Source organism: Anopheles marshallii, chromosome 2 (genome assembly GCF_943734725.1).
Source record: "Anopheles marshallii chromosome 2, idAnoMarsDA_429_01, whole genome shotgun sequence".
Taxonomy (NCBI): Eukaryota; Metazoa; Arthropoda; class Insecta; order Diptera; family Culicidae; genus Anopheles; species Anopheles marshallii.
The window spans coordinates 12,753,354-12,814,301 of record NC_071326.1 but is presented as its reverse complement, the minus strand read 5'-3'; the positions used below and the strand labels follow the sequence as shown (position 1 = coordinate 12,814,301).

Here is a 60,948-nt window from a genome sequence, read left to right as displayed (position 1 = left end):
TTTTGACGTTTCTTTGCCCTACGATACTCTACAAACGCAAGACGTTACACGCTCCAAACCAGCTGTGTGCAAAGAGTTTGTAATTCTCTCTCGTCATTCGAGGCGTGCGGACGTCCGTAGCGTAGCTGCGTTTTCACAATAAGTTAGTTTACAACCGTTTACACCAAGAGTCCACCAAAAAGGGGACTTTAAATGGTGAAAATTTTAAAGGTTTGTAGGCAAAACACAACTACAGTGGAAGTGTAAAAAACAGACATAAAATCATTCTAACTGAAGTTCCAGTGCCGTCTCATACGTCGCCTTGAAATATCCCAACTGGATGTGACTCACCAGTTCGCGTGTTTCGTAAATTGTCCAGCACAAAAAATACAGCATAATGTTTTGAACGGGAAAAGTGTCTTGGTGGGGGAAAACTTATTAATTAAAAAGCATGCAAAGGTTCGCTCAGTGATGGTGAAAAGGTATCGCATCGACGACGTTCTGCGTGGTGCAAGAAATCCCCATGCCCGTGTACGCGATATACGACACGCGAGAGGAAGGCTTGGCCCATGGCCATGCAACCGGTGGTATATCCATATCGTGCACTCTCACCAAATCCCACCCGGAGAGATCCGGAGCGTGTAGTGTGGAAATTGTAGGGCGGAAAATTGCAGGCAGGAAAAACTGTGCAGCGAATAGACGAAGCCAAAGGATGAGAAACCGACGAGCGTATGGGGCTTTGTACAGTGGGAGGCTTGGCTCGTAAAACTGGTGCACTAACACACAGGCACACGTAGCGTACCGTAACCCGCCAACAGATGATGTCCTTGGCGGGAAGGAACGTACGCGTTCCAGGGGATTTTCTTTTAACGTCAGCTGCCTCTTTTTCAGCGCGTTGGACGAGTGCGATGCAGTTTGGTGGGAAGATTGACATTTGTTTTTAGGGTACAGTTTCCAATAGCAACCACGGTGACATGTTGATGAATTGATTAATCTTAATTGATGCTCCACATCGCTAGTGCACATGCCTACGGGATACATTGGAGTATTGTATGGGTACGCAAACGACAAAGTTTTTATTGCCCTATTCACGCTTCATCTGGTGTAATTAGCATTTTACCAACGGCCATTCCCGCGGGTGCTACTGGCGTGAATATGTGTGTGTGTCCCTCTGTCAGAGTTCGCAACCGTGTCCGAATGTGTTGAGCAATAATTAATTTCATGCCGTCATCGTGTCCGCCGGGTCAGTCGTGCAGGTTTCACTCACCCCACCCCACCTCACCAAAGTGACCAATTCCGGCGGCAGTGGCTTTTTTGACGGTTGGGCCGCTTCCCTTCCCACGAAACCCGCACAGACGCAATCAAAACAATCATTCCCCGCCGGACCAGCATCACGGTCACGATTGGGAACCGGTGGTGTACCACGCGTTGATGAAGTCATGATGGGAAAAAGTTGAAATTTTATTGCAACCCTTACGAAAGGAGTTTTTGTTGCTTTGCAGCACGATCGCGAGTAAACGCAAAGCCTACTGCGGGGTGTTGAGAAAAGTAAACAAAGTTTGTGCAAGGTTCGAGCAATGTAGAAAAGTAGGTCATCTGCGAACGCGCTTAACGTCCACAGCATCCCGTGCAGGATGAACCGTGTGGTTCAAGTGATATGTGTGTGTGTTTTAATATCGTATCAAAGATTAAATTCCTTTTCACTTCTAATCCATTTACAGCTATGAATTAATTATGCGTATCACAAGTGAATTACTATAAACCTCGTCTAGTTTACCAAACGCTCAAGCCGCATTCAAGTGTGCCACAGGAAAAGAGGATCCTTTTCCTAGGAGCGTAACGGTGTTGGTGAGTTTGTGCGTTTTGTCGTGTGCCCTACTATCAGCACCTGTCGTAGCAGCTGCTCCGTTCGTCCTTGAGTCCTTGAGCCTTGAGTACGGGGAAAATTCCCTCCAAAAGTGTGTGCGTACCACGGTTCAGTGTAGTAAAACGTGTACGCGTGCAAGGAAGCTCGTAAACGTGTGTGTGTGTGAGTGTATACTTGTGTGTAGAAAAGAAGAATAAAGGATATCGATTAAAAACCGGTAAAAAATAGAAAAAAAAAATAAAAACGAAAGGAAAACTACGTTGAACCGTCCTGCCAGCTGGAAGGTGCCGCGTCTTGTGGTTGATTTTCGGTCAACGGTCTTGGACAACCAGTGAGACAAGGGCTTTTTCGAGGTGAGTTTCAGTTTTGTTATCCAGTTGTCCTTTGATTTTTGCTGTTAAATTAGTTAATTCTATCTTCAATTCTCGTACAATAGACATACCGAAATATACCTGATTACAATATTAAATTATTAAAATTATTGTTCGTGAAAAGTGATCTTGACGTATGTAAATCATGTTAAAAAATGCCGCTTGATTCCAGAACTACGTCTGCAAACTCATGTTCCATGCATCTGTTGCTATTTCTAATTAAGTTGATACGGAGAGACATGTATTTATAGACTATCGAATGGTAATTCTATAAATTATAATCATATCCTAACGTATCTCTCTGAGAAGTAATTTTTCATCAACAGAATAACATCTGTACATCAACACAATAAATTTTGATCCTAAAAATATGCCGCTTATACAAACGTTCTCTCAGTTTCTGTTGATGTTCTAACGCCCTGCTTATCGTCCAGAACTACGGATGCCTAGCCCATGTTTCATACATCTGGTCCCATCGGATGTGTGCACTCAACCGGAGTACGCGCGCGCTCGCATTTCTTAGAACCCTAGCGGAAGCAGCTGTGAGGCGAACATTCTTTGAATCGGTGACGATCGCGAAGCGTTGTAGTCATCAGGGTAGGCAATACCCCGAGCAGAAGATGGTGAGTCAAGAAATGGGCGAAGGTTTTTTGGGAGGAGGAAAGGCGGAACCGAAAGGCGGACGGCATCAACACCGATGAATCCATTGCTTGATGCAGTTTCTCCATATGAATGCCTTGCGCCAATGCTTTTTCCTCTTTCGCTCCATTGACTATAGCCTGCGCACGTGCAATCCGGCAACACAAGGCTGAATGAGGCGAGACAAATTTCTTGCCCGAACCGTTACTCTTTTATTAGTTTATTATACCGACAAACGACCAAAATAAGCTATGTACATCTTTTGCAAAGGTGCAAAGTTTAAGCAGTGAATAGCTGTGGCCTTTCCCCAGCAGCTTGTTCGGAATGGAATGTCACGTTATCGTAAAGCAGCGGCCATGCTTATCATCAAACTGCCAATTCCATATCGCTCATCATGGCTAGTATCACTCGGCCCAACCACAAACGTAATAATTTCAACTGCAAATATGAAGTGTCACAATGTTGATGAAATGAAATTTAAGATAAGATTGCTCAGAGCTTTAACCACAAGCTCACCCCTCTATGTCCAGCTTGAAATGGCTGTACGATCGCGCATACCAGCGCGAGAACGCTGCAAATCAGCCTTTTCGCTTCTGTCGCCACCGTCACCGGTAACCGGCTACCATAAGGAAGATACTCTCGATACGGGAAAGATCCACCGAAGCATGTCTGCTTTATGTGTGTGCCTTTACCATTTACCCATCTTTAAGGTCCCTCACACTCTCTGCCCCTACTGACTGCACAACGTCCGTTGAGTCATTCACACTGGCTGTGGACTTTAACCGCCTATTTTGGACCATTTTACTTCATCCCGGCTTGAGTATGCGTGGGCAATAAAACTTCAACAATGAATCATATTTTGGGGCAGCTTCGTTAGCTTTGATTTTCACCGTGCCTGCGAGTGGCGGATGCAGATGAGCGTAATAATTAACGCTGCCGGTGTTTTATGAGTTCCTAATAGCAGCACATTAAGTGACAATGGTAATGGTCGCGTTTGAACCATTGCTATGATGCGTTCATCGCGTAATCCATTTACCAAAGCACATAAAAAAAACGGAGCATAAAAAAGTTTCAATTTCTTCTTAATGCATCCTGATGTTCTGCATTTACTTTTTCATTCCTTGGCTTCCTGGTACAAGTCCTTTTTTAAAATATTCAAAACGAAAACGGAAGTCGATCGCACACAGCGGCAACAACACACACACAGAAAAAGCGAGCAACACGATTAACCCCCGGAGGAAGCGAAAGATCCGCAATAAAGACGCGGTGGTGAATTTATTTCATCCTCATTGGCGTAACGTTTTATGCCCCGGCAAGGACAATATGTGTCCCTTTCCGGTGAAACTTGGTTCCCAGACACATACACTGACAGAAACACACCGAATACATATTTCACCGTCCATTCATAACGCATAACGGTGGGTTTTGTAAAGAGGATGAATCGTACCGTATTGGGTCTTTATTGTGAATGTTGTTTCTACACGTCTTATTCTGTTGAATAAATATTTCAAGAAGCAGTGGAAAGAATTTTATGCGCATTATTTTCCAGGCGATAAAGTATTGTTTAATAAAAATATAAAATTACAATACAATTTTTATTGATGGCCAATTCTTAAATGTTTGTGCTTTAAGAGAAGCTTTTTATCGATTTTGTTTTCGACAGATAAGGTACTAATTCAGCAGGGTTTTTGGCTCCGTTTGTGTGAAAGGACAATGGCGTTTATGCGTCCGCCAGAGAGGCCGGGATAATAGAGCGACAAGCGATGGCGCTGAAATGGTAAGCGGCATGAGCGGTTTAGAGGGTTCCTGCAGCACGCCAAGACCACGAAGCAGTTATAGCGCCTGATAAAATAAAAGATATTAATACTGAAATCTAAGATCCAATAAGTTATTCTGAGGACTCACATTAGAGCAGGGGTCGGCACACCTTTTACGAATGGAGTCAGATAGTAGAAATAACTTTGCAACCGCGGGCCAGACATTGTAGAGAAGTTATTGGACATTTAAATGCAAAAAACAAAAACTTTTATGTGCTTTTTATGCTCATTGTTTATTTTTTTATTTTATGTGCTTATGTGCTTTTATAATAATTAATACTTTTTGTATTACTTTTTGGCTTATCGTTCCAATGTTACATGACTGAAATTACATAGATTTTAAAATCATCGCGTTGAAACCGAGTTAATTCTATTGGCGGGACGGATTTGATCTGTGTGTCGCACTTTGCCGACCCCTGCATAAGAGAATAGATATGTAGAAGTTCTACATTAACTACAGTAGAATTGTTTGTGTAAAAAAAAATCATTAAAAGAAACTTTAATTATAGAAGATTTAATTCATTTCTAAGACTAATCAACGTCCCAACAGCTTACCTTTCGGCGAACAAATGTTGCACTTTTATTGCCAGTCCAACCAACACAAACTCTTTTCACATTGCGCAAAAGAGGGACCTTTTTCTAGAAATAGAGTACTTGGCAATATGTGACCTTCCTTGCCCTGGGCGTGTATCACTCGTGGTGTCAATTTTTAATGCCATTTGTCCACAGCCACAGCCGTTTACCGGAGCATGAAACACCGTAAGTCATACAAAAGAGAAAAAAAAAAATCCGCCACACACAAATGATGCATGGTTCACTCGTTTTTACGCATTTTGCGTTATTCAAAGTGTTCCGTTTTTCCTTTGCATCCCTTTTGAAGCCCGTTTTGGACGCTCAAATGTGTCGGTGCGCATGTGGCTGTTTGTTCACAAGACGGAACATGACCAGTGACCGTACGAGAGGGATCGATTTGTGCTCGGTTGCTGTTGGTGGTTATGTTTTTTTTTTTTTGTTGGCTGCTCTTCCGGACCGGCAAAAACCGTTTGGAGCTAAATTTAGAGACTGGTAAAAGGGTTTCCTTTCGCACAGATCGCACCTTCCGCTCCGTTTCGCTCCCCATTGCCTTAGCTGGTGCTCTTATGAATGAATGATGACGCTACTGATGGATACGTATGGAAATGCGTTTTAGTTGGGCTGGGAACGGATTAAAAATGCAGTACGATGTGTGCATTTACACTCTGCGTTAAGCGAGAAGTGAACATTCTATTTGCAATGTCCACGGTGCGCTTTTAATAGATGCGCTCGACACGTTAAAATAATGACTCCTTTCATCATGGCCTTCAGCAAAGATCATTTAGGTGTTATTCTTAAGAATGCATCTTAATATTTACTTAGCACATTTGACCTTAAACAAAAGATTTATCCAATCAGTTCATTCCTCTACCGCCTTAATACCTTAATACGTTAATGTGCATGAAGCATAAATAACATGTTGCATAGTTGGGCTTCAAAAAAAATATTCCCTTGCTTTGCGAGTGGTGCGCGTTTCGTTATGGCTGGCAGTTATAACATGCAAACATCGATATATTCAAGAGAAGAAAAAACCAAACAAACACGAGTTAAGTCGTTTGTGTTATCGATGCTTTCGCTACTTGGTACGCAAACGTTTCGGTGTGTGTTATGAATGTTGGCTGATGCGATAAATTAAATTGTAGTTAAGCTTGCTGACGCAGTTTTTGCTCCAATTATAGAAACCGCGCAAACATTGTAGTCATGTCTGAAGAAACTGGACAGATCAAAGAGATCAGTCGTTTAAGCGCGACTCAACGATGCGTCTGTTATGGCGGCAAATTTCATCTACATCAGAAAGGTTACACATAGATTCGAATTAAGCTTAAGCTGCAAGCAAAAAGAGGAAGAACTTATAAGCAAATTGGACATAATTCTGAGGGATTGATGATTTCCAGCTCGATTTCCAAAAGTTTATACCAACAAGTTTCAGCAATTTTACGAGTATCAGGACAAGCTGTCCACAATATAGACACTTCACGTTGCATCATAAACACAAATGACGAAACGATGTGCTAACGTTCTTTCGAGAGATGATCTCTTTTATGGCAAATCAACTTATGATGCCATTCTTGTGTGATATATCTTCGTCCCAAACGTCCCACTATCATCAAGATCGTTACTACTTTCGGCGTTCAATAAAACTAGATGGAAATAGGCAAACGCTCCAACAAATACCAACGATATGGGATATCAAACCAAAACTCCTCCTTAGCTTCGTGGACGTAAATAAATTGACACGCTACGAAACCCGTCCAAGAGTTGCAATAGCTATAAAGTAAGGCGCTTATCCCGCAATTTGGCCGGTGCAAATGATAAAATTCCTCCGAAAAAGCACTTTGCCAAAGCTCGACTCGATGTTAGCCATCAGTCAAACGCCAAGCAGTCCACCGTTTGCCATCATCATTCGGCTAACGATATTTTCGTCCTTTCATGTAAGGGTGCCCCGTGAGGCACGATAATATCATCACCACCACCGCCCATAGTACGCCCGGGTGGGAAAATCGATGCTCAAGCAACGCCGTACAGGGTCGTTCGGGTGGATAAGGTCAGAATGAAAAGCTGTCGCGGGACGATGTTTTACCATGCGAACCACACCCGCTCCAGTATCAAACACAGACAGGTACCAAACAATCGCTCATCGCCAGGACAACCATCGTGGCTGGAATTGAATCGATTGCTCGAAGGTTGATGGAACAGGCTGTAAATGTCAGAAGCTATTCTACCACCCAAAACCGTACCGTGGTTCTAGTTCTTGGCTCACGTCTAACCATTGATCCCAACCGTGTACCGCGTTCGATGTACGAGGGAACGTTCAGCAGCACTGGACATAACCATTCGACATGTTTCATCAACAACGCAACGAAACAAGCAAGCAAGTGAACACACCAAACGGAACGACCATCGCACATCGGCAAGCTTGGTTGGTCACTCATCGTGGTTCGATATTTTTAGTCCATATAATGACCTTTTCTACGTTGTGCTGCTTTTGACATTTTGGTGTTTTGTCACATGACTCATGAACGGCATCCAACCCAACGCGGAAGAGAAAATAAAATAGACTTTTTTTATTTTGCACCAGCCATGAAATTTGTTTTTGCACATATCCCACCATACTGCTGCGGTACGCTCTTGAGGCAGGGTTGGTATAGGGAAGGAGTGCGATGGAGAAGGTGAAGTGGATGTCATTATCACGTAGATGGTGTCATTTTTAACGAGGACTCCCCCTACGATATCCTGACGAGTACCTGTGGGGCTCCTGCACACGGTGCGTTTGGCCGGATATGAGTGCTTACGATTACGGGATGGAAAGTTTTGTTTTGAAATTGTTTCAGTTAATAGCCTTTTTTCCACGTGACATAAAAGTTGGCTGTATAAACAAAGACGATGGAAAACAATGTTCGCAGTGTTTCTTTTAGCAAATAGAATTATAAATGATTAAAATTGTCATTAAAAGTTTTATAATTCAACATTGAACATTAGGAAACATTTGCATAATGGAATATCCACCTGTATTCTAGAAGATTGTTTAAGTAACGCAGATGCTTTCCATTGCAAGAATTTATCATTTCGGTCCTTCCTGCATCCTAAAAAAACAGCACGCGCTTAACACGATGCTCATAACTAGGTCGTTCTAGTGCCGAAGCTTATCACGGGCACGTTTCGCTTCCTTCGAAAAGCAATAACACATTTGTGTGCCGCCCTAGGGATGTGTATGCAGAACACACAATTTACGCGAGCTCGGGCCAACCAAAAGCTCACCAGATTGCACCATTACCACATCATTAGCATCGTCATAATAATCTTGCTAATTAATCGTCCTGGCAGTAAGCAATCTGAGCCTGAAATTGAACCATTTTGTCTATTTAGTTTTGGTGGTTTGGTAGCAGCTATTCTGCAGGTTGTACTTTCTATTTAAATTTTAAAACTAAAACTTCAATTTTCATCTAAAACTGCTTTTTGTACTAAAATTTTCTTTATGATGTAACATGTTAAAATGTTGTATCCGTTTCTCGAAAATCATGCACACGATCTAACCACCTAAGGTGAAACAAATCGGTAATACTAGTTTTTCTATCGCTGCTGTTTCGGCTAATAAGAATGTCAAGATGACAAACTGCTGTTAGCTACGATCACCCACAACCCACGCCGCCAGGCACAGGTGAATGTCGTACATCAGTGTGCGAAAACACCGAAAGAAGTGTTTTTTTTTTTCTACGAAGGTTAATTTTTTGTTCTTCATTTTATTCTCCTTGCCAAAAAAAAACAAAACCTCCCCAGCAAGGCCACCCAACCTACTGGAACGAATTGCGTTTGGGCCCGGTGCCTTGCGCTACGAAAGGCAACCACTTTCGACCCGACCAAATCTCAACCGGTGACACAGGATTAGACCGGTGACAAACGCGACCGTGCCCACACAAAATGGGCAACCAAAGAAAATTTTATTCCAGGCACACATTTTCGTTTTGTTACCCATTTTCCCAACCACGCGCACACGATCCTTTGAATGTTGCAAGCGGTATGGTTTAATGTGCGACGGTGATAATATCAGCAGGAAAACCAATTTTCCGCTTTTATACCGATTTTTTATGCTTCTCAATGAAATCGATCGAATAGTTCCGTAGCAAATATTGACCGTCTGCAAAAAAAAAGGAAGTTTCATATTACACACACGCAACGTGGCGCATGAATGGTGTCCCTTTTCGTTCGACCACAAGGAGAGTTACCTGTGTGGGCCGGTTTGCGTACTGCTTAGCGCAAGGTACTATTTTACGAGGTTTCGCTACCGTTAAGATTTATAACCAGCCAAATCGCACACATAAATCCATCCATGTACACAAGCCCAATTAATCTGGTCAGCTTGTTCTCTCAGACCATGCACATCGCTATTTCGTCTTGGTGGCTCATTCCAGATACTAGCTTAATTGCCAAGAGTCATCCAGTTTGTCTGGCTCGGATAGGCAAAACACCAGCGAGTTGCACCACCAACAGCACGAAAAAAAACCGTTGTCAGCCCCTTGTTTGTAGTGGTGTTTCAGTGCTTGCAAACTTGAGATGGCAAGTGTTTTGTAATGCATGACGAAATGCATGCTTACGACCACACAAAACCCGCCTAACAGCCGGTGGAGTGCAGGGCGATCGCGTGACAGCCGGCTGTAGGGTGTGCTTACAGCTGTATTTTCGTCGGTGTTTATTGGGTGTGCAAGTAAGTTTCCAGCGTATTTTGCCAGGCTTTATTTGTAAAACAAGTTGTAGTCCACGAAACACTATATCTGTTTCTCATCTTTCTGTTATATTATGAATTCCAGGCTAAAACATGTTCTCGTCTATTGAGCTCAAGAAATCGAAATCGAAATGATTTATGATATCGTCGACTAAAAACGAATTGTGTTCCGGTGAGATCGTTCTGTATCGATTGACAAGTGGTAGTCGACTGTAGTCTAGATTACGTGTGCGAATGTGGTACAATTTGCCATCAATAATTCCCCAAAAAGCTGTGATGCGGGCGGTGTCGTGATGGAAAATTACTGATCCTTGTCTTATTCTTGGCCACTCGAGCAGCTCGTAATACATTCTGATCCTTCTGATCCCACCATATGCAAAGCATGACAAGTCTTCGAGTGGAATATCGATTGAGTTTACTCTTCGTACTTGGCGTATGTTTTAGTTTTACGTCTAACTCTATTACCACGTCTAATACCAAAGTACCCAAATTAAACGATGCAATGTTATTAACAACTGCCCAATCAATACATAGAACACATGAGAACACATGCCCAAAACGTGCCGGTGGCGTCAATATTTGAAATTTAGTGCAATAAAACATTGGAAACTTACTTATAAACTTAATAGAAGCGTTGAAGGAATTGTTAATGGTAAATGTTGATTGTAAGCTAGCTGTGTGCTGACTTTTGAGCTACATCGATGTCAAATGAGATTAATTATGTGCAATTTCTTTAAGTAAAAAATACAAAATCAATTGCTCGATGCCACTCAGCCAACGATGTGCGTATTACTTCCAATTCTAAGCCAATACTTCCAACAAGGCTTTCCAAAACTCGTGACCCACTGTATAACCTCCATCGGCGTTAGTCTTTTAGATAGATTGATTCACTTGTTCAACAGCGTTGGTAGTAGCAGCCAGGCCAGCTATTGCAGATTTGGTTTGTTAATGTGCTTCTGTTCCTCTCTATCTCTCATTTTCATTGCTTCACACCGTGCAGCGATCGGGTTTTCCTTAGCTGTTCCCGTTTTTTTTTTTTTTGCTTCTCGGCATCGTAACGATAAAACAATCACGATGGCTTCAGCCAACCTGCCCAATCCCCAGAAGGAACCGCGCCAGTCGCTCGAGGTAAACAACTTCTTAACGATTTCCCAACCTCCGGCCGCATTCGAGTGGTTTCGATCGAATTCGAGAACGGGTTGGCGGGGTTTGTCTTTTCGCTGCACAGTTCGTCGATCCGATCCACCACACTTTGGTCCATTCTTATGTTACTAGCCACTTCATTCCCTTGCGAGACGTTATTTCCTTATCCATTCCACCGAGCATGATTCTATCGGTCAACAGGGAAACTTCGCCGGAAGCTGAATCTTTGTTTGGGATCCACAATCGTGACGCCATGGAACCACCGTCGGTGTAATATATTATTGAAAGCAACAAAGAAAATCTTCGATTTGAGCTGGTTTTCTCTTGGCCGGCGACTTGTATTGTTTCAGTTTATTCCACTGCCCGGGGGAAGGGTTTTTGTGTGCGCTTGGAGGTTTTGGGGAAAATCGTTCCCATGCCACGAGCTTTGGGATGGTTTAATGTAAATGAATGTTTATTTCATCACCAGTGCGAGAATAAAAATCTCGATCCCCAGCAAAATAAAGCGTATGCGTGCGGAAGGTAAAACAAACAAACTGATTTCCCGTATGTGTAAACCCTTTGGATGGACTATTGTTGATCTAGGACGGTTACGATTTACTATGGAGGTTTTGTTATCCACTGTTTTGGAGCTCGTTTTAATGCATGCTTTTTGTTTGGAGGACTACAAATTCTGCAAGTGAAATTTAACCAACTTCAGAAAGTTCTTTTTGTTAATAGAATTACAATCCAAACAGACCAATTAGAAACATATTCTGAAATTAAATAATCATCTATGTGGGATATATAACATTCATGAGCATAAAAACGACCCTCAGTCTTATTTTATTTATTATACAATTCTATGTACCTTCGCAAGGGTGCAGTGAAACGTGTAGAGTTTACATGTTGCTCGACACAATATAAACTGAGTGAACATTCTAGACCTGCACTGATCTCACTCGCGTCTCAACCGAAACCCTAAACCGTGGTGGTTTTAGCTCCTCCTGGTCCGATTTGTATTGTGTGTAGATTTACGACACGCAGCTTGCCCTTGCTGTGGATGATCCACATCATTTCACACATCTGTCGAGCGGGACAGTTCCGCCCAACTCACCCGCTTTCGAACTCTCCTGGTGCTGGAACCCATTGGGAACGGATTATAGAACGCGATTAGACCGGCCGAAGTGGCACTGGAAAATAGATAAATAAACGATTTCACCTCTCGTTCGTCTCGCACGCCGGCACATTAGCCGGAGCTAATGAACTAATTAGAAATTCTGCTTCGCCTACGCCGTATTTAAAATGCATCATACTAACCGGCGTTGGGGCCGTATGGGGCGTGATGAATTTTCTCCGATCTGAATGGCAAATAAGGTTGGATTTAATAAAGCTTACGTGGAATTAAACCACAGGAATTTAGAGTGTATGTCATTGCCGACTTCATCTCACTGCTGGGGTGGAATATGTAAAGTGTGGAACTCGTCCACACACTCTGAAACTTCTTCGAAAGAAAATTGATTTGGTTTGTAGCTTTCCCTACCCGTCACATCCGTCATGTCGTAAAAGTTGAGGCACGGCAGTTGAGAAAGCTTTCCAATGAATCCATTTCATTTGCAAAGCCCTTGGAAAATCCTTGGAACTTGAGGCGGTGTCAGAAATCCTCCCAACTTTGTCATTTGGTATCAAAATCCTGGCATGTTTTGTTCCAGTGCAGATATACTTTTGAACAGCCTTGTGCAGATGGTTAGTGTTCTTAAAAGCATGTTTTCTTATAGCTCAGATAAGAACATCTGTGCAGACACAGACACGCTACTGGTTTTATAACACTGACTTTAAAGTTGATCTATCGCCGAGCGTCTCGCCTGCAACCATGTGAAAAAAGACACTAACATTATGCATCCCAGCGATGTTTGAATGCATCACGGCGAACGGCAAACGGCTCGGTGCATTGTTACAACGAATCAGATACCAGTAAGCACCGGCAGCTTATTCGCATGAAAATCACATCCACAATTGCATATGCAGACGTCGAAGCTGCTCTGAAACGATTGTGGTCGCATAATCGGTTTGCCAACTCTCCGTCTCACCGACGCTGTTAGCATCGCCGTGCATCTTTTGATAGTCGTCGCCAACGCGCATACCCTCATACCTTTCGGCAGCTGCCGATCAATTCCCACTCCACGGCGGTATGGTGGTGGCACCCTAGTTGCTCGCCGTCATTGGAATTTCATAAACATTCCTTCACTTTCAAACTGTTCCTGCCGCGTAGGTGCACTTAGGGTTTGTGTGTGTGGGAATTTAAGCTTCTGAGCGTGTAACTGCGAGGCACCGTCTATAGGGGAGGTTAGTGCCGACGAAGAGTAGACATTGCACCGCAGGAGAAGGTGGGTTTCGATTGAGAATCCAATTTCCTACACATTGTGCCGAAATGTACGCCCTTGGACGGTGGGAAGAAAATAACACTCTATTTTATACACTCGCCCAAAAACGTGTGTGGCGCGAAATTTCTCGCCCCAGCAAACCACCAGCTATTGATCACGTTGTGCAGTAGCCAGCATTTTCAACATTTTCACCCTTGTCTTGCGGCCGTCCGCGATCGCATGTGCGTATGGTTTTGCTAATTTTTCACCTCGCGTCCCGGCTTGTCACGAATGCAAATTTTAAGCCAAGTTGCAGGAAAGACCCGTCCCTCCACCAAAAAGGACCCTTCCAACCCGAGTGTTGCCACCGTCGCTTGTTTGCATTGTTTTCGATGGCAAGTTGTGTGTTGTGGATGTACACAAAAAATGTGCAAATGAATGTAAAGTTTGGTGCGAGATATTTTTGCGCGTTATGATGGCGTAAGTGCCGAAAAAGTTTTGTGCTCGATACGCTAGCGCGAGCTTAAAGATTTGCTAATCAAATTAATTATTATTCACTGGCGAATGGGTGATGATGGTGCGAGCGTACGTAACTCCGCTGGTTGTGTTTTGGCGTTCTTCTTCAAAGCATCAGCGTGAATGAAAGTTGTGCCGGTGGAATTTATTCCCGGGTTTCTCCCCGGGTTTGCTAGATATGTATCGGAACTAGGCAGATAAAGTTACGCATATCTTAAGCGGTTATGTGCTTTCGACCACTTTTTTGTTCAAAAAAACTTGCCTACTAACGAGCGTATGCAGAATTTATGGAAGCAAATCAAAATGCATAATGGTTTGCTTGGTTTCGCTCAACTTAATCTAATAAATTTTTCTCAAATTTGTGATGAAGATTTCACTGTTGATAGCACTAAATTCATAGGCCTAATGGGAACTGGTTCTTGCGCATCAGCGTTTAATACATTAGAAGCCGGAGATTGAATCTCTGCTAATATTCGTGATCTTCCCGTAATGAAGGGTAGCTACGCGATACGTCAAACAGTTTTATTATGTGACAGATCGAGCTTTGTAGCAATTGGGCTAAAATGCAATACACGTTGCAACTAAAAACGAAACATTGCAGTGATTTTAAAGGTAGCACAGCAAAGGCGCTATTGCAGCATAATTGTAGAGCCACTGAAAGCACAAATAAGCCAAAATCTTATCCAATTGAATGCTGATTCATCACTTAAACCTGTCTATTAAATTTAAGTTGACTTACGCTACCGAAAAACTTATGCAATGAGGAATGTGGTTATCTTATTGTGATACCCGTTTTCTACAATATTGTTTTCCATTAAAGTTAGTTAAACTGAAATTATATCAAATTAGACATTAGTATAGAGATTATCTCTCTCTTCTTGTCGTAACGCCCTACTAAGTCGTACCTGTTATTTCTGGCCTACTAGACTTAATCTTACCACGTAGCTGGACAGTCAATCTTTGCTACGGGTGTTTGGTTTGGATAGGATTTTGAAACGATCCTGTCGTGTGAAGGCCCGCGCTGCTACCAATACACCACAAGAGATCACCCAGTAAAGAGATTAAATCATTCGATTAATAAGTCTAATAATTGAGTTGCTATTGGATTCTACCGCATTTTCAAAAGATATATCCAAATATGATTTTAAATTTTAACGAATTTTCAAACACATTGCCAAATCCGGATCTTCTGTCGTTATTATGATCACTTTATTAGAACGTTTCACTGTACCGCTCGCTGCTACTGGCCATGCCTGAATGGCATCGACATCGTTTCGGGACTCGGCCTCCTTCTCTTGAATGACACAAAAAGAAGAAACCAAAAGCCCACAAACGCAGCGAACCGATTATCAGCATACGCCCCGAGAGGTTTTCGTCGGTCATCTGGCGCTATAAATATGCCAATAACCGTTACCTTCTAATGCTTCTGCAGCCGGCCCAATGGCACACGAGGCCATCCGCCATCCGGTGGCTGCCATTGGTGTCACGTCACGGCCATCAACCTGTAACCGAGCTATCGTACGAAATTCGTTTCGCGGTGTATTGCTTGATCTCGCCGGGTACGATACACTGCACCAGTCAGCTGGTCGCGTTGATGGCATTAAGAACCACAACAGCAAACCCGAGTAAACCGGTCCTAGGGAACGTCTGGAATGCCGTTAAGCATTCCTTTAATCGTTATTCCGTCATCGTTATTGGAATCTGGATGTATGGTGTGTTAGTGTGGCTTTGTTTTTTTCCTCTTGTGCCATGTATTCCAGAACACCCTTGGCCATGGATCATCATTCGGTGTAGTGATGTTTCCCCCACCCCCTGCATCAGCTCTCATGTTTCCATGGAGAGTAACTTGAACCTTTATTTCTCGACGGTGCGCCACTTGGTAGACACCGGAACCGGAAAGCGATCCAATTTCTGGGCACGGTCGCGAATGAGTTTGAGTTCCTCGCACACCAAACTACTTTCACCGTTCTGGTGGGGTAGAAAATCTCATTTTCTGTTTTGCAAATGTATTGTACATTCAAATTATGTCATCTTCTGGCTTTACTTTACAAGCAATCAATCATTGCTCTAATGGCTTTAGTTACTGCAGGCTGTATTTTCGTTAGCAATATCAGACATCACAGATCGAAAACAGCTTTACTTCTAGAAAAGAAACCACAACACGACGTAGGTATGAATTAATTAACGAAAGTACGCCTACATCGTTTGATATTCAATATCTTCTCACAACTTACAAGCGCCAAATTACAGTATATAACGAAAACCCAATTCCAGCTTTATTGCTCCATAAGTAGTATTTACCGCTGAGGAAATGATGGAGCTTGTAGGACGTTTCTAATATCAGCCTTTCTGGGAAATCATTTCATTATGTTCAACACCACGATCAGGAGGCAAGTGACTTCTTTAGCGTTCTGAGAATTGAAGGTTCTCGAGCAAGATGTCTCAAGATGATTTACTTAAGTCTCTTTTCGTAGATTCGTTGTCGTTCTTAGCCCATTCCGTCACGTGATACATCAAGATGTTATCGCCAGGAATAAAGTTTCGATAGGGAAATATATGACACAATAATCTTTATTCTTTAACTTAAGCCAATTTCCTAAACGATCTGTATAACACCAAGCCAACTTTGGTTGCTTTTGATGGCCTCTCCTAACAGTACTACCTTTGCTTCAGTAGCCTTCCCCCTGGTATCACGTGTTATCGTTGGTAACTCGTACCCAAATGGTATGATTTTCTAGCACGTTTGCGTTGTGCTTCGGAAGAAAAAGCCGTATCCCGCTGGTTCACGCAAAATGTCTCCGCCAAGACCGGTCTTTGAACTTCACTGAACGCTGATAAAGGCTTTCAGCGATGTTAAGTACCTTCCCGCCCGTGTACCAAGTACTGCCCACACTGTTACCACTGCGTTACCATAACCGTTGCTGCCGGTGAAGGTTTCAAGCAGGCCGGTTCTGCAAAGGGTAGAGCAAAAGTTTGACACGTGTCCAGGCCAGAAGTTGGCCGAAGAAAAGAAGGGACAACAGTTTTTGCCAGTGCAAAACAAAAGCTTCTACTGGGTGTGATTTGCGAAGGGAGAAGAAGGTTCTTCCCCAGCTGGTGGTCTGGCAGTGATCTGGATACATACAATGTGTAATTAGGATTCTTTAGCCAGTTACTTACAGGTCTCTAGGCCTTTTCTTTGCTGATATAAGTTATAAGGGAAGTAAGAGAATTTCTGTGTTGAATATAAAACTGATGTACGCGAAATCGGAAGCTAAATATAATCTTAACCGTTTGGAGTTCTGAGTGCGACTAACTTTTATTTCACCTTATTCCTATACTTTCATATGCTTGAATTTACTATTGCGGTTTGCTATAATATTGCGTCCGTTGATGCCTCTGAATTCAATCCTTAACAATTGTATAGTCCTTTTTTCTTGCAGTGAGTCTTGCTACCGTAACACAACGTTTCACATACGTTTCACATCGACGTTTTTCCTTTTTCGTGTACCAAAAAGCCATTAAACAAACTTGTTCACCATTCCGGGGGGCTCACACGACGAACACGATGCGGGTGAACGGCTCCCGATGGAGTCATTTGAAAGTTTACTTACATCATTTCGTTCTACGACTCAACCATTTGCGCCCGAAAAATGTTTCGTTGGTGTTACCACGGACCGACATTTTGCGCTCGAAAACTTCCCAAAAGATCTTTCGTTGTTGCGTGTTTGTGTTTGAGTGCAAGTAAACATAAATTTCATTATTTGCTTGGCAAAGTTTCTTGACGCGATGAGGGTAGGTTCAGGTTTTGTGTATGTCAAATATATGTTCACGCTTTGAAGTTTCCATTTTTTACTGGTGTTCTTTATGCGTACGGTATTCGCAACACATCGACAACAGACGATAGTGCAAATTAACATTTTGAAACGTGTCACCCACGGTGGAAATGAATGAACGTTTCTTTATCAATGAAAATGTGTGTAAAATAAATTTCGGAATTTGAATTTGAACTTTTTTATCGTATAACATTCAGTATTGAATTTCTCCTGTCAGCGATGTTGCAGAGTAAATGTCTAATTTCCTTTGGAACCATCAGACTCCTTAAATATTTTGACCATTCTGATGTATCTCCCACGTGTACGAACTTGTTGTCCTTGCATAACATCGCCTTACAATGTCAATCGCATCGGATTTCATTTTCGTACACTTCCCTCCCACAAACCAGTGACTCTTTGTCTTAACATTTCCACCACTTGAGCTTCCTTGGCGTGGGAAGCTAATTTCATCCCGAAAGCCATATCTCTCCCTCTCTCTCCCTCACTCTCTTTGCAACATGACCACCCAGCTCTGTACGGACAATCAATAATTGATTTTTGTCGGAAGCTTATTTGGTCGGTGGGGCGAGCATTGCAGGCTTCTAGTATAACACCAAGCCAAGGACCACTTCCACGTTGGAGCACTAATCGAAATGACATCGAATACTATGCCCTCTGGATTGTTTCACTCATTGGGTGAGATAATGGAAATTGCATCATTTTTTATGCGTAGAACACAAATAAATTTCCAACCGGTTGATAGCGTGTGTGCTTTTCGCGAACACTTCGTGATTTGGAAACCAAATATGTAAGCTAACAGTGATATATGACGGGTTCAGATTCTTGGTTGCAAAGGACGCAGCGTCCGTTATGCTACGGAATGTCATTTCTTCTTAAAACATTTCTTTTATTTTTGAAAGCTGTTGGTTGTTAACTGGATATGTATAAGAAGGGACTGTAGAAACTTTAGCTTGAACGAACGAAGCATAGGATGTAATTACGTTAATTGCAGTCAAGATGCATCAAGCGGAAACTGTCAATAAACAGAGCATTGGAATATATCATTGCATCGTTTTTGTTCAGTTTCATAATGAAATTCAACATGCGAAACTTACAGCATAGACTATGAAATTAAAAGATCCAACGCATGTCAGCGAACAAATTAAGATGTTAGATTTAAAGACCTATCCAACTATTGAATGAACAAGGATTCTATGCATTTTTTTATGACTGAATACACAGACACAAAGAAGTAAATTAAAATGGTTTTTTGGAGTTTAGACACTATTTAGAAACTAGTTAAGAAATTTTTAACGGGGTAGTACACTGTAGCGCCCTATTCAAAAGGTGATTTTCTGGATGTCTTTTTTTTTACATACAGGAAATGGCAAATTAAATTTCGTTTCGGCGAATCGTTTTCATGTTGTGATGTCCACCAACTGTGAAACCGTGGTTTCACGATGATCGCGATTTCAAGTTTTGCAGTCCTCTCCCTCGAAGCACAACGTCACTAGTTCGCTATTCGGCCATTCACTTTCGACCGGTGTATCTCATGAACCTCAGGCTAAGTTCACGATGATGGTAAACACCCCAAATAATTGTATAAATAAAAGATAAAAGCTAACTTTATAAAACTCATCTCATGTTTAGTTAAAGAACCTTTCGAACCGAATAAATAACCGTGAAAGAGGGATAAATTTGTGCTCTTGATATGTGAATGATAGCGTGACGTTTAACGTTGACAGCTTCAATTTAAATACATTATTCTGGGTACGAATCACCACTGTGGGACCATTCGTGTGGGAGGGTTTTTGCTTTTAAAACATTACCGTTCGTTTAGATGATTGATCGTGCCAATAATTTCATCAACAAGCATCAAAGAGAGAAGGAAGCGAAAGGCACAACAACTACACACCGAACCGTTCTCGTCTGCCACCATCGGTCCGAGGTTTGATCGATAGTAAAAGTTTTCCCTTCGGTTCAATCAAATGTTTGCTTTTATTATTTTTTGTTGTTTCTCTTCAAACTTTCATCACAACACATGACGTTCAATGGAGCGACAGGATGTCCACCGCCCCATGCGTACGTGCAATATTGTTAGTGGTGGCAAAGTTGAACCAACTGTTCCACAGCACAAACAACCTCAACCCACGTTGAGGTGATTCCATTAAAGCTTCTTCCATGACGGGGCCGGTTGGTGAATGTAGATTGACAAGACAACACTAACGCGCAACAGTACTGGCAGGCGATTTAGCTTCCGTTTGTAGATTAAACGAATAAGGAAACACAAACCACTGAAAGATGGATGAACTTAAAAAAAAGCTAACAGCATAAACAAATATGAGAATTAAAAAAAAAACACACAAACTTAAATGCAGCGAGCGAAATTGATGCCATTTTGTAAGTGGAAAAGTGGTACCACCAGACAGTGATCAGCTGAAAGCTCTGGATTTAGTACTAGCTTCCTTTCGCTTCACTCAAACACCTTTCAACATTTTGTTCGCGCACGTCAGCAGAGACACAGTGTACAAAAGCCACCCAACAAAACACAACCGCATTTCATTTAGCAGACAGAAAAACATAAGATTGTGAGAATTATGGAGATGATCGGCTTAATCAGACGAGGCAAAAAAAAGGCCTTGTCAACAAGATTAGACACGGGAAGCCCGAAACATGAATGCGTTTCCGTGCTTTACATTGTTCGCGATGTTTGCTTTGCGTCGTTAATGGCGGGTGGTGTTTGTTGCAAAGGGTTGGGCGCGATGTAATCCAATCATCAATTGTATATGAAATAATGATAATGTACCGTGCTGAACATCCTTTCATCAGCTAATTTATTATGGTTTAGGTTAATTAAAAGCAAGCGCTTTTATGTGTTGCCATCTTCATTGCCAACTTCTCAGTGTTTAGGATGCGGGCAAAAGTGAAATCGTTTAATGCATCAATCGTCTATAGAAAGAAAAGTGACTGTAAAACGGCGCGTACGGCAAGGAAAGTTATATCGAACGCCCCTAAAAGCGACATAAATCACGCGGACACACGAACCACTTCCGAATGATCCGCGAGCCCAATGTCAAGTGCAGAGCGAACGCCACATCAAAGAAACATTATCCAATCGATTTTCTCCTTCTGGTTTTTTTTGCTGCGAACTAAAGTGTGCCGGGCCCGGTTGGTTGCCCGTTGGTGGCTCTAGGGTGGTGGATATTTTAAACTCCACGTGTATCAGCAGAAACTCTGCTAATTACTGTCCAAAACAAAAAAAAAGGCAAGAAAGCCACTGCTCGAGCGGCACATTTATTACACACTAAAACTTTCAATTATGATTACGATATATTTATCACGTTCGGTTTGATGCACGATAAATTTTCCCCCGGCGTACAATGAAATGTGTGTTGAAAGTTGATCTCAAGCAAGCTTTCATATTTTCGACTGAAGTTTCTGTGTTTTTTTTTTGTTTCTGTAAAGATGTTGCCAACAGTTGCAAATTGAAATATAACTTTAAAAATATCAAAAATTTATATAATTTATCCAACTTTCTTAATGTCTGTCAGATAAGATGCGGTTTAGTGTTATAAATTTAATTTTGTTTTTCTTTTGTCTCTCCATCTCTGCAGATAATTAGTAAAACTCCACTAACAACCGTTTGGTGGACCTTACCGAAAGGACATCCTTGACGTTTCCATCCAGCCAGCCAACCGATTCCATCCGCGACAAGCGCATGCGGTGCATATCGAAGCCTGCAAACATCAGCAGTAACTCGGGACCATCTTGAATAAAATTCATTAAAGCATGTACAACATGAGCGCGGCCAGCATTCTTGAGCTGCAAACGTGGATCGTTTACCAGCGCATCGCTGCCGAGTGTGCGAACTGTTTGTGTAAGTGTTACCCGCCAGGAAAGTGGACTCCGAACCACCGTTTAAAGAGTTCTTCGTTCCGGCTACCTAAAGATTATCCCCACTGCCATGCGAATGTAATTCACGAAAATACGGTTTTAGCAATGTGCTCGGCAAGAACGTTGAAGCCATCGGCCGTAGCGTATGGATACCATTAATAGAAAACCACCTCAAACCAACCTGGGCAGGAAATGGGTGTAAAAAATGAAATCCAACAGTACCAAAAAGGTTCGGGTTGATGGGTGAAATAGTCATCGGTAATCCTTATTGGAAAGGGTCGACGAGACTGTGTCTTGGAACGAATTGCAAAAAAAAGGAAACCCTTCCCAAGCTACATTTTCAGCAGCTTATGTTTGATTGGTTCACGACCATATAGCCCGCGTGTGTCAACTGGTCAGCCCTTTCTGGGACGAATAACAGGAACACCATAATCCGCTTAAACGGGTGGGCCACGTGGCTTAATCATTTCGTACTGTCAGAAAATCTATGCCAACCCCGTCCTTTTCACATTTGATCGTACATTCTAGCGTAGGTTTGAATTTGGCTTAGTGAAATGGTACGATATCACGATGAGGTTAACATTCACTGAGGAGTGTAATGTATTTTTGTAGCACCTCCTGAAGACTATGTTTCTATGTTATGAATAATACTATAATTGGTAGCTATCGCGTCTGGCAGTTTGTTCATAAAATATTGCTGCGCCCCGATGATGGAATTACTATCATCAAGAAAATGTCTCTACGTAATGGGAACAACTCCATGTACTTGTTCATAATTTCCACAAAATAATGGTACAAAAACGCCTATAAGGTTGGCTACCCGCATAATGTTGCATGTGGAACGACTATAACATAACGGAAGGCGTTTCTTTGGCTAGACACTCATAATGTACAATCACCTTGTCTTTATTTCAACGTTACGTTTCGAACTGAAATTTATTTATTTAATCAGACAAATGTCTGCCACCAAGGACTCAATATAGGTAGTAATTGGTTCGTTTTGTGCAATGTTTTGTGTTTTTAATCAATATAATTTAATTGTTCAACATTTTGTTTACATTTTTTCTTTTCATTTTATTTCATTTTCTTTCAGGAAATTTTTTGTATGTTTTAAGTTCAAATGGGATTATCTTCTGTTTCGGTTTGACCACTGAGCACTTTATATTCGAACCATTATTTTGTTTGCACTGGAACATCACCGAGTCAATATTAAAAAGCAAGACAACAGACAGTCGCACTAAGCAGATACGAATTGCGTTCAGAATTTGATTCTTCAGAATGATCGATACAGGTACGTACCGGAACGAAATGGCGGAATGGCACAGGATATCGTGTAAAAGGGTGTCAGACGAATGGGAACAGTTTACCACGGGATCAAATTACTGTGAAGCGTAAAACCACACGATTTTCTTTAGCTATTGGCAGCTACGAGTAGCAAAAGCATTCCAAAACAGTGAACAACCCCCAATTGATGGCTGCTGCGCATGAAACAAACCACAAAGGCATGAAATCATTACAAAAGCAAACACCACAATCAACTGGGAATTGATGTCGTTTAGCATCGTGACAATCAACCCACCCCCACGTTACTAAAGCTATCAACGGTTGTTGCTGTTGATCGTTGAAGCGATACGACGACAGTTACAAGCAAACAGTATGACACATACGCATTTCGAATGGGAGATATGTGTTTCTTTTGTAAACTGTTTATGATAACAGAGCCTCCCGATACACAAGTCTCTGTTTGCGCTGCAAGATAGGGTACGAGAAAGTTGTTCTTGATAGTGGTGCCACGCTCGAAGACTTTGGTCCGAGCGATGACTCCCATTCGATTGCCGTGGGTTACTCCTCTCGCGTGTACGGCTCTTACGCCCAGTTCTTACCAAAAACCCGCTTCTAATCCGATTTGTGGTACAAATTTCAGTTATGACGGATAATGCCTTCAAAGCGAAGGATATTGGGTTGCGGGCCCAGAAGAAAATCCTCTCACGGATGGCAAGCAAAAATGTAGCCAAAGTATTTATCGATGGTACGACCGCATCCCTGCTGGACAATGTTTACCGACTGGTGAAAGTACATGTGAGTAAAGCAACACTGCTTCGCACTACCCTCAGTTTGTGACAAACTGTTTCCCCTGTTTCTCGTTTTCCTACAGACTGGCAGCAAAAAGGATGCCGAACGGTTGGTGAAGAACATTATTAAAATCGTGATCAAAATTGCGGTACTGCACCGTAACGGACAGCTGAACGCGGAAGAGCTACGGCAGGCGGATCGGTTCCGCATCAAGTTCCAAACGCTCCAGATGGCGATCCTCTCCTTCTACGAGGTGGACTACAGCTTTGATTTGAACTATCTGCAGAAATCGCTGGCCGACTGCCGGAGCCTGTTGCGGTCGTGTGTGGTGCGCCATCTGACGGACAAATCGCTGGGCCGCATTGACGAGGTGTTTGACACGTTCGCGGATTCCGCCCTGCTCGAGACGGCCTTCCGGCAGGACTCCCCGTACCGGGAGATAATGGACAAGATTGTGGTCGATCTGAACAAAGCGATGGAAAATGGAGATATTTAATGTGGCCATTACCACCCGGTACTACCGCAAGGGTTCGCGTCAGAAATTGGGAGATCGTAAACAGATGTCTTTCATCTGCTGCCAGTAGGGAAAAGGAGCGCGATTGGGTGGAAAGGCCAGAATACTTTCCCGGATAACATATATCCATCTTGCACGAGCACCGCAAGGCTTTAGATTTCTTCAGCAGCAGCAGCAACAGCCATTATTCGGCTAAAGCGATAGATCACACCAAACAATGCGCAAAGTCAGCAGTATAAGAACTACAGCTGCTTCAATCCCAAATCGAAAAAACAAACAAAACGAGTCACACATGTAAGGGAAAGTGGGAAGGGGAAAAGCTAAACCATTACAGCTTTTTATTTAATGCAACGATAGTGTTTAAATTAAGTTACGGAATAGCTACGTAGTCGTATAAAAACAAAGTAACATCCGTGCCGCCGTTACGCAGCGGAAATGTTAGGTTAAGAAGCAAGCGTTTCAGGAACAGTAGAAATAAAACTTAAACATTGTGCTCTGGGGTCATGTCCATATCAATTAGACCGACGATTGGAGGGATAGGCTTTTAAGGAAGAATTGCCACAGTATTGTCATTTCCCGAGTGACGTTGAGTATACAGCATAAGGAACTTCATTTTCACTTCATCTCACTTGTCACTAAAACGTTACACTCCATTCGGAACCTTTTGTGCAGGATACAATCGTGTGACAAACTGCGTGAGGCACAGAAAACACGTCCATATCCCGAACACGTAGATGAAACGAACTTATCTCTACACAAACTGCAAACTGCAATGCATAAGCCCAACACAAGGACCATTTTTGATGAACACTTTTCTCGTAGCAGAAAGTCTATTCTACTCTCGCATCTTTCTACAGCAATATTAGACTTATCATAAATGCACCGGCGTAGCAGAGATCTGATTCAAAGGAAAACACTTCTACACAGAAACAGAAATGAAACATATGCATTACAGAACTACACAAATGGACACACTCTACTTGTAGAGTAGATACTTTAACACAGAAATAATGTGCTTAGAGAGAAGGAGGGAGAGAGCAAGCAAGAGTTCCAAGAGAACCGAAAAGGATTAAAAAAAGGATTGTTGAATGTTTCCTAGCGAACCGTGTTGTTGTTTGAGCGATATTGAATGTTAATTAACAAATGGTATGAACAGAGTAAGATACTAAACGTTATTGTGTATGTAGGGCCACGTGAATTGGCGTGTGGGAACGACAAACAGTTGATATTAATTGAAATAAAAAGAAACTGACGATATTTTGAATGGGCACCTAGAACACCCTGCGGTTGTTTCGTTTCCTTCGGTGATAAACCATCTACGTTGTTATTTTGCCATTTATCAAAAACAAAAAGCACAGATTAAAATAAAAAAATTTGGGATGGAAGTGCGTTGCGTGGTGTTTCGAGATTTGTTTCGCATTTGAATGAAATATTTCACTCGCAGCTGTGAAATCTTTCACAATGTCGACTTTCACGTGAAAAGCCGACATTCGTTGGTTTCCATGTTCCTGATTACAAGAAATGTTTTATTTTAAGCATGAGAAAATGTTAAATGGTTTATTATTTTATTTTAAATTACTCAAGCATACCTCTCAACAAGTGGTGTGATTTATCGATTAATTAATAGCGTAGAAAGAAAGAAAACTAGGAAAAGCGTTATAAAGGAGGAACCACATAATAAAAACTCACTTAATAATTAATTAAAAGCAACTGAAATCAATTTCAAACTGCAATGGCGCCTTCACGCACCATTAACCGATTAACCCAAATATCAACACCCGTTATATTCGAAACCGATTTTTGTTACCTTCGATCGAATCTGTAATTAGACCGATGAAAGGGAGAATCGCATCGAAGCTCTTTTCTTTCAGCACCTGTTGTTAACCGGCATTAACGACCGTTTACATCGCACGCCGTATACGCATCTGTACTTCTCGATGTTTTTTTTTTGTTTATTACTTTTAATTTCTCTTACCTCCTAATCAACTTGCATAGTACAATCGTCCCTAACCGACGCACAACATAATTAAAGGATTACGGGAAGAAAAAGAAAACAATTAAGGAATTGAAAAATCCCTACGCTAAAACTATCCTTCTACACACGAGATGCTAATTACATGTACACTTTCATTCATGCTCGCACGCTGAAAGATATAATTAAAGGCTTTAACAGTGCGAAACAGTGGGCCAATTCCGCACAGTTGTAGTCGTGTATAGTGGGGATGTCACACCGCTAGTATCCACTGCACTCGATCGGGCGAGTCCCTTTTTTATATTTATGCCACACAGCATTTCTTTGCTGTTCACATATAACTCTCGCAAGATTCGTTAACAGTTGCAATATTTGTTCCGCTTTTACTTTCCATAATTATTTTACCCGCAGCAGAAACGGACGATCTACGTCAAAAACTTGATGGTTTTTGTAGGTTTTGTCTTTACATTTTTTTTTGCACCCTACCTCATACACAAACGATAACTCTTGTTTTTTTTTATGTCGGATGCATTCCTTGTACTTGTGGTTATTTTGAATTTTGTTAATTTGTGGCACCTAATTCCGCCTCGGTGAAGTTTCACTTTTACTTTTGTTGAAATCACTAGCGTCATTAGTAACGCTCATTTACAGAACATATTAAACGGTTGTTTCAAATGAGCCTAATAAAGTACTAACCGGACAATATAATGCCACCGAAGTGAAACAATAGTTCTGTCGTTATAAACTGTATTTAGGATTATAGTGAGATGGAATAAGGTGACTCGGATGATGAGAACCAGTTTAAATTTATACATTTTGGTTTAATCTTCCCTCAGCGTACATCCACAATGTTTAGAACTGTTTAGAACACGATTATTAAAGATGTTTCGATCGTACTAAAAAAGGACGCTCCAGGCTCATGAACTGATGTCCGATAATAAAGTGTTGAATAAAAGTTGTCCCTACACAAACAATTACTGGTTCGTATCATCTCATTATTGTGTGATACAAACGAACACGCAGTAAGCAGCAATAAATGTAACTGTTAAATTAAAGTTACAAAAATAGGACAAAACCAAAACTTAAACCACCATGGAACACAGAGCGGAACAAACAGACCAAATAGGAACGGTAGCCGTATGTGAAAATAATCGTATGTACAAATACATGTTTCATTCACGTTTGCGTTTATCGATCGCTTGGGCAAAGTAGTAATGATGCTCACGATATCTGTCGGGATACTCTCTCGCGGTGTATTTTGCACACTCCCACACTATTCTCAAGATTTACCTGTTACTGCTTCACGCGTACTTTCGTGGCTTCCTCTTCCTCCGAAGAATTACTGCTACTGTGGCCAGCCTCGCCGGATGCGGGAGGATCCTTGTTCGATGCGTTCGATTCACCGCGGCGTACGTAGATCGGTTCTGCACCGCGTACGCTTTCTTCCGTGATCCGTACACCTTGCACGTCCGATCCGGGCACCTCGAACATTGGTTCTAATAGAAGCGTTTCCTGTGAGATACACATTACAACATTAGCATAAGTAGAGAGCCACACGAGAACCACACAAAGACAAATCATCAAATGCGTACCATAATTGCACGTAGACCACGGGCCCCAGTTTGCCGTTCCATGGCTAGTTGAGCGATTTGCTTGAGGGCTTCATCGGTGAACGACAGCTCCACCTGATCCATGCCGAGCAGTGCTTTGTACTGGGGCACGAGAGCATTGCGCGGTTCGGTTAGGATGCGTACCAGCATATCGACGTCGAGGCTGTGGAACGGCACCAACACCGGGAAGCGACCAACGAATTCCTGTGAAGGTCATGATGGGGGAGAAAAAGAAACATTATCAAGAAAATGTTCTCCCCAAAACAACGGTCCACGACAACCCATGCTCCACTTACAGGAATCATACCGAACTCGACGAGATCTTTCGCTTGCACTTTCTTCAGATTCGCGTCCCGCTCCACTTGATCGTTATCCATCGGTGATGCAGACGCCTGTGCAGCCCGGCGCCCTTCCGATGAGCTTGCCGGCATTCCGAAACCCAAGTACTGCGAAGGAAAGCACGATCAACGCATCATTATTATCGCGCTCCTAATACGCACGCGTGCGATGTGGACACACCGGGCCCACCTTACCTTCTCATTCAACCGCCTCGCAATCAAACGATCTAAACCGGTGTACGCACCGGACGCTACGAACAGAATGTTGGTCGTGTCCACCTGCACCGTTTCGCCGCGCAGCTTTCGCGGTGAGTTTCGCTCCGGAACGTTCACGATCGTACCCTCGAGCATCTTCAGCATGCCCTGCTGCACACCCTCACCGCCGACGTCCCGCAGCTGATGGATACCGGGCACGGCACCGATCTTATCCACCTCATCCAGAAACACGATGCCCGTCTGCGCCCGTTCGACACTGTGCGGCGCAAATGGAGAAAGCGACATAATTGAGCGGAACTCATCGCGTCAACGACTATATAATCAATCCTACCTATAGTTAGCGTCCTGCAGCAGCTTCGCAATCACACTCTCGATATCCTCGCCGACGTAACCGGCTTGCGTTAGCGTCGTACAATCACAGATGGCAAAGGGAACGTCCAGGCACTTGGCAATCGTTTGCGCAAGCAGCGTCTTGCCCGAGCCGGTCGGGCCAAGCATCAGAATGTTGCTCTTCTCCAGCTTCAGCTCGTGCGTTTTCTTGTCCAGCAGCTCCGAACCGGGGTGGTGTGCGGCCGAACCCGGCCCCCCACCATGCCCGGAACCGCCCGCACCGAGCGGTGGCCGTGGCACTTCGGACGGTGCCGAACTCATCATCGTATGGCCGATGCCGGATATGTGCAGCAGATCGCCGCTACGCGACATCGAATCCAGCTGCTGCTGTTGCTGCGTGGCACCCGCGGACGATGACGCCGGCGGGGGCAGATTGTGGTAGATGCGCTTGTAGTGATTGTACACCGCCACCGAGAGAACCTTTTTGGCCAGCTCCTGTCCGACGACGTGCCGGTCGAGGTACTCCATGATCTTTTTGGGCGGTGGCGGCGGCTTTCGTGCACCCTTCGTTTCCGTGTCTTTAATTGTCTTTTTCGAATCGACCTCCGACAGCACGACGAAGAAATGGTGACACTTTTCGCACTTGACGAACCGCGTCGAGCTGACGAACGTTTCCACGTGCGTACAGGGATCGCCACACTTCGGGCAGGATAGTGTGTTCTTCTTGTTCGGTGGTTCCTTACCACCGCCGCTACCGCCGTCCTTGCCACCGGCACCGACCGACGACGAGCCACCGCTTCCACTGGCGGTGGTTCCGCCACCCGTACTGCCACTGCCGGGTGGGTTGCTGCTGCTTCCGCTGCCACCATCTTTCGACGATGATTTATCACAGACCGCGGAGACGTGAAGCGAACGACGGATGGTTCGCTGTGGGTGTTGCGACACCGTACCGGCAGGGCCATCCGTTGGCGGTGAGCCGGCACAGAGTACAACCGTGGGAGAACATGCTTTCACGCTGTGAGTGTGAGTTCCGATTGTCCTCCGGGCGGAATCGCTCGATGTGACGGTGGGTTTGCTGGACGATAGCGTCACCAAGCTACATTGTGGATGGTGGGGCTGGAACTGATAACCGTTGGAGGCAGTGGACGCAATCAGACAGATGGAACCTGAAAGAATAAACCGAAACAAAACACACATTAGTCTATCTAGTTTTCGATTATGTTTGTAAACACCGTCTTATTTCGCCTAATCGAAGCAGGAGCTTTTCTTGTGAACAAAAATCGAAAGTATTGCAGAAGATAACCTGCCTCTGGTCAAATCTTCGCAAAGTTCATGGCACATGGAACGTTTTGCAAGCAATGAACTTATAGTTTGCCATTCTCCGTTGCCTAAGACTGTGAGCTCTGTGAGAATTTGGACAATGAATTTGTAGTTTATCCGTTGCTCCGCTGCTCCGTTGTCTGCGAACTCTGGAACTTGGAGCTCTGAGTAATGAATGTTTAGTTTGCCATTATCCACTGTATGAGTCTTCCAAATCTCTATCCCTGTCTCTACGATGCCTGACACACTGTGACGTTCCAACGGACAACGGTTACCTTCAAAGTGACATAATACTAATCTTCAGACGAAACCCGCAAAATTAGAGACACCAATTGCCGAACCCTTTCACCCATCTCTTCAGCAATGGATCGTACGGCGGATTCTACGATCGTTTCTTCAATCCCTGGCATGCAGTGGGCCACGAATCCGGTGAACCGAAGCAAAACCCTACACAACCACGTATTGTTTGACACTTTGACCTGGAATTCGTAGCTGCAAAAATCATTAGCGTACATGAAGCGGACAGCAAAACGAACACACACACACACATAAATGGTAAAAACCGCCGCAATAGAGTATCACAAAATAATTGCCGTTAAAACAGCAACCAACTCGAATAACTCGACAATCTTTGCCCTGTGACTGATGTAATAAGTCGAATGATCATGTACTTACAAATAAGCTCCCGAAAATGAGCAAAAAAAAAAGTTCAACCGACTTTCGGCTTCAAATCCGCGCTCGTCGATTGCAAGGGAAAGCAAAAAGTAACCCGCCATAATCCACCGGCAGAGACCGAAGGCGAAGACGTGAGCTGCCAAATTAAAGCATGAATATACATTTCCCAACGAGAAAACCTCGGCCCTGGAGTCTGATGTCAGCTGCGAGATTAGACGGTCACAGTCTACCCACACGGTGCCGGTGGTGTTCCGCCGCCTCCGGTGAGATGCAAAAATCCCAATTAGACATTGGCGCTTCGTTTCGAGACCGGGGGGAAGGGGGGTCTAATCCAGACTGGTTCGGTTGATCGTCCCCACCCTCCCCCCGGTTCCGTGCGACACCCTTGTGCCACCAGGGGTGGGCTCAAAACCGCTTATATCGAGTGTTTTCGCTCCGGCAACTGTTCCGCGTCAATGTTTGTACATTGTTGATTGATGATGATGATCATGATGCACGGGGCATACCACTGCCTGCCCGTACACAATAACAACAACGCAGTCCAAGGGGACGTAATTGTAGGAACCATTAGATCATAAAACAACCGTAACTGTACAAACATTAGCTCTACCGCACAGCTCACCCTAAAGCCTCATCTCGCGGGGTGTGTGTGTGTGTCTTTCGGTGGACGCTCTTTGTCTTTCCCCAGCATCCACATGCGCACGCAGCATCAGAAACAGCGGGACGAATAATCCATCCGTCGGCCAGTACCATCCAGAGCCATCATCGTAAACAAATGGCGCAAATTTCTGCGACCGAGTGGATCAACCGCCACTACTACACGCCAGAGCAGCCCTTTTAGGTTGTGCCCGAGCCCTAGCGCAAGTGCTAATAAACAGTGCCCCATTATCCGGTCCCCGGTTTACCGACTCGTCTCCGCACAGTCCCACAAAGAGACGCGCGAACGTGCAGTGTCGGGAGTAAGATTGAAGGAAAACACTCTTCGCCCCATTAAGAGGTGCCCTCCGATGTGTTGCGTGCGCTGCTAAACTATGCGTGAAATGGTTATGATGATCGCGGCACATTCAACGCACTAAGTGAGACGTGAAATGGTAAACAAATGCCCCGGGAAACAGCAAGTCCTACTGCACGGTGCGACAAAGGCTTGCGTACCGGCAAGATCGAGCTCGACGAACGATGAGATGAGTTCTCCAGTTAAACCATTCCCACGACATTCAAGCCACCAGTGAAATGATTCTGTTTCTTTTTTTTCTCTCTCTCTCGCGGCCATTCTTTGGGGCCTCAAGGTTGCACCCAAAGTGTCATGAACTCATAAATGTGGGTCTTTAAAAGAAATTTAAGAAATGAGTGGTGCTTGCGTTTTTGGAAACGAGGCCACCACACTCCTATTGTTAGAAATTGTAGTTCGCCAGCTAGGCGCGTAAGTCATTCGCGGAGCGATCGCGGGTGAAGGTACGTTTTTGGGGCTCGATCGTCGTCTGACATCATACCACCGTAGGATCACTTTCGGGCGTTGGGCACGGGCGGCGAAAGGGACTAAATTCATTGCTTTTCCTCATTACTCAATCATCCTCAAATGGTGGGCCACGTTATGTGACGCCACTATTCGTCGTTTAATTCGTCGCGGGCTTCAGGCGAGAAGCAACAACGAATGCGAAATGTATTCACTTCGGGGAAATGTCCTACGGAACATGCACGGCAAAGGCGCACGGCATGATGCGTTGAATGGACGGGTGAAATCATATTTTAAGGAGCAGCAGGCATTCACACCGCGCACAAAAGTCAGCGGAAAGGTTAAAATTATAAATTTAATTAAGTTGGCCATCGCAACGGAGGTTCAACAGTACAATGAGCAAACCAGAAAACAGGGAGGATTTCGCTTACCGCAACTGTCCACTGTCGTGGAATTTATTTCAAGTTTTTCACCTTCATAAAACACCCGGCCCGACGAAGGTTTCGCTCGACGCATTGCTCTGGTTGCATTTGCAGTTTAAAGCTTGGAAGCTAATGTTAGACCGACAATCAACAGTACCATACCTTATAAGGACATTGTTTACACGGTGTCTGGCCTTTTTTTTTCGTTCGGTCAAATGATTAATGATTTCATGATTTCAAAAAATGCGCCAACTGCCATCTATGGCTTCGGTGCCTTTCTTCCCTGGCCCCGAAAACCCTTCGGGCTCTAATGATCGCTTCAACAACGCGCGCCCCAAAACCTTTTGTCAGCGTTGGGCGGGATGGCGCTAATGACCTGCACCCCTTAGTTGCAATCGGACCACTGTCTCTGGAGAGGCGTTGTCTGGTTTTTGATGTTTTTAATTTTTTAGAGCGCCACCGTAGCTGCTGCTTGTATAGCCCGCGGTCCGTAGGCATCTCCGCCGCACTGACAACGCTGCATCAGCGTGATCCTTTCCCACAGACGACATGCGCGGATAAGTAACGAAACAATGGTATTATGGATTTTGGAGGACCAGTTCCATTCAATCATTCGAGTGGTTCGAGAACACTTCACACGTCTTAGGCTGATGGCTGCTCCATTGCAAAATGTGGCACAGTGCTCCTGTGGGTAATGCACAGTACAATACAAACTACAAATGGTCATCCCCCCACAACTTTCAACATTTAATGTGATTTGGTTTCGAACTTGGTAGCTCTTAAGCAACCGCTGATCAATTTGGTCAATCCCAGTTGAGCAGGGGACAGCGAAAACAAAAGCATTACGACCAACAACCTCCACCAATTGAGCTTGACAGTGTGATTTAGAGCCTTAGGTGTGTTTGAAGAGGGACCTTTTTTGGAGTTTTGGGGTCACCAGCATACTAAACACCCGTGCAAAAATGAAAATCGTTCGAAATAGATTCATGAGGATGGCCGGGATAGACAAAAGCATTGAGTTTTGTTTGGGTAAATCCAACATTAAACCAAGGGATCTCACAATTTTGTATTAATTGTTTATTCTCCCTGAGAATAGTAATATAATGGAAAGGAAGATCTTTTATTGATAAAATATACCACTTTAATCACAATATGATAAAGCGCTTAAAAATGCTTAATAAAAGTAAGTGCTTGATATGCTACCTTATTTAACGAATAATTAATCGACAGTAACCTTGAACATGTAAGCGCAGAAACGCCATCACATCCACATTATAAATAATCCTCAAACTATCGAACCCTTCTCTCGCTGTCGTCCCGTGCAACCTTCGTGCGATCAATACCTTTCCGTGGCTGGAATTTATAAACGACCGCACAACGAACAAACTATCGAAGCGCATGCATATGCTCTGCAAGGGGAATTACTGTAGCACTGTAAACTTCAGCCCGAATTTTTTGGCAATCGGGTGACCACAAACGTACCACCGATCAACCGATCAACAGACGAGTCGGGAGACCTGTGAAGGTGGTTTTTGCAACGCGCTGTCCCACTTCTACTGATTCCCAAATTGTACCAGCATGTAAAGCTGTTATTGCCGAACTCGCAACAACAAAACGAGTAAGCAGCGGCAAAAAAAATGTACATACGCTGCCCTTTTAATATTCTATAGTTTTCCCGCGTTTACGATCGACTACAATCGAACCGGCTTCAATATCGATCACACAGCAAACACATCATCGATCGTAGCATTGGGTTCACAAGTAAGTCTTTAACGTTTTACAAAAGTTAATGGCACCCTTACATAACGCTGGTAATAGTGTTAGATCTCTTGGGTCAAACACGGCATGTAATAACATTGCAATATTATACAGGCAGCCCCCGAGATATGCTGTTATAGCGGACCGTTATAAAGTTGGAGAGTCGACTTCCTTCTCTGTTCTTCATTTATTCATCAATTTAAGAAATTTTTTTTAAAGAAAACATGTACAATAATTAGAAAACAAATGTTTTCTATGACAAAAGGAAGGCGTTTTCGACCAAGTGTTCACCTCTTTGCCTAAATTTGGTGCTATAAACTAGCTCTGCTGTCAATCTTCTAAAAACTATCTCTCACCGAATCCGCGTGTAAGAGGACTCGCATATCTCGGTGACAGTCGTTATACAGAATTTCCTTTCCTATAAATCCTACAAATCTTATTTGTCCTGTCATTTGCTCCTGGAATTTTTAAAGGCAGAATGTATAATAACCCTAAACAAGTAACGAAAGCAAACTTCGACTACCAAAGCGAAATATTCACTCACAGAAAGTCTTGTTTTGCGTTCGGTGGGATCAGAAGGACGACATATATTCCCAAATTTTCCCAATAAATTCACAAACTAACGGACAATAAAGAACGCTGCAAACACTTCCTTTCACACCCAAATCTCTACATAACATACTGCTTTAACTTGCTTTCGGATAACGAAAAAACAGCAATGGGGAGATCATTTGATTTTTGAGATTTGTCGAGCGGTTGGTCGAAGCTTTCATTAGGAAACCAATCTAATCCTTTTTTTCTAGGCTTAACTTGGCTTGCCATTTATATGGAGAGCTGGAAACGTCATAACGCATACAAAAAACCTAGCTTATAGTATGATTTCGACCAATATTCGAATAGTTCGAACAGCCGGGTTTTTTTTAGTTTAATGCACAACACATATATATACATGGTGCCGTATTGCATTGTTGCCATAATTTATGGCTCGTGCTATAGTTCACTCCTTACGCATTGCTCACTGCTGCAACACCGTTCCACCGCAACAAATTGCAAGTGGCACTGGTTTTATTGCCAGTGATTATGACCGTTGTGACAAGCCATCTGTTCCATATTGGGCTGTTGGTACGAACTAAAAAAGGCAACACTAACGCATACGCCGCCGAAGAAGAAAAACAAAACGTTTATCATAACAAAACCGCCTCCCCAGCGAGTCACTTTTCCATCGCATTTCGCTAAGGGTTGCGAATCAAAAATGCATTACCAAAAAAAACTTTCAGTGCATCAAACGGTTTTGTTTGCATGAGAAAATGATGAAAAAAAAACACACATACACACACACTACTGCAACAACCGCGGTGCGCACGTTGTGGCCTTTATTTTATTGCGTCGAGGGTGTGCACGTGCGTGTGTAGACACACGCTGCTGCATTTCGCCATGCGTTCGAGTGCGCATACGTGCGCGGAATTGCTTGCGATTGCGCTACCGGTCAGCTTGACCTCGGCATTGCCAGCTGGCTAGATAGTCTACAACCTCCGACCGCCCTTCTTGGCTGTGCGTGGAACCCACCGCACCGGGTGGAAGCAATCAAAACAAAACGTTTCGAACCAGCCGAATCGCCAGTCGACACGAGAGTGGCGCCGATCGCGGGGCAGCGATCGCCACGCGCACGGGCAAAAGAAGTGCGTAGTGTGGGCAATCGAACTGTGAACAAAGAGTGCAGGAAAGCGAAATGTCGCAAGATATGATGCGATTGTGGAAAAACGTGTGCGTTTTTTTGTTATTTGTACCGCACGCTACTTACGATCGTGACACACACTCGCACACGATCGCGTGATTTGCAAGCGAAACGGCAACCCGATTGCCCCGGGGGGAGGCATCACGATGTGAACTACAAGAACGAACTACCCCCTGGCACGATTTGTGTGTATGTGTGGTCATATTTATTAAATTGCAAACGATGTCGAAGGTTACTCGGGCGCGGCGATGAGTAGGCGTTTTCGTCGTTGAAAAATATAGCATAAAGTACGACAATACATTGCTTTTTTTTTAACAGAACAACGCAAACGCCTATCACAAATAGCGCAGCACATGATATTTCAACGTCCTTAGAAGACACCAGTAAACAAAATACAGTTAATGTTACTAACCAATGATTATTGGGGCAGATCATACCATAAGCTAGAAAGCTTAAGCTTTAAGCCCCTATCTGTCAAATAATACAGGTGCCGGGCTGTTTCATTCGGTACAGATTCGTAAAGGACACAGCATTTTGACATTAGGAATGACATAAGGGATCGTTTCTGTGGAACTACCATTTGAGAAAAATCGGTCAAAGGTTAGAAATTCAACTTTAAATTCGATTTATTTAAAACAATACATAAATTCGGTAATCAAAATGATCTTTTTTTGGTGTTTCCCCCCTTAAAAACCCCGTATTACGTAGTTTAGTACCTTTCGTGAGATTTCTACTCCGAAATGCTCGAAATATAAGACTTCTATCATTAAAATAATTAACGATCAGCATCTTTTAATTGGTTGCAATTCTTGCGAAGAATTTACATGCCAAAAATACAGTGGCCTATAGATCACTTGGAATTCATTGGCAATCTTATGCACAATTGTTTTACTGACATCAATAACGTGTGCAAACAGAGCTCTGCCGGCTAACAAGTGCCTCTTTGCTTGATACCAGTGCGCCTGCTAAAGATGCGAAAAATCACATCAATTAACGATAAAATGCGAGATTGCGAATCATAATTGTCTTACACACCAGCCCGTGAGATGATGTTTAACTAGCAACGGGAAAGGAGTTTTTTCCTCCACCCCGTAAGGGTGAGTATTCCATTCGGCACGGAGTGAGCTATGCACTCACTCATCTCACTTCCGCGTATTGATCAGCTTTATTGTACGATCCTCGCCTCAGCGCGCTCGATAAATGAAAATGACCTTGAAGGTAAAATATTTATACACCCGCCGACGTTCGTTGTTGATCTCAAATGTTTGCAAAAAAATAACACACACTTACGCGTAAAGAACCCATCAGCAATTGACTTTTGCAGGGGTTTTCAAGTTCAAGCGATAAGGGTGGAACTATTGCTGAATTATGTACATGTTGAACTGAAATATGTTGCAGTTGAATGTGGAATCTATCTGGATCTTTTCTTCTCGATCACACTGAAGGCTGTGAAGTTGTGGAAATTAACAGAATTTTAAAGAAAACCCAATTATTGCTTGATAAAGTTCCAAAAAATGGAGTAGAATTCTATACCTATCTCAGTATACTCTAGTTAAGCTTGAGCAATTGCTTATTCTATAGTTTCTTCTAGTGCAATTTGCGATCGTGCTCCTCCATGCGCAATCACCCTGGAAAACACAGTGAGACTACACAAATACGCACGCCAGACAGACAGAGTGGGCCGATGATTGAGCTTGATAAAGACCCATAAGAACCGAAGTCAAGTGATAAACAACGCGCACGTTCACAACCGGGCCTCTCGTTCCAGGCGACAGCGTTGTGATCGTGTACACGCGGGTCTTATGACGTGAACACAATAAGGTAAACAACATTGCAAAAAAAAAACAAACCCCTTGGACGGAACGACAAAAATAAAGACACAAACCCCTCAACCTCCAACGTCCACTCTAAGTCTTCCACCCTCTTAGCGCGCCCCTCGCTGAGTGGTTATCTTGTTTACTAATACATCGCAGTTCGCAGTCCGTTTAGGTGTAGGAATAGGACACGCCACGTTTCTAACCGTATGTGTTGGTGTAGGCGTTTGCTTTTGAGTGCAACAGCTCCTTTTCACCCCACTCTAGCGAACACAGCAAATCAGCTGATGCATCACGATTGAATTCACCATCAAATAGACGAATGATTGGCAAGCTCCAAGTAACAGGCGGTCGAAAAATAACCTTCCTGCTATCATGTTGCGGTTTCACTTTCGTTAAGTTAAAATAGAATCACGGCATGATAAGGTGGAGGTACGATCACGTCATGATCGGTTGTGGTGCGCTTATCAAAACGTTTTGTTATACCCGCTGGTACCTTCCGATTGCACCAAAACAGGACGTTAAAAATGGCCGATAATTTAGGTTGCTGCCATCCGAACACTCGCGTCTACCTTTAAGTACCAAGCGAAGAGTCGTCCAATAATATAGGCAATATGTTCGCATCTAATTAAATTTAACATTTCATTCCTCAACGTAAGCAAAGTGGCATATGGTCAAACAGACATATATCCACTAACATATCTGCTTACAATCCCCGACGAAACCAAAAACCTGTCGCCTGATCTAATGGATTTCGGATATTTATTTTCCTCTCGCTCCGGCATGGGGGTTCCCCTCTCTACGCAAGAATTTGGCGCCAGCATCCACAAAACACATCACCATTAATCGCGATCCAGCGGTACAACATGGTAACGTTATTCCTTCCGATAAATCGCAACAAGCAAACAGGATCGCATCGAGCGATCGAGCGAGATGAGCCTTCGAGGGGCAAGCTGAAGCCGTCGTTGAAACAGCGCGCCACCGAAACCTTGACCTTGAGATGGAGGTTCTTTGTAGAATAGGCGTGTGGAAAGGATGGAAGCTGGATAAGGAAGGGTTGGAAAAATCAATAAAACTGTCAGCCAGAATATCGTGCACGCTTATTGTGCGCTCTTGTCTTGTCGCCCCGATCGCTGACGTAAAACGTGGGGAATTTGCGCAGCATTAAGGCAAATTTTCTACAGTAAACAAGTTGTTTCAGATAATAAATACTCCCACCGTCCGATGACCGCTCAATGCGACACGCCGAAAGTACCTACAGTTCGCGCATTTTGTTTTGCTCTATTGGACGATCAAACGGTGGGTGGTCATATTGTGCGTACTACCACTACTGGAAACGGATTGTCTTCGCTTTGCGCTAAATTACGGGGCATAATGGTTGGTAATTTCAATTAGTGTTTGTTGAATTGGTTTTGTTTCGCTGGAGTAATTCAAGCCGAAGTTTTATCCCTCTTCCCATTGTTGTTATACTCTAGTAACACTTGTGTTTTAATTGATCCTTTAAATCTCCTTAAATTAACCAGCTCGTTGTGTGAAGAATTCCCGATGAAAACTTTCAAGTTAATACGATCCTCAAGAAATTTGGAGTTCCGATTTGCCAACCGTTGATTTCAGAAAAACGAGTTTGAACATTCCACTGTGCGTTTATTAATGGTGATGGGTGTGCAATAAGGCTCAACAACCCAAAAAATGCACTTTTTTTGTTAACATATATTATTATCCAATGCAACAATAAGCTAGCCCGTATAATAATTTTCTTCGAAATCATCACAATCAGAAATCTTACATTTAAGAAAAAAAAACCCTTCATAATCGCTCGATGCGTGATGACAGTTTCTGTGAAAAATATGCAAACCGGTTCAGCGAGGCCATCGCAACAGAAACAACTGCGTGGAAAATGCCGCACAGCGACCAACGGCGGATGTGGAATATCTACCTGTATTGCATCGTTAGTGCCCCTCCCCAACCCCTAAACTGTCGGCGGATGCACTGTGGGGCGAGTTGTTATGCATTTCAGTACCATGCCCAAGAAAAACAACATCCACCGTCCACTAAAACGCCATTAACGCATTGCAACATGATCCTTTTCTTCTTCCACAATCCTCCACGACGCAACGGGAAGACCAAGGAAGCAGAAGATTGCACCGCACGGGTGAATGATGACGGCGGCGCGTCTCGTGAAATCGTGTCACGGACGCACGCACGCAAAACTGGGTCGATCCCAGGAACACCAGAGCCCAACGACGCCCTTACACCGCAACCCATCGGTACTTCATCATCTGCTGGAACGCAACTAGCGGTGTAAATAAAAAAAAAAGAAAAACAAGTTTCTTCCCTCCGGTCAACCTCCTTTTCGACACCCAAGTCCTTTCCGATCCATCTGCCTGCATAATGGTGACCATTAACAATGCGTATTACCGCTGATTGCTTCAAGTACCCTTTATGGCGTGCGTATTGATTCATTGAGGCGATTCTACGCACAATGAATGTCCGCACACTAAAAAAAAAAACGCTTGTGCGCGTCAGATAAATATGCATTATATTTGATATATGATGCAGCATCGGGACGGGAAAGTGATTTGTGAAATTTGCGCATATGCCATAATATATACGAAAATAAAACTAGCAATATGCCGCTGGGATGATAAACACAAACTTCCCCCCATCCCAAAACCATCAACGCCTTGTTTGGAACGAGTAATGACGCTCAAGGTAATATCTTATCGCTATCGAAAGATAAGCGGTACCTTTTTATCAGAGACATTGGCGCAGCTGTCGACGAACATTTGATAGATGTAATGTTATGAACGTCGCGGAAAAAAACGACTCTTTGCTTTAATCAAGGAAATTAACATTCAACGTTTCACATAACTTGAGGCTATTACTATTAACTATTACACGATGAGCTAGCACATCATATCTCATGTGACATGCTCTTTGACATCTGTTAACCCATTACATCTCACTGATATTATGGTTGAAATTTCAGCTTAAAACAATCATTTACGAGAAGCGTTATTGCTTTACCGTTCCTAATACGAAGTTGTACAGGGTTTTTATCGCTGACAGAACAACGGCAGCACAGCACATGACATTCCAACGGCCTTAGAAGACACCAAAACCGCAGCAGGCTTACTTCAATAAAAGCACATAATATCACAAAGGCTGCCCAGCTTATCACAACAGCAGTACGACGGTAGAAATGAAGTACGATCCGAGGAGTATAAACGTGGCCAAGGATAGATTTACAGCATTTTTCATGAAATAAATAATATTTAGTTTGATAAATGCGGTTCAAAAGATACATCGTATGGTTGTCAAAATCCTTCCCAGAGTGCGTTTATACTCCTCGGATTGTACTTGGCTGATACGCATGCATTGTGATATCATGTGCTTGCATTGTACTTTGCTTGCTGGAGTTCTGGTGTCTTCCAAGGCCGTTCAAATGTCATGCGCTGCGTTTGGTGTGATATGCGCTTGCGTTGTTCTGTCATCTAAAAAACCCTGTAATGCGAATGGGAACTGTTGTTTGAACATAGCAAACTTTTAAAGCAGAATGTATTGTTCATTCGATTTGCCGTGCATGGTTCCAAAGAAGTTATTTTGACGTTTAAAACCAGAAGAACTCGACAGAATAATTTGCTGCGTGACGATACAAAAAAAACCGTGCCAAATGCAAAAAGAGCTTATTGTATCGTTTGGCTTTGGCACTACAAACCGTAACGCTTCGATTAAGGCATTGGAATACATCCAAAAACAAATGGAAGTTGAGTACCGTACAAGTTTAACCCGACATCTAGCGGACCTGACCCATCTGGAGGACGCTAAAGGACGCACACTTCCCGCTAGTGGTTACAATTATCTAATGCTTAACGCACACCAGCTACACCACGTTTACGGACCACGTTGTCAAGTTCACACACGGTACGCGCCTATCTAGTGTGCGGGGCCAGTTCGAAACATTGAACGTCTAGGTCAGGAGAAAAGGGTCAACGTTTTAATTGCATACTACCCTCCACCGACCGGGGGAAGGTCACGGATTTGTAATCGTCCTGGGCCCATCTGGACACGGTGGAACGATCTTTATTTTGGCTTTGCATTTCTTTCGATTGCCTTCGTTTTTGTCTTTATCACATTATACGATCACGTAGTGTGTCCACTCGCATAACACAAAACCCGAGTGGATCGTTTGGCAGACAGCATTTAAAAAAAGGCTGCTAAAACCGACCGCGGGCTAGTAGCTAATCCTATTATGTACCATTTTATGGCTCTCCTTTTCTCACTATCCAAAACAGACACTAGCTGCTAGGCGATCGCAGGCTGTCGCCACGATCGCACAACACGGTAGACCTCGACCTTCCGCAGCATGCACAAACAAACTATCAATCCGCACCAAGCTTTTTATCGCCATCATGTTTTAACAATCTGCTTAAACAAAAAAGGAAACCCCCCATCATACTACATCCGACACCAGCAAAATTCAATAGTACAATATATCTTGTTGTTCGCAAACATTGAACGCTGGTAGTAACATCAACACACAACGGTTGATTGAGTGTAAAAGCGCAAAGAAACCTCGTTTTTTTGTGTTTTTCAACCCATTCTCCCTCAATTCCCATTCTCCCGCATTTTACTAGCAAAACAACACACCCATTCAAGTATGCACATGGTCCAAGGGTGCAGAAGCATATTTTTGCAGGTTTTTTTTTGGTTGTTTTAATATATATATATTAATTCCCATATGATCGTACGGTATGTGTGTATGTGAGTTTTTTTTCGTCAACCAACCGATAATTACTATAATCCAAAATGAAGCGACGCCACAGGTTATTAGCACCCGGTTGTCGTTCGAAATAGTCGTTGAAAAAAGGCACCATAGGAAGGTAAACAACATAAAATAAAATAATTGATTCGTTAACCATGTCCTCAATGAAGTGGGAGACGAACTCCGAGTCTCCCGAGGCCCGGGTCGGATTGTGGCGGCGAATGGGTGACAGTGTTTGGTGCCAGTTTTTGAATGGTTGTTCTCACCTTTATCCTTTCTCTACAAGTCATGCAGAAAAAAAACACACCCATATTCCTCACCGGTTTACCTTACATTCGGAACGAATAGACAGAATGAAAATCATCGATCGATTTCGAGAGGATTCTGTCATTTTTTCGCATTGGATATTTGCACAAAAAGGTTGTTTTGCCAAAAATTAACCCGCACTATCACCCGCCCGATAGCGTTGGGCGTGTATAGTCGGGTTGCGATTAAACAAAAAATACAACAGCAAAATAGTAATGTGCCGTCTCGGCTGTACGGTGTGTGAAGGTGGTCTGGTTCATTCATGTGGAACGAGTCATTGATACGTGTTCCTATCAAAGCGTATCTCTGCATGTTTTGCGCTCCAATTGAACGATTGTGTTGCAAAGAATTGGATGTAGAATGAAAAACGGCACGGCACGCTCCGTAAGTTCATGCACAATCGGGATCGGTGATCGGTAGACGTTCGTCCTTTCAAAATCGTTCATACCCTGAGTTGTAGCGGAATGCTCAAGGTTGCCAGGAGGTAACAGTGCCTTCAGCTCGGTCTGGACAGAGTGCACAACAAAAAAAAACCCACCACAACAATCGCCTATCCTGTTCTTGTGAAAGTGCGTCTACGTCACATTGGACAGCGTAGGAAGGTCAGTACGGACCTGAGAAACCTCCAGCAAGTAGCATTGCATCTGATTATGTGTCTCTTATTATGCGCAAAAATAAGCAAAGCGGTTCGCAAAATCAAAACGCTACACAAGCCGTACCTGAAAGAAAGCAATCTATTACTGTACAAGCATGCTTAAAGATACCTGTGTACTGTACTCACCAGTGCGAATGTTTGAATTTTTCGGATAAATCGCCAACCGCCCGATGGTGAAGCTGCTCCGCACGCTACGCATCTCGAACACGTAACACGAGAATTCAGTGGTTTCGGGGTATGAAACTACCGCTGATGCTGCTGTTGCTGCTGCGTTGTGTGTGTGCCGCCAATCGGTTCCGGTTTCTTACAGACTGTTATCCGATTTCCTGCAGCAATCCGCACCCGGTCCACTTGTTTGGTGGAATTTTTAATATTTCCAACTATCTCACACGCACTGGGCCACGGTCAACTGGTTCGCTTCCGACACGCTGGCACGAGTTTTCACGAATTAATTTCGATCGAAAGAACTATTTTTTGTTGTTGTGGTTGATTAAGCCGAGCTTACCACTTCAGTGTAAATTGTTCGGTACCGATACAGAAGATACAACCGTACTGCTGCATGCGTATTGCTGCTTAGTAATTCAAGAGAAAGATTTATTGAAGAAGATGATGCTTGTTTAGCAAAAACAAAGGATTATGAACCCCAAACACTCTTACTACTTAATAAACTTTCGCCAACGAAGAGCTCAACATTCAACAGTCAAACACAAGCCAAATGAAAAAAAAAGCAATAAAGAATCATTGGACAATAACTGATAGCCCATTTTCAGCGCCCCGCCCTTTCACTGGATGCTGGAACCAAAAGAGAATGTACCATCGGTTGCGCGGAAAATAGAAACGCGGAAAAGCCCCATAAAAGGGGAAGGAACACAATCTTACGGAGCGAAAATAGATTCATTCCCACATTCAAATTCCTCCCACCGTCCGGTGGGCGCGCGAGCATCCAGCAAAACAGATAGCGATCGGAAAATGAGCAAACCAAAACACGTCCAGGAAGATCGTACCACTTTCACTGTCAGCCAGCCGGCCCACCATATGATCGGAAGCGATCGGACGCGCATGAAGGGCGGATTGTAATCGGATGCGGCGAAGAAGTGGAGTTAATTTTTGAATAGCAGCATCATTGCATCATCGCACCGTGATCAATGTGCCTTCTACTAGCTCAGCAGAAGCTTCATCTTTTCTTGCTGTGCTGCAAAAACTAAACAATGGTCCAGCTGTACCAGAAAGGGAAAGCTTCTCCGTCGGACGAATAATTACGCCGCGTGTTACATTTTTTTCCTCTCCATCTATCCTTCATGAACAAAAACACGGCTTTGGCACTATTTTCAGGTTCGTGTGTGAGGAAATTGAACTCTTTTGATTGGCATCAAACGGGTTGCGGGGAGGGGGGGGAAAGGAGACGAGATCATGCGGGCCCTGGTACTGTTCTTTGTCGTGATCACGATAGATAGAGTTTTTTTTATTTCTTTTCTTCGTGCTGCAGATTGATTGCAATCATCGATCAATCGAAAATACGATCAACTCGGAGAGGAAACGATAGTCATAAACTACACGATACACTTCACCACATTGTTTTTTTTTCACAATTCAATTTTACATTACTTTAACCACATAAGGTAGATGTAATCTCAAAACATTTCCTCACAGACCGTAGTTTTTTTTATATGTTACACAAACAACATGTTCACATGGTAGATTGTACTGCTTTATAATTTGATCACTATCGCTTTCTGTTACTTTTTCAAAGTTGCGGTAAGCACGCGGCAGTGCGTTGTGTATATTTGTTTTCCCCATGCATCCCATACCTTGATTGATGCAAATATCGTTTTACTACAGTTAAGAGAAGCACTAACGTACAGCTAACTACGCGTACAACTACCCGAGCACGTCCTACACCGGCCACGGTAAGATCGCGTTTGAATCGCGTCGAACAGCGTTCAGCACTGCGAACGAACGAACCCCACCAAAACGCATGATCGAGCGCCCGGGCTCACCGCTCAACCCGGCATAATACCCGCTAATACCCACACAACGATCGAGCGCCGATCATACAACAAACGGTGATCAGTGAGCAACAAGGGTGGGAAGCAAATGATGAACAAAATCCAAACAACCGGCAACTTCCACTGATTCGGCAGTTCCAGTGGAAACGAAACCGAAAACACAAAGGAACACCCTTGCGACAGAATCGGCAGCAGCAGTTCCCTGCACGATCACATCTGGGGTTAGGTATAGGTTTGGTATACCGGTTCAGGAGTCCCATATTTAAATAATGTCTCACCAAAACGGAAGAGTAATTTATCAGCGTTTGATAAATAGGAGAAGAAAATGTGCTCAATGTCATGTTCGTGAGTGCCCGTCGGAGGGGAAGTTTTGCGGATTTTAATCATCGCGAAACGTTCTTGTCCACCTTGAGACGTGCTGAGCAGTGAAGCAGGGAAGGTTTTCCATGAGACAATGCCAAAAATAGGCTCAAATTTTAGTGTCAGCATGAATATCAACCTTGCACGAAACATCAGAACTTTGTAGGAACTTTGAACCTTCAACCAATTCGTGTTCGGCTAATTTATTGAGTCGAACATAGTACGTTTTCTATCTTAATGTTGCATATGATTAAAATAATCTATTCCATTTACTTCCTATAGCAAACGCCAAGCAACAGCCGTTCAATACTCTACTCTTAAACATCTAACGACATAAATCGTGCCCTTTTTATATTTCACAGTAAAGCAAACATCAGCTGATTGCCACCAGCTATCAGATGACACATGACGGAAGTTAAGGCTAATCGACAAATATTCGGTACGTGGCCATCGAACTTAATTATGCCAAAAAATGCAGAGTCAGCTGTACCACTCGACGTTCCTGAAAGAACCAGCAACAACACAAATATTCGATGAAAAAAAAAAAACGCCGGCTTATGGTGGCTCATCCCACAATGTTTGAGCTACACAGAAACTCCACTCGAGCGAGCAGGGTGACCTTGAATGTTTGAAAATCCTACCGATCTTGAGATGGTTCAGTTCTACCTTTACGATGTTGTTTAGCGTTTTACTTGTGATCATGTCGTGGTACGTTGTAGGTGCTGTTGCAAATTATTTACCGGCAGACTGTACCTGCCTGCGCTTGAACCGGTTCCGTGCCCACTTTCATTCTAAGGCGAACGTGCGCGATTCGAGCCTACCGTTGTGCCGAACGTGCCACTTATGATCTGTTGAAGGTGTTCAACAAACCGACCATTGCCACTCCGGGCATCTCCGTTGGAGATCGAAAGGTGAACATCGTAGGTTCTATAGATCATTTCTTATTAATAGCCTTTCAGAAAAGGAATGAAAAGTGTACAAAGTGGCTTAATATGTATCATAAATAAGGTGTATCATGAATTGTTTAAAATAAAACTAAATAAAACATTCTAGATAAACAGAATGTCTCCAAAAGATTAAGAACAGATTTTGGATCTTTAACGTATGCCCTTGATAACTTATTCTCATCAGATCCTGGATAGATTTGTTTCTGTCATTGAAATGAAATTAACTTTTGCTCAAACTATACCCTTTTCACCGTGCGATGATCGCTCTCGGTATGGATTTCGTCCACTCCACTGCTGTTTGTTTACATTTTTTGTGCGCGACATGCGCAATTGCCACAAAGAATGATTTTCATTTTCTCATCGAAATGCTATTAGTATTCCCTTTGCCAACATATGGCAAGTACGGTGAGTTTGTTTTGTTCGTCACCCAGGAGGACAAAGAGCGCAACCAGTACGGCAGCACATCATTACGAAACAGGACAGTGTTTACATGCTCAAATGCGTCTCAATTCCCCGAGCCGTGTAAAACTTATGCTACTAAAACTCCTATTTTACTTGTTTTAAGCAGCTACCGCATTTTTTAGAACGCTACCCTATTCGTTCTTTGTACCAGCAACAGCTGTGCAAGTAGTAAATAAAGAACTTTGGATTCCGTTGTGGAAATTAACGTGAACGCGCAATTTCACCACTTGTTATGAAATCATTCCCACTTAAACCACCGTGCTCCGTGTGTGCCGGACGGGCCACTCGTTCCGTTCCGTAGGGTGGTGCGATGGGTGGAGACGAGCGCGTGTTCAAAACGTCAGACAGTTTTAGAAAAGCAAATCCAAAGCAAAATAAATACAGCCATGCCAGCGGTTGGTGAAGCTCATCCGAGCCGCTACGAAGAGAAAGAAAAGCGGGTTGTCAGAACGAACGAAATAACTCGGAATAAACTGCGACGCATTAAAAAAAACAGTATCGCCAGATCCGAGAACTGGTTTCGAGCATCCAGCGAAGCGTTGCACTATTTAGCCAATGGTGGGCCTCCCCATTTTAACCCGTTCTTTGCTGATTCTGTAGCCGATACTACACGCTGAATGTGGTGTGTCTGTTGCATAAAAGTTTGCAATCCTCTAACCCTCGAACGAATCGCTTCGCAAGTCGCCACAGTTTCATTTGCTATGTTCACAGTACGTTAATCGATAAGGAACTTTGGCATGCCAGAAACACGTCCACAACCGTGGCGTGATTCTGAAAGATCACTGTTTTTTCGCACTACCATACGCACGAAAACACTGCTGCCGTTGTTGGAGGTTACTTTCGGACACCGTACACCGCCACTGAATGCCGCACACACCGTTTCACGAAACAATCTGATACGAAAATGGTCCAATAATTACCACCAACGAGCAAATAGCTACACAGAAGCGAAAAATCCAGAGCACCACTCGAGGTGCGAGGTGATATTTTTCTTCCTTCCGCTCACTTTCTGCTCTGCAATATTATTACCGTGTGCGTAATTTGTTCTTCTTCGGTTTCCGTCTTTTTCTTAATTCTAGAGAAGAAAAAAACCAACAACAAACCGCATGTCATGTTGACAGCTGCGGTCCCAACCGCTCCGCATGCGGGTTCGGGTTCAAACGGTTCCGATACAAATTGACGGTTGCAGCCATCACGAGCAGTAGCGGAAATAAATTGCTAGAAATGTAATATAAAGCTACAACATATAAATAACCTTTAAAAAATACGGTCATGATTATTTAACATTGTCCGAGTGGCTGGCTAATTGATTCTTTAATTATACATGTCGCAGCATTTATAGGACAGGAAATAAGAAGACCAATTAACTACATTACATGACTAAACAATAATTTCAACTAATTAAACAGTAGCTAATTGAAAAAAAAACTTGAACATAAGCATTGAACAATGAATACATTAAATATTGAGAACAGCTTTTAAGAAGGTGAGGACATTATTGAAAATTACACAAATGATGAACATACATCATATTAAATAATGAATTTGCAACGCAAAGTTAAGAATCATGAATTAAAGCGTATTCATAAAATTTACTGTGACCTACAGTAAAGAAATATGGCAAATGTACAAAATGCCTTAAATGTTCAGGATATTTCGATTGGGCACACCACTGTGCGCAGACATTGCATGTGAGCTTGTGTAATGGTAAAATGGTTGTGTACAATCTTGCACACAATGCGATGGTCAAGCCATCAAACCTGCTGGTGCTTGATTTTCATCCCTTCGACAATTTCAATTTGTTTCCACGTTTTATTAATTCCGGTATTATTTTACATTGCAATATTAGAATTTCATCATAATTAACCATGCCCACGTGTTTCATTTTTATTGCCTATTCTGATTTACTTTGAAGATCAGATGGTTAATGTCGTAGCGAGTTCCTATCAGTAACCGTTTCTCTTTCTATTGCCAATGAAATAGTTTTCAATCGTGGTATGTTGGCAAAGTGAATCGGTAGTAAAACTAACGAAACAACCTGCCAATAATGAAGTCTACTTAACATTAACAAACATTTACACTTAAAATGCGTTTAATCATCTTAGTAACTTGGCAGATGCATAAATTCATTCCGTCAAGCCCAATTGCTTTTCCGGGTGGCTCCAAGGCACTCGTGTCGCGTATTTATATTAATGTATGTGCATAGAATTGGGAACAAACGCCGGGTAGTGCCCGGCTGCCACAACAGACAGACATCTTCGTTCGGTGACGATTTTCGGCGCAGCACCGTTTTGGGCTTACTTAATGATATTCCTCGCCCAGCTCCGTTATGCAGCTCACGCCTTTTAAGCCGAATGGTTCGTTCCGAATCGATTCCATTTCACGAGCGCGGATTTGCTATATTTTATCACCGTGTCTCATCGACCACGGTGGAATATCCGTTAGCCCGTGTGTTTGGCTAGTGTACCACGGCAACTGTGCCAACTCGCCTCCCGTACCGACCCATACGCGGTAGGAATTGTGTCACGTTGATTAGTGCGTTGCGATCGTTCGGTGCCGGCTGGTGCCGAATGTGACTTCGAACCACCCATCAGCGACATTCGAGGAACGTAAAATCCGCTTCCTGCTCTAGTGTTTGCCAACCCAATGCATTGGACGTGACCTTGGGTGAAAGTTATCAACCGTGAACCGCATTTGAGGTCACAATAAGCGCCACCATTTGAGGTGAGACTGGTGCACAAATGCAGTTCATGTTGTCCAATGACCCGGATGATGAGACCCGGAAGCTAAGATTATGTTGTAGTTTTGGTACACTTATTTTGTTTTCTCTCAAAAGAAACGGGAAACCCTCTTATTATATGAAATTAATGCAGAATCCTTCGCAACATTACGTACGCACTGTTGGATAATGGCAGGCCGATTCCAAAATATTGATAAATGCAATTACCAGATGAAAATTGATCGGTGCAACCTCTTGCCATTGTTTTTTTTTCGATGATTCTTCCATACAATGAACGAAATGCTTTTTCGAACAAGATGGTTCACCCGGTGCACCTGGCGGTCATCGGGCTGGCCGACGAAAAACCCTCTCTTGCCGTAGCGTAATTGAAAGATGCACGATTGCCAAGGGTAGATGAAGAAGGTCAATGTGGAAAATTTTCGTTTGCCTCGAGGTGGTTACACGAGGTCGGCGGTGACCGATTCGGGTCAGGTGCGATTTATTCTCACCCGTGCTTACGGGCAGGTTGTGGTGAGATTTTCCCATTATGCGTGCCCATTTGTTTTGCAACTTTATTGCACATTATTTTATTGATCGTTTTCTTTCACGCATACCACGACGCACATTCATTACACGACGCTAAATGTAGGAAACAATTGGCACAATGTAGGATTTTATGTGAAGATGTAATTGTGAACCGGTGTTTCTCCTCCATATTTAAGTATGTTTCTTTTTAAACATTTTTAAAACTGAAACATATTTATTATTTTTCATAGTTGAAAATAACCTTCATATTAATACTTATTAGTGTACTAGTGTATGTTGTGTTAGTATTAGTTATTGCTACCGGTGTATCTACACGTGATATTACTTAAGCATCACTGATTAAATAAAATAATTCATTGTTTATCCTTTAAACCACAATTATTTTATCATTAATTTCCTGCTGGATTTATTCACAAAACAAATTAATACTTCAACTAAAAAATAAGAATATAATACTTTATAAGAAAATTTAACACATTTTCATATTTTTCGTATTTTTAAAAACGAGTTTAACAATTATCCGTATTATTGCTAATGTTCCTTTGCCAAATACCAACCCAATCATATTAAAAGGTCGTGAGCAAATATGTTGAAATCAGTGCAGAAGCCTCATAAACTTGTGAAAATAACGGTGAAACAGGGATGCGTTCAGGCAAAAAGGCACCCAAAACCATTACAACAAATTATTTTTTTTTATTTTTTTTTTTACCAAACCAAAACACTTAATCCCTTATAAAAAAAATTATAAAAAAATCACTTTGTTAACTATCTATCGATTGCCCTTGCATAGGGTCAAAGGGAACCATGATGAAAGGTATCAACTAACTTCAAACAGGAGTAAAAATTGCTACCCTTCTGATCGTAAACATCTAATTACATGGCAGCCATTCCTTCAACTGCACATTCTGGAGCACAATCGACATCACTCGACTAACAAGGATAAGACCATGGTCTGTATTTATCAAAATTCTCAATTAATAGACTTTGTCGTTGGAACAACTTTAAAAATTGAAAACCCAAACCTGGTACATTCGCTTAAGTAGTATGAGGAAGGGGAATTCATTAAAGTATTCAAACGATTAGGTTGATTACCGTTTCTGTTCCACAGTAGATGGAACCAACCAATGCTGGGCAGAACAGTTTCCTGTCGACCTCAACTTCAACCATATTCTTAAGAAAACTATAGGATCAGTCTATACGCAGAAATGGAGTGGATCAGACTGCAGTTTGACATTTTACGGCATCTTCATGAGGATCGTGACTATCTTTACTTTCTGCGTCCATTTCAAACAGTGGCAGGATATCCCTTGAATCACCGACGAGCGCTAGTGAAGTTCGTGACTATTGTTCGCAGTATATCGTACCTTGTATACCTCGCCAGCATGATACACAAGGTGTACTATGTGCTCTATCAACCAGAGGACATTAACTATGTTTCTTTCGTGTCCGGAGGTATCACTGCAATGATCGGCGTACTACTGCTGATGCTAATCTTCACCATCCACTTCGATGAGTTTCGTCAGTTGGGTGACTTTTTGAACGTACGTTCGTTTGCTAGAGATCATCCGCTGGCATCCACCATTCGGGAGCGCTGGTATCGCTGGAGTAATTACCTAATTCTTGGTCCTCAATGTGGTATCTTACTTGCCATGCTAACGACATGGGTTTCACGGCAACACACGAACAAACGCATGATGCTTGTTATACGCGGGGAACCGATCGGAACCGCGTTTGCTAACTTCCTGTACTTGAGTTTTCTCTACTTCCCAATGGTGGGTTTCGTTTTGGGGTGTTCGATCGTGAATGCAATGTTGGTTGGGTTTGTAGGCGAAATGGAACTGTTAGCCATCCGTTCGGGGGAAGTTTTCAAAACTGTTGAAAACCAACTCATTGCTCAGAACGCGCTAAACGATCAGACTCGTTATTGGTCCACTCTGCACGAGGAGCTAAGGAAGTGCGCGAAGCGCCACTGTGAAATTTTCACGTAACTACGTTCTCGCAGTTCGTCGTTGTTGTTCAATTGACATTTTCTTTTTCTGTTTTTACAGCATGCTCCCGAAACTGCAACGAATTGCCAGCTTCGTGTTTCTTCAACATCACATCTTTTCGCTGGGAATCGTGACAGTCGGCTGTTATATGTCACTACGCGGACCGGCTTTGCTTGAGGTCCTAGTACTGGACGAATGCCCCATCTCGTTTATACTGATATATTTTATCTTCTGTCACCTTGTGGAGAAGTTACAGGACATGGTAAGAGTTAGGAGTTGTGTAGTGATGGGTTTACTGGAGCGCGCCAATGGTTCTGAGCCGGTTCCAGCTAGCCAGACAGTGACTTCGGTTCCGATTCGGGAGATAGTTCCGTCTGGTACCGTCCGGAACCATTTGGAACCGTATCGGAATCTGAGGAACCGTCTGTAACAGTCTGGAACCGTCCGGAACCGTCCGGAACCGTTCAGAACCGTCGAAACCGATGGAATCAACGCAATCGCCTAGAATTGGAGAAATCGTCGGAATCATCCGGAATTTTTAAAACTGTCGGAATCACCAGCCGCGTCCGGAAGCGTCGGGATCATAGTCGGCACATACACATAAATACCGACAGACTACCACTCCGCTATAATCTTTGTTTCGGTTTCCGTCTTTCACGTAAGAACTACTTGTAAAAAAAAAAAAACACACACACACACAAACGGACACGAGAGTTTTGGCGATTCCAAACGATTATGGACGATTTCAAAGAGTCAAAACGGATCCGGGTGATTCCACGAAGTTCCGACGGTTCAAATTGCACCTTCCTTTTGGAACTAGCTCCGGTTTTTGAAACCGACCGGTCCGGTCTTATGCCGCTTATACCCATCTCTAGTGCTGTGTTCTCGAAAGAAAGCAAATATCATACAAAATATAATCTTTTCCAACCCGCCAAGAATCGTTCCGTCGGTGATAAGTTGTACGAGACTGATTGGATGATGCAGCTACGGTATTCCCGTAAATTTCATCGTGAGTATCGTTCCGAAAGCCTTACGATTGGTTTGCTGATAATGCGAAGTCAACAGCGGATCAGATTCACCTGTGGCTCTATCAATGCAGTGTCGATGGAGAAATTTACGGACTTCATCAATTTGACTTACTCGATTGTGATGTTTTTACTTAACATTATGTGATTTGTAATCTTACGCTGGTACCATTTGCTGTCTTACAATATCAAAACTTAAAACTAAAATCACATTGTTCAATCAGTAATGCTTATTTAATGTTTACTGTTTTATCTCACATAGAAGGTTTTATTATTTATACAGAGTTTAGCTTGTAGTAAGCTTGAAACTCTTTATCAATATTGTGATAACCACAGGTCGCTAGTCCATCACAATTTCAACCAAGCACCCTCTTTATACCAAGCAATATGGTCAGACCATTTTATAAGAATGAGTAATTAAAACACCATTTACTACAACAAGGAACAAGAAACTTTAAAATTTAAAAAAGACATCGGTGCTACACTGTCCCAAAGTGCGCTTAATGTGAAGTGGCCAGGATGACCAGGTTACTCCTAACCCTAGGATTACTACTGCACTATATATTCACTAATTCGTTGTTGATTGTCTCAAACAAGAGAATGGCATTTCATATTGCTCTTTATGTACTTACTTACCTACAAATCCTGTGTTAGCTGCTATCGCTGCAGGAATCCTCTTAATCGTCCACGGTCGAGCGTCAATGTTTGCCAATACATTATCACTGCCTTTCTGTCATATGCATCTTTTTTTGTTTTTTTGTTACCGCGTCGTGTTTGTCCATGTTTACAACCTAAAAAGAGTTTACTGGTTGTAATTGTAACCATTGTGGGCGGATATATATGATGGCATGATGGTGGCGGCACCGGTCTTCACACGAACGGACCGGTCCAAAATCTCATCCGGACTAATCCCCCGTATGCAGGATAAACTGGTAGCCTCTGGTAAATAAAGTTACGGAAAGCTAAAAATGGCAGGCCCTAGGCCTCTTGGTGTTATTACTGCCGATAAAGAAGAAGAAACCACCGCGGACGCTGATGAAAAAAATGTTAAACTGTGTGTATTCAAGAAGTTACTATTTGTCAAATTATTCATTTAAAGATAATCCAATAGTTTAGAAGAAACTCAAATACAATAAACCTTTTTCTTTGTCAAGTTTTCCTGCTTTTGTTACATTCAAATGACAATGTTCCAGAATCGTGTAGTATACGCCTGTAAGAAATTCACCTTGTTACCTATTTATCGATTGCCCTTGCATAGGGTCAAAGGGAACCATGATGAAAGGTATCAACTAACATCAAACAGGAGTAAAAATTGGTACCCTTCTGATTGTAAACATCTAATTACATGGCAGCCATTCCTTCAACTTACTGGAATGGATGTCTGGATGTCTCGATGGATGTCTGGGTGGATGTCTTACTACAGCTATGCATCTTACTACAAATCGTTCACTGCGTTCATTCACTCCATTCCAATTCAGAATGTCAATGCGGTGACGTACGTGAGTCTGCGTACCATTATTGCATCTTCCACTTTTCTTTTGTATATTTACCGTTCCTAGCTAGAACGGTTCAGCTTGTGCATCAACCTTACACACCGCACCGCCGGGTGTTTGTGGGTCAGTCGGCTAAAGCATGCAGACTTTTTGTATCGGGCGATTCATTTTTTTCCGTACCCCTTCGTTCCTACAGGTGGTCCACATGCACCTTCTTCATCGTTCGTTCTTGTGCAGTGGACAATAAATCATACCGTTCCCAACAGAAGACACCTTCCCCGAAATTACACGGTGAATTAATCGGTGCAGTACGTCAACGGTTTTGGTTTGAAGAAAGAATTTTAATAATAATTGCCAAAGTTTTCTATCGAAGATCTTTCAAGTAAGTGACGCATAGAAACAAAATGACGAAATTAGAATATCACAATTAGAAAATAGAAAGATAGAATAGAAATTATATTAACACATAATGAGCAAAACCTTAGCTAAGCAGCTAAATTAAATTGATTGCATATGCAATAGTACACAAAAAGTCACAAATTTGGTGTGACAAAATAGAAACTGTCCGTACTGCCGAAATGCTGAACGAAATAGCTCGCCAACTTCACCATCGCCTTCGCTTATGTTTCCATCTGATCGTCAAAACGAATGACCACGATCCCCGGTACAGGTACACGGTCACGGCCAACGGCGAAACCTCGAAACGATGCTGGTCTGCTGGCAGTTAACGACCCGGTGTGGAGTGGTGCATCCCGGCAACGGGTGCGTATTTATGAAGACAAACACAACGATCTTGGGATGGGTCGTTTTGGTCATTTCGCCCGCAGGACCTACAAATGGACGTTCACGCAATGGGGAAATGATGGAAAGGGGGCTGGGATGGGGACGGGAGTGAGAACATAAAAATGTAATTAAAATGCTTCCATCCGCGAATCCGTGCGGCTCGCGTAACGGGTCCGACACCGTCATGTGAGGAAGAGGCATCGTTTGACGCAACGTATGATATGACCACGCGGGTTCGAGGCGCTCGCATGCCGGTGTGTGTGTGAGTATTTATGCGTTTTTTGTTTCTTTTTAGTTTTGCAAACAAACAAAAAAAAATCCCACCTCACGCAGACGGAATCATACCCGTGGTTTCGGGCGTGGTGTCCTAAATTCCAGCAACATCGTCGTTTTGTTCCTTCCTCCGTTTTGAGAGCGTTTTTTTTTTCTTCTTGCGGACCGGTGCACCCTCCCAAAAAAGGCCGGAAGCTCCCTCAGGCCAGTTTGAATGAATAAAAGAACGCTGGGAAGCGATTTTAAATTTAACTGTTTCGTACACATGCCCGCGGTGTGAAGGATCGCGCACGGGATTTTGTTTTTTATTTAGTCATTCATTTTTTTTTGTTTCATTTTGTCAAAGAAAGTGATCGAGAAGCACCTATTTTTTTTTTTTTTGGCGTAATATATTTTGCGTTCCGTACCAGAGTTGATGTTTTAGTGGCCAAGGTACCTTTCAGTAGGTATGCGGTGTTGTGATAAGACGCACTGCCCCGATACTCGCCAGTATTTCCTTGTGCTTAAAGCCCGTTTCGAACCCACCAAAGGGTGATGAATGGCAGGGAAAAGAACCAGTTCGCAGTGAACCACGACGGCGTCGCACTGCTGCAGGACATCAGTCTTGACCGGTTTGTGTGTTTTTTTGTTTTTTGGTGGGCAGCGAAGATGATTGGTAACCCACATGCGCGAGGATAGTTTTGTAAACAAGCGAAATAACAGGAAAACCAAATTATAAATCCAGCTGGTCGTGGATCCGCCGATCGGTTGCCGCCATGAAGCCGTAGAAGGATAATTACAGCCCCTTCGGTGCGGGTACCAATTTGCGGCGATACCGCTAGTGAGTGTGTGTGTGTGGGGGTTTTTTTGTTTTGTTTTTGGTTTTACATTATGTTATGCTGCCAAAAATTGTGATTTATTTCTGATTAATGTTCAGTGTGATGATTTGCATCGATGCCACTATCTTCCGGGCGTTGATGAGAAGAATTATCGTTTTATATGGTTTCGTAGCGACGTTTTCTCTTTACTTTAACCACAAACAGGATTCCATGAAGGTTTAACATTTGCCAAAGATAATTAATAACAAGCGCAACAACTAATTACATTACGCGCTAACTTCACGCAGCTTTAGTTTTAAGACAAAATTTATAGTTCTCCGTGTATATTAAGTCAACGTAAAAAAATTCTGTACAATAAAGCCTTTTCTGAGTCTATCAACAACAAGGAAGTGTTTTAGGATCAATATTGTTTCACATATGAAGAGTGATCTAAAGTACTGCGATATAAACCTGATTGCAAAGGACACAGTAATGTATCTGACAAAAACGTAAACAGCATCACTAAAAGTATCAATGATCAATGATCTCTTATCATTGAGTAAAACTCTTTAATGTGAAGGGTTGAAATTAAACATCTTCTTTTTTTTCTTTGTCTACCCATAGTTGGATAGTCAGTTCTGCGTTCGCGGGTTTGGTCCGGATGGAATTTTGGTCCAGTTCCGGTCGTATGAATACCGCCACCGCTACCAAATACACCACCGGGCCGAAATTAAACAATAGGAAAACTAATTTGTCGATGATCACCTCTTTGACTTGAGCATGACTTTTCAGATTCAGAGATTCAGACGATGAACTAAAGCCATTTTTAAGTAAGATATGTAGGAACTTGCTTCTAGGAGTCTGACATCTACAGGGGTGAATTAAAATATCTTGTACTGTCCTTAGCTAATAAACAGATGTTTGGAACAACATCCTCAAGAGGTATTGGCCTGCCAGTTCTGGCTTTCTGTGACTTTATTTATCTGCAGTTGGATAGTCAGTCTTGCGTACGGGGGTTTGGTGTAGACGGGATTTTAAACCGGTCGTGTGAAGACCGTCGCCGCTACCAATAAAAAAGGGATAAGAAATATCGTCGAAATTCACGCACGCCAAAGTTCTAATTCTACAATACTTTCCTAACCGATTATTGATGATATACTCAGAACAGACGAGATCAATCTACTCACAACTGTGTTATATTTATTGAATTTTGTTATTAAATATTGTCTTATCAGCCTTTTTTCTATTAAATTCAATCGGATAACAGCCCAAATCATTGAGCATAATTCAATGATCATTCCGTTACGTCCATCGTTTAGACGATGTTGAGCGCGTGCATTTACACGTTTCCGCTTGGGAAGAAAGGCACGTCCCCGTTCCTGGTCGCCTATGGCCCGGTGGGATGAAGGCAAATTTAGAGCTGTATGATAATAATAATTATTTATTTATTGCTCCTCCCAGGCTTCGGCGCACAGACCGACAAACGAACCGCACGCATTCAGGTTTTTCGGCATTTTCCCTATACTGCACCAAAGTGATCCGGCGTTTTTTTTATGGTAACCGTACATGCAAATGAAGCAACCGATCATAAATATCGTAAAACGGTATGTTCGAAAATGAACGCGAGTATCCGTGAAGGATGCCGGCAGGCGGAGGAATATGTGAGATGGGAATTTTTAAAAAACGGCACATGAAATTAATGGTGTCCATGTCACATATGTGTGGAGATGGTTGTCGGTCTTTCGGTCCAACCGATCTGCTGTTGTCGCAAATAACGATGTAAGCAATAAAATACTCAATGCCGTAATGTACCGAATTTATCCTCCCGGCCTTGGCCTTCGACATCCCGTTAGGCGTCAACCTTTATTGTTGCTGCGTGTCATTACCGCGCGTGTGCGCGCTTGTCTATTTGCATATTTCACTACAAAACGTCCGTGTGAAGGCGTTAAGAAGAAATGGTGAAAAATTGCATCCATTCCATGTGGCTAATAATAAAACCGTGCCAATGTATAGGGTATTTGAGCGACAAAAAATACGTTACTCACGTCAACAATTCGCTCAGAATGGAATACAATTTTTTTTTTAAATCATGGCGAAGCTCAGCTTTACACACATCTGTCCCGTCCTGAAACGTCTGCCGTAACAAGGGGATGATAAATTCTGTTCACTTATTTGCAAAACGGAACGGCACATTCACACAAACATTTGACTGGTGTTGTTTGGATGCATTTGGTAACGTCTCCTTCAGTCAAGGACGTAAAGCCTGAGTACACGGGCAAATATTTTGCATCTTTCGTTACGCATCCTTCAAACGGTTCTTTGCGTTCGTTAGCATGCCCAGGCAAGAACCAAACCCGTTACAAAAAGAATGTCAACCGGGGGGTTTTTTTTTGAGGACATTTTTAAGCACTCAATTATCGCGCAGCAAGCCTCCAGCCGGAACGTCGGACGGTGCGAGTGAATATCGATAATAAGTGTTTGCTTCACACCATTTTGGTGGATGCAGTGGGTGCATATTAGCGTTCAATATTTGCAGCTTTTGGCTGGGCCAAGTGATTCCATTGTATGTATTATTTCTTTTACAGTACTGTCTCAGTGCGTCATAACCTTGATTTTGCTTTATATGTACAAATTTCTCATATTTAACATTGATTTAATGATTTAAGCGATTAGCTAATAGTGTAGATCAAATTCCTACTTTGATCAGTTGATCTTCAATTTAACTCAATTTGTTTAAATTCTCTTCAATTTTATTGCCGAAATACTAACCGCAAAGCATTATATTCCAAACCCCCGACACGAATACTGCCAATCCGAACAAACACTTCAAATCCGCTATGTAAAGAAACGATCATCTGAGAGACTTCAGCGGTAGTGACGGCGAGAAGCGCCGAAAACCTTAGCAGAACTAAACCGTCTTAAATTAAGTCATCTTCTACTTCACCAAACAAACTCATTCATCCCTACCACATCAACCGGTTCGACAAACCGACCATTACAAGTAACGCCATTCTTTACTGCTTACTGTGCATGATTTTGTTGCTTTTGGGTGATGCATCATTGTGGCCGAACTGGTTTAGCAAAAAAAAAAAAATAGCGTCAGACGAAAACTTACAGTTCCATTTCCAAAGTTCCGCAAATCGCATTTAACTTTTAGCAATATTTCGCCCTGGTCAGTATCATCATTATCGTCGCGGTTGTGGTTCCCATTATTCTACCATCACATACGGGCAGATCTCGTTCCGTGTCTAGAAAAAAAAATCAAAACGGTTTCAATCACAAGCAAAGCGAGTTAGTCCCGTGACTACCAAAATAAGAAGGGGGAAAAAAAACTCAAACAAGTTCTGCTTTCGGTAACAGGCGGTAACGCTTTTAGCCGGCCGAAAATCTTCCGCACTCGTCATCTGCTCGCGTCATAAAAATTAAGGTCAACGATGTTTGGCGAGTCAAACAAACCACGGATCTAGGACTTCCTCACCGTGTCTTGCACACCCAACGCCGCCCATCAGCTAATCATCGTTCAGCTTCGATACCCCCCGCCCTCCCCTAACAACAAGAACCATTGCCCAATTTGATGCAAGTTGGTGTTTGGGTAGTTTTCTTTTCTCACAGTTTGACCCTTTTGTAAAAAAAAACACCTCTCTGCTGACTCGATTCCCACTGGCTGGTAAATGTTTCGTCCAATGGCGGTAGATGGTGCGGTCGGCGAAAAATCTTTACCGGAACTGGGTAAACTAACGATCACGAGCTGGAATCGCAGCTTTATTGCTTCATTTCGTAAGTCAGCGGAAGACGAAGGTGTTATCGTTTCCTGTTGCGTCTTACGTCGTGAACCCAGCGGAGGAAAGTGAATCGCTTTCTGGCTGAAGTGGGTCATGCACCATGTGAAAGGTATTTTTATGTCTTTAGAACATACATTGGACGTATCGGAAATAATA

At 42.9% G+C, this 60,948-nt stretch overlaps 2 protein-coding genes across 2 annotated transcripts; one reads left to right on the top strand and one right to left on the bottom strand.

The window, feature by feature from the left end:
* Positions 1-21,550: 21,550 nt before the first annotated feature.
* On the top strand, positions 21,551-24,224 carry LOC128707282 (tumor necrosis factor alpha-induced protein 8-like protein). The gene is made up of 3 exons (XM_053802233.1): positions 21,551-21,638; positions 23,580-23,734; positions 23,811-24,224. Exons 1-3 carry the CDS (start codon positions 21,551-21,553, stop codon positions 24,222-24,224), a joined length of 657 nt encoding a protein of 218 aa, XP_053658208.1.
* A 3,283-nt stretch (positions 24,225-27,507) lies between these two features.
* LOC128719310 (ATP-dependent Clp protease ATP-binding subunit clpX-like, mitochondrial) lies at positions 27,508-43,810 on the bottom strand. Its single transcript, XM_053812934.1, has 6 exons — positions 43,738-43,810; positions 28,710-29,874; positions 28,358-28,634; positions 28,121-28,270; positions 27,807-28,028; positions 27,508-27,726 (listed from the first exon to the last, which is right to left on the bottom strand). The coding sequence occupies exons 1-6, from the start codon at positions 43,808-43,810 to the stop codon at positions 27,508-27,510; spliced, it is 2,106 nt and encodes a 701-aa protein (XP_053668909.1).
* Between the last annotated feature and the right edge of the window lie 17,138 nt (positions 43,811-60,948).

Excerpts from the sequence above, each read along its gene's own strand:
- LOC128707282 (XM_053802233.1), top strand. The coding sequence starts at position 21,551 with ATGTACAACATGAGCGCGGCCAGCATTCTTGAGCTGCAAACGTGGATC. Across the intron at positions 21,639-23,579 it reads CGAGTGTGCGAACTGTTTGT|TTATGACGGATAATGCCTTC; the intron begins GTAAGTGTTACC and ends TACAAATTTCAG. Across the intron at positions 23,735-23,810 it reads ACCGACTGGTGAAAGTACAT|ACTGGCAGCAAAAAGGATGC; the intron begins GTGAGTAAAGCA and ends GTTTTCCTACAG.
- LOC128719310 (XM_053812934.1), bottom strand. The coding sequence starts at position 43,810 with ATGCGTAGCGTGCGGAGCAGCTTCACCATCGGGCGGTTGGCGATTTAT. Across the intron at positions 28,635-28,709 it reads CTGCAGGACGCTAACTATAG|TGTCGAACGGGCGCAGACGG; the intron begins GTAGGATTGATT and ends TGCGCCGCACAG. Across the intron at positions 27,727-27,806 it reads GTGGTCTACGTGCAATTATG|GAAACGCTTCTATTAGAACC; the intron begins GTACGCATTTGA and ends TGTATCTCACAG.